This window comes from Coptis chinensis, chromosome 5, assembly GCF_015680905.1.
Source record: "Coptis chinensis isolate HL-2020 chromosome 5, ASM1568090v1, whole genome shotgun sequence".
Lineage (NCBI taxonomy): Eukaryota > Viridiplantae > Streptophyta > Magnoliopsida > Ranunculales > Ranunculaceae > Coptis > Coptis chinensis.
In genome coordinates, this window is record NC_141460.1 from 68795901 (window position 1) to 68867989 (window position 72089).

General features: G+C 37.3%; 2 protein-coding genes across 13 annotated transcripts; one reads left to right on the forward strand and one right to left on the reverse strand.

Annotated features, from left to right (window-relative positions):
- The first annotated feature begins 248 nt into the window (after window positions 1–248).
- Window positions 249–30576, forward strand: EMB2458 (FtsH extracellular protease family). 12 transcript variants are annotated; one of them, XM_086560519.1, is made up of 22 exons: window positions 271–1291; window positions 1903–2377; window positions 3369–3569; window positions 3654–3947; window positions 4027–4296; window positions 6527–6616; window positions 6732–6863; window positions 7595–7768; window positions 7999–8120; window positions 11512–11713; window positions 13858–13986; window positions 14920–15102; window positions 16127–16246; window positions 20594–20779; window positions 22833–22907; window positions 24277–24336; window positions 24494–24601; window positions 25943–26023; window positions 26309–26459; window positions 26557–26705; window positions 27054–27194; window positions 27299–27744. In XM_086560519.1, the coding sequence occupies exons 1-19, from the start codon at window positions 423–425 to the stop codon at window positions 26381–26383; spliced, it is 3846 nt and encodes a 1281-aa protein (XP_086416645.1). In that variant the 5' UTR covers window positions 271–422; the 3' UTR covers window positions 26384–26459; window positions 26557–26705; window positions 27054–27194; window positions 27299–27744. The 12 variants fall into 12 exon arrangements, with proteins under 12 accessions (XP_086416653.1, XP_086416645.1, XP_086416643.1 ...); XM_086560517.1 differs by having other exon boundaries at window positions 26560–26705; XM_086560518.1 differs by having other exon boundaries at window positions 26560–26705; window positions 27058–27194.
- On the reverse strand, window positions 29662–33091 carry LOC147498567 (phospholipase A1 PLIP2, chloroplastic-like). The gene is made up of 5 exons (XM_086560528.1): window positions 32193–33091; window positions 31327–31830; window positions 31070–31129; window positions 30541–30957; window positions 29662–30413 (listed from the first exon to the last, which is right to left on the reverse strand). The coding sequence occupies exons 1-5, from the start codon at window positions 32775–32777 to the stop codon at window positions 29835–29837; spliced, it is 2145 nt and encodes a 714-aa protein (XP_086416654.1). The 5' UTR covers window positions 32778–33091; the 3' UTR covers window positions 29662–29834.
- Between the last annotated feature and the right edge of the window lie 38998 nt (window positions 33092–72089).

Genomic DNA, 72089 nt, shown 5'->3' on the forward strand with positions numbered 1-72089 from the left:
TCAAATAAAATTAGTATACTGCGTGGCAGTGGGGAGAGAGAGAGAGTTGGGTGATGCAGGGGAGAGAGAGAGATGGGTGAAGGAGAAAGAGAAAAAATGAGAGAGAAGTGAGGACAGACATACAGAAACCAACTTTATGCCAAAATCGTTGGCTCCGCTCACTCGATGAAATTGACTGTGACTATGTGAGACAGTAAATTTGAGATGAAAACCGTTACTACTTAAAGTCACTGTCCTGCCGTTCAAATGACGAAAATACCCTTTGAGCTAAAGCTGTGTTAACTGATAAACCTCTCCTCTTTCCCTTTCTTTCTTCCATTGAAAATAACAAGACCATCCTCAAAACCCCTTCAAAAACCATGTCTCAAAAACAATCCAATCCTCATTTCTCACTTCCACAACTCCAATAATTAAAAATAAAAATGGACTCACTCTTCTTCCCACCTTCCCCACTATTCACTCCCTCAAAACCCCCTTCTTTTCAAACAAAACGATCCACTACTCATAAATTCACCATAAAATGCTGCACCCAACCTCAAAATATCATCCATTCCACTAAAATCGATATATTCCAACGAAATAATAGCAACAATCACCACAATTTACATGCATGTATTAAAAATTCCATTTCTTTAACATTGTTTTGTTGTGTTTTAGGATTTTTACCGTTTCGAGGATTTCATAAACCTGCATTTGCCTTTTCTGTTACTAGTTTGTTTACTAGAAATGAGAGGGAGATTAAAAAACAAGTGGTGTATAAGGAACATGAGTTTACGGGGTACACGAAAAGGTTATTGGAAATGGTTTCGGTACTTTTGAAGTGTGTTGAGGATGTTAGGAATGGGAAGGGGGATGTGGAAGTAGTTAAGAAAGTGTTGAGGGATGTGAAAGTGAGGAAAAAGGAGTTGCAGAATGAGATTAGGACTGTGTTGTATAAGGAGTTGGGTGAAATGAAGGAAGAGAAAGAGGGGCTGGTTAGGAAGATGGAGGGGATTGTTGGGGATGTGTCGGAGGGGAAGAAGGTGGTGAAGGAGTTGGTGAAGAAGATTGAGAATGAGGAGGAAGGGAAGGGTGTGAAGGAGGAGATTGCGAGGTTGGAAGAGGTGATGAGTTTTGCGGAGAAGGAGTATGATGGGATTGTAGACAGGGTGGGTGAGATTGAAGATATGATGTTGAAGAGGGAGATGTTGAGTTTTAGTATTGGGATTAGAGAGTTGTCGTTTATCGAGCGGGAATGTGAGCTTTTGGTTGAGAGGTTTGAGTATGAAACGAGGCACAAGAACATTCCGAGGTATCTTATAGGATTTACTTTTAAGGCTTACTTTCATCTACTTTGTTGTTTATCTTTTTACAGTTAGCGAGTAGAGTTTTGCAAATTTTATTTTTAGGCCACTGAGAATGAGTATATATTAAATTTAGCAATGAGTACAACATCCTAAGAAACTCAGCTTAAGATATTGAGAAATAAGTCTGACACAATGTCACAATGTGCTGTAGTGTCCTTTTACCTCTTAATTATATCATCTACCTTTGAAAACGAATTCTTCGAGTTGTAGTGCAAAATGTACCTTCACACTCAATAGTATTTTACCAATTAGTATGCCATCTTTTATATTCTTCCATAAGATCATGAATTGTCAACAACATAACCATCTACTTTCTGCTGATAGCAATCCTTCTAACGAATAACTTGAGAGGTAATCCTGCATACCCTTTTCAAGTAAGGTTTAAAGATTATTAAGAAACTTCTATCTTATTTTTCAAGTGCACTCTCTTCATACGGTACATTATCTAATTTGTTTATTGGTTTTTATTCTTATTTTTACGCGATGAGATACTCTATTTCTGGACTAGTTTAGCACAAATATTTTATCTTATGCTAGCCTTCCTCATGTATTGTAGCAGCGTGACTACAAGTTCTAGCACTATGCAATCCAAATCTGATATTCAGAGAGAACTAGAAGTTGCACAAAGGGATTATTGGGAGCAAATGTTGTTGCCACGTGCCCTCGAAGTTGAAGATGCTGGACTCCCCTTGGACCAGAATACTAAAGATTTTGTGCTAAATATAAAGCAAGGTTTTAAAGAGTCAAGGGAGCTACAGAGGAAAATGGAAGCTCGCATAAGAAGGAAGATGAAGATATTTGGGGATGAAAAGCGTTTTCTTGTAAAAACTCCAGCAGATGAAGTTGTGAAAGGCTATCCAGAAGTTGAACTTAAATGGCTATTTGGAAATAAAGAGGTTGTTGTTCCGGAAGCTATCCGACTCCATTTGTTCCATGGTTGGAAGAAGTGGCGTGAAGAAGCTAAGGCAGACCTGAAAAGGAATTTGTTAGAAAATGTTGACCAGGGAAAACGATATGTGTCTCAAAGACAGGTAGGTTTCTCCGTAACAGTACCTATTTTTAGATTGTGGTGAAGTATGGCTTTTCGCATAATTTTCTTTTTTGCTGTAATTTCACCATTGTCTCATTCTCATCTTTTTATGTAAGTGACATTGACACGGGTAAGTGATCTGTATCTGACACGGCAAAATACCAAAAATTGAGGTACCTAGCCTTTAATATACCCGTGTGTCATATTCGACACAGAACGAAGGTGAGTAACTGACATGGGTTTTTCTTTAAAAAATGAAGTTGTGATGTTACAGAGCTGTTTATTATTTATGTGAACATAAATAATAGATTTTCAGTTTGTAGCATTTCACAAAAGCTAGGGGAGCGAATGGAATTGGTTGTCCTAGTCCAGTGCTATTAGAGATGGGGGCGAATAAAGCAACTTAAATAGATGGATAGGACAGGAAGGAAGAACCACTGATAGCGTTTGCAGCTACCTCTTTCCAATCGAAAGGGGTTGGACGGCACGGTTCTTCTTTCTGCTTTTACAGCTGTGGCAAGAGAGGTTGATTATCCACTAGCATCTGGTATTGGGGTTGGGGACCAACTCCGCAATTATAAATCCAAGTGGATGGGGATGAAACCAGAGACCAATGAAGAGTGGGTAGTAAGCTTTGTATTAATCTCATTGTTTTGACAGATCAAGCTATTATTGTTTGCCTATAAAAAAAAAGCTATTATTGTTTGATCAAGGTTAGGATTTTTTATTATTGATGTTACCAAATATTTGATATGCCGGTGTCCACAATGTTTTTCTTTTGATGTAGAGAAAGCAATTGGAAATTTATTCTTCTAAATAAATTATGACATATTTCATTTGTGGTCTAATTAGATAAAGTGTATAGATGACTGTTATTTGGCATTGTAGATGGGTTATCATTGTAAAAGGTGTAGAATAATTAGCCCTTCCTCACTGTTTATTTCCTACTTTTCCTGATAACTCACAACAAAAGTAAAATGGTTCATTTTCAGGAGCGCATCCTTGTGGACCGAGATAGGGTGGTGGCCAAAACTTGGTTTAATGAAGAAAGAAATAGGTGGGAAATGGATCCATTGGCTGTTCCTTATGCTGTTACCAAGAAGCTTGTCGAGAATGTCCGCATCAGACATGATTGGGCAGCTATGTATGTTGCCCTCAAGGGTGATGACAAGGAATATTATGTTGATGCCCAGGTCATACACATGTATTCATAATATTCCGTGTTATTTTTTTTTCATGTATGAACATTTGTTATACTTCAGTTTTTCTTGTTACAGGAATTGGATATTCTCTTTGAGGACTTCGGAGGATTTGATGGGCTTTATCTTAATATGCTAGCTTCTGGCATCCCAACTGCAGTGCAATTGATGTGGATCCCATTCTCAGAATTGGATATTCGCCAACAGTTTCTCTTGGCAATGAGGTTGTCTTTTCAGTACTTAGATGGATTATGGAATTCTGCAATTGTGTCATATGTGAGAAAATGGATTTATGAGAAAATAAAAGATATCAATGAGGACATAATGATGATGATCGTTTTTCCTACCGTCGACTCTGTTATTCCTTACTCGGTGAGAGATTTACGCTCAAACGAATTGACTTTGTTAATGTAGTTTAGCTTATCTTCTCTGTTTCTGGTTTCCATTTCAGGTAAGAATGAGACTGGGAATGGCTTGGCCAGAGTGGGCAGATCAAGCTGTTGGCTCCACATGGTACTTGAAATGGCAATCTGAGACAGAAATGAGTTTCAAATCCAGGAAGCAAGATGGCATCCGGTGGTTTCTTTGGTTTTTAATCAGAGGCTACATATATGGATATGTGTTGTTTAATGTTCTACGATATATGAAGAAAAAGATTCCAAGATTTCTTGGATATGGACCTTTACGTAGAGATCCGAACTTGCGTAAATTACAGAGAGTGGTATCTTCTTGTCTCTATGAATTCAATACCTATAAGCTTTTGTAGATTAAACTGCTTCATGTTTTTTTAGATAAGAAAGCTGTTACTTTATGTTTTCATACCTCTTTTCTTTTCTGTGTTACATCATTGTCAATAGTATTTTCTTGACAAAGACCCTGTTATGCTTCAGCATTAAATGTTTTCCACTCCATTTGACAAAAGTTTTGTTTGCTGTAGTTTAAGGACATGAACCTCCTGTATATGTTCTGAGTGTACGTTCATAAATAATACGGATAGATAGATATAGCAGAGGGGAATCAATGCTCTGTGAAACAAAAACGACAATGAACTATGGTTAGATGAAGTTATACAGGGGAAATTATAGTTGCAGTAGCATTGGTGCATCACGTAGTTATAGTGAAAGACTAAATGCAATACAGCATTGATGTCTTCCTTGCAACATCTTAATTGTGATGGTAAATACAGGAGGCATTTTTGCAAAGTTGAGCCAATTAGGTCTTTCAACAAATGTGCATAGGTTAATTCTTTCATCATGTTTATCATTGTCACATGTACAACACTGTCATAGAAGACACAATTTAGGGAACCAAGTTATATGTGCAATACAATGTTCTGTACGCTAGAGATGGATACATAGTTTGTCCTTATTGCCTTGTAGAACCAGATCTTCTAGAAACCATCATCCATAGAAAGACCATTTCTAAGGTACTGCTGCAAAGTTAAACAACAAGAGAAAGAAAAAGAAGAAGACAAATAGCAATTCAGTGAGAATTGTCATATTATCATTGAAGAATACTCTAAAGCTACAACTCCTTTCTTAATTTGTTTTTGTAAGGGCATCTCCAAAGGGGAGGTCAAATTTACATCTCTACATAGGCTGCACGTAGGTGCCATTAGGATTTTACACTTCCACATAGGACCCTTTACATCTCTATTGTATTATGCGTTGGTTTACAACCCCACGCCTCTTCCAATGCAAGTGTCTATTCGGATTGTTTCCAAGTGAGTGTGTAAATCTAGACGAAATTTTCCTCCAGGTTTACAAGCCAATGACTATCATATACGACATACATCCCTCATTGGGTGAGTCTTTTTGTCGAGGGGTGTAAACTTTGCAAATTATACTGTATACTGTTTAGAGCATCTTTAGGTGAGATACTATCCTAGCATCAAACACCAAATTTCCAATAATTTGGTGTTTTTTCATCTTCAGGAGAGACACATGTTGATGAAAACGCTAAATCGGCCAAAATTTGGTTCCAGCTTTGGTGTTGTATCAAATCTCTCTTGTGGTTTTTTTAACACTGCATGGGCTTGGACTAGAGTGTGGGTTTCAATCACGCGGTGTTGCGAAAACCACTCGAGAGATTTGGAAAGAGAAAAAAGAAGAAAGTTGATGTGCGACACATTGCGCGGTTTTTGGAAAATCGCGTGGGCTTGGGCTTTTAAGATGGGCTTCAGTGGCGCGGTTTTGAGAAAGCCGCATGGGCTATATGGCGCGGTTTATCCAAAATGCGTCATTTGATGTCGGATATTTGATGTTTCTCCTGAAGTTGGTTGGTGTTTGGTTTGGTTAAAAAATTTGGTGTTTTCTTGGTTTCTCTCCTAAAGATGCTCTTAGAACCCCAATTGGAGATGCTCTAAAAGCTTTATTATTGGATGCACATGAAGTGACGTTGATCTTCACCACTTTGAATTACCCTTTAGACAGTTTTGGAAATTGCAACCTTCTTTATGAATCCCTATCGCGCAAATGCTTTACTGCAATCTCCTATTTAAGACCTGTTTAAATGAAAACACAACACTTCGATCTTAAACTTACTATGTAGCTTACTTGTTCTATGCATGTGTTTATATTCAGACTTCCTGTGATTGTTTACTCACTATTCAGTATTATGAAATAATGTTTTTCTGAGAATGCATGAAGAAGCAATAAGTATTTTTAAAGATTTTCATGATTCGTACTACTCTTGCGCATGTGCGGTACTTAGGCTTTATGAAGTTGCATGATTAGTTGAGTCCTTGACATGTAATTTGGCCTCAAATTATTCATGCCTTTTCTTATAACAGAATGTGAAAGAACTAACAGACACTAGAGGGACCGCAGTAGCCTTTATATTTAAATATATATTTTATTACTTAATGGTGCCACCTGGCATCTTTTGTTGTTCAACTTGAAAGCATAACTGACTGACTTAATGCTTCCATCAATCTTATTTGTCTCTCGCAGAAAGCTTATTTTAACTTTAGGTTGCGAAAGACGATACGCAGAAAAAGGGAGGGCGTTGATCCAATAGCATCTGCTTTTGATCAAATGAAGGTTTGTATTACTATTTTGCACTAATGTTTATATAATAATATGTATCTGTAGATGGTGGAATCTACAATTAGAAGATTTAGAACAGTGCATAATCTTATGGTTGCTTAATATGCAGAGGATCAAAAGCCCACCAATTCGGTTGAAGGACTTTGCTAGTGTTGACTCTATGAGAGAGGAGATTAATGAGGTTGTGGCATTTCTTCAAAATCCGAGTGCTTTCCAGGAAATGGGTGCTCGCGCACCTCGGGTATGACAATGTCGGATTAAATTCTTCGAAAGGAATTCCCATTCATTAACACAAGTCTATTATTCTTGCATAGAAAAAGTATTTAATGATGATTTAGTCATTCTTCTGTGGGAAGGAGGTTTCGACCTTCTCAAATTAGTCATTTGTGTGGCATCCAATAAGGGATAGGAGTAAGTTCTCATGGGAGAACTTCTCCAAGAGAGGGAGCTGACTGGGAAATGCCAAAAAACATTTTCCTTTGTCAGTCATGGAGGGAAAGTGGTAGAGGGTAGTATTAGGAGGGGGATGAATATATTTGTACTTCATTTATTGTTCATAAGGAAATATTATCCTTTCTATAGCAATATAATCTAAACAACATTGTCGATATCTGTAGTTTGTAAGCTTGGTTGTTACATTGGTGTGACTCCACAACCTACGTTAATTTTAGAACTGTGTCCCTTCTGTATCATTCATCCTAATTCATTAACCCACAATACTTTTGATTTTTTATTTCCAATTATTGTTTGAACTTTCAAGTAATGTTTTACATTTGTGGAACATTTATCCAACTTGCTTGAAAAATAGTAGAGTTCCTTAGCTTTTCTAGTTGATCTTGGAACAACTGAGATTTTTGGGTCAAAGCACATTCCTCTTCTGGCTTAGCATTTCTTTGTTGAAGTTTAGAGAGGATATCATTTGCTCTTGTGGTCCAGTTTCTCTTACTTTGTACTTTACACTTTAAACTGCAGGGAGTCCTAATTGTGGGTGAGAGAGGAACTGGGAAGACATCCTTAGCACTTGCCATAGCTTCAGAAGCTAAGGTGCCTCTTGTGGAAGTTAAAGCTCAACAGTTGGAAGCTGGACTGTGGGTTGGCCAAAGTGCATCAAACGTTAGGGAATTGTTTCAAACCGCGAGGGATTTGGTTGGCCTCTGTTCCTTGGGTGTTGTTTTTTATTGTCTTCTTCAGTAACTTAAATTTTCTCTGCTTGCAACTCCCCATCTCCCCTATCCTAAACTTTTTAGGGTGTCACTATGATTTATCCGAACCTTGTGTTGTTTACTTATGTGACGTCATTTATAGATTTGTTTTTCCTTGTAGAGCAACATATCCGTTCTCTTTCTTAATCTCTGTTTATTATGTTCATTTTATAGGCACCTGTTATAATCTTTGTTGAGGATTTTGACCTCTTCGCCGGAGTTCGTGGCAAATATATCCACACTAAAAAGCAAGATCATGAAGCTTTTATTAATCAACTTCTTGTGGAACTTGACGGGTACCGTTGAAAATTATTTCCTCTTCGTATTTCTTTGAACTGTTAATTTCTTACTGATGCTTGATAACATTTCTTGAAGTAAATCTCATTTTCAACGGCACTGATTTATACTTTTAATATCTCCATGTTTAATAGATCCATCATGGATGCCATTTCCTGTAGTGTATATTGTTTACTTTGTCGGATCTAGATAACAAGACTTCACTAAAAGGGATTGTGAGTTGTAGGTGATTTTGGACATGTGCCAGTCTTGTATACTTGTAAGGGCAATAGGATGAGGTGGAATTCAATGTCTTGTAGGGAAGTTCCTTTAGTGAGTATGGAATCCCGAAGACCAGAATGCGCTTCTCCAATAGAAAATAATGCTTTTATGAAAGTTGTATGCATATTTATTTGTTAAGGCGACAAAATAGAAAAATCCTAAAATTTAAGTACATTAAAGTTTCCATATAATATCAGATAATACCTTTATAATACGCTGTAGTGTTGCCTTTTTTTTGGTTCTCGTAGGAGAAACATTTTCATTGTAAGTATCTGTAGAAGTTTTTGGAATGCTCCAAATTCCACTTGAGCATCCAAATCTGGGTCAATACCAGCAAAAACATCTCTGAACAAGGTTCTAGTGCCATGCCAAATGTGTCCGAAAAAGAAGTGCAAAACAAACGAAGCATGTCCAAAAGTGAACCAACCCCTTGGACTGCTCCAAAACACCATCGGACTTCACAATGGCTTGATCTGATTCAATAATTTCATCCAATTGAGCACGGCTACCGTATATTTTTCCACAGTAGTGTGTGGACCCTCTTTTATAGGTGCCACGTGGTAGCTTTTGGACGCAAGTGCATCATCCCAATGCACCGCTCAACATCTAAATTGTGCCTAGTACCTTATTAACATCTGATCAAGAACCTGGCTATGTTCATTAAACATGTGCTTAAGGAAACTAAAGAGATCGAGATGGAAGCATAAATCAAGGTATTTATGGCCAATAAGGGGACCGATTCCTTCTTGTGATAGAGAGAGAAAGACCCCCATTTTTAAGGGAGATCTCAACTGTTGTAATTGGAAGTCAAACACCATTAACCTAGGTTATATGGACACGCCATATTTTGAAAAAAATCTGTGTCGGATACGTATTCACGTGTCCGTGTCGGACACATTGTATTTAATTTACCTCGAATTTCTGATTTACCATCTAATTTAATAAATTTATAATTATTAAAAAATTAATTAATTATTCCTATCCGTGTCCTCGTGTCGATCTTCAACTGCTCGCCGTATCCGACACCCCGTATCCGTGTCGGACACCGACATGCGTGCCCGTGTCAATGTAACCTAGCCATTAACAAAGATCAGTGGATGTAGGCACTTTTTTTGCCGAACCACGATACAATTCGTGTTTTGTTCTCTTTATTTTTCGTGCTATATTACTTATTATTGGTGTTCTGTTTGATTAATGGGGTCGTGAATCGTGATCATTAGCACATTGTTTGTCGGGGTTGATTAATTTTGTTCTTGACAAGTAGCAGGATCAGTATAACTGACTCCATCGAGTTCGCCACTATACAATTCAACACTTATTCCTTCTTGTTTGACACTATACTTTGATTCCGTCCTTTTAAAATCTAGGTTACATTGACACGGGCACGCGTGTCGGTGTCCGACACGGATACGGGGTGTCGGATACGGCAAGCAGTTAAAGATCGACACGGGGACACGGATAGGAATAATTAATGAATTTTTTAATAATTATAAATTTATTAAATTAGATGGTAAATCAGAAATTCGAGGTAAATTAAATACAATATGTGTCCGACACGGACACGAACATGAACACGTGGATACGTATCCGACACAAATTTTTTTCAAAATATGGCATGCCCATGTAACCTAGTTTAAAAGGAACACCGGTTCTTACAATTCCATTTCCGTCTACCAAAACTACTGGAAATATTTCAAAAAAAGCCAGCATACAACGTACAAAAAGCTCATGCTCTTATTTCTATCTAAAGACGGGATGTCCTAACCATCCAGTAGCTATTCTATCCCCGTGGTGGTATCTCCAATTATAGTCCTCTGGGATGTAATATATATCTCTTCTTGCCATCCCCATAGTATATGAGACAATGTAAAATATATCTCTTCTCACCATCCCCATAGTGTATGAGACAAAAGGTCTTCCGATTTGATTTTACCTATGCGGTGGGTTCATTTCAGCGTTATTTTTATTTTATTTTATTTTTTATTTATTTGTCACATTAAAATGATGAAAAAAAAGAGAAATTTTTACTTATTTGATTGGATCAAAAAGAAATTATGGGATTGCCAAATCACATCACGTACTGGATAAATTCCAAATTTAAAAAGCAATAGAAAAGGAAAGGGGTACGAGAACCGAACAAGGAAAGATCCTAAGGCCTAAGGATTTATCGAAGGAGAGTTAAGAAGATGGAGGGATATAATAGGTTGAAAAAAATAATCTGTGGTGGGAGAAGCTAGTACTAATAGGAAAGGAGAGAAGCATGAGCATGACAAAGGAAGTCGGGAGGTAAGCAAGTTGCAAAGAGATTGAAAATGGATGAAGATGTAATGGTGGAGGGAGGCAAGGGACTAAGGAATAAGGCAGCCAACAATGAAAAAAAGGGGGAGGAAATCTGTGGAACATGGGAGTATAATAGAGAAAGAAGATGGCAACTGAATACGAATTCTCATGCTTTCGTGAGTGATTGGGAGCTAATACAACTAAGAACAAGGAGAAAATCAGGAGGAGGGCTAGAAGGGATCAAAAGGAGTAAGTTGGAGGAGGATGCAGGTGGGACTAAGGACGACAGAGATTCATAAGACTATGACAACGATGAGAATGAAGACGATCATCTTATTTTCCTCTTTTCCGAGGAAGGTGTCAGTGAAATTATATTATTGCAAATGAAGAAGAAAGTTTAGAGAGAAAGGAGAGAGAAAAGAGAGCATGGCTTAATTGGTTTCGGCCTTCTCTCACACGTTTTATATAGGAAATAGTATGTTTACAATATGGAAAACCTCAAATGACTCACAAAGAGCTCTAACAGTGTCTATGAATATGAAGGGGGGAGGAGAAGTAGTCTGTTGTTGATTGAGGATGGTGGGCGTCCTATCGAGCAACATGAGTACATAGTGCTGTTTGATTTCTTTGTTGTTTGTAGTCTTTTGCTTTTGGGGGTTTTCTTTCTCGTTTTAATGTAACAGTTGCACTTTTCTTTTTTTATTTCAATTTTTCCTTTTCCCCCTTATTGGTGTAATGGTTGGGGAAACGAGTTGGAATGTTTTGTTTTAAGTCTTAGTTATGTGTAGATATTTAACCCTTCTTCATCTGTTGGTTCTTTCCCTCAAGTGCAATGTTATTTTTGTACAGGTTTGAAAAGCAAGATGGAGTTGTTTTGATGGCTACAACCAGAAATCTGAAGCAAATAGATCAGGCCCTACAAAGGCCTGGTCGGATGGATAGAGTATTTCATCTTCAACGGCCAACTCAAAGAGAAAGAGAGAAAATCTTGCAAATTTCTGCTAAAGAGACTATGGACGAAGAACTAATTGATTTTGTAGACTGGGGAAAGGTAATTATTTGCATATTACTGTTAAATAATTCAGAAAATGCTTTTATATGTCAACTCCTAATTTTTTTCCTTTTTTTTTGTCAAATCATATGCATTTTGTACTGTAAAATTCTATTTTATTTTTCATCCTTTTCAGATAAGAAGCTATTATAACAACTAGCAGATTATTAGCTAGTATTAATATACTTTTTTGAAAATATGTTTCATACGCTATTTGGCCTGTATACTCTATTTGGAAGAGTTTTAACCTGATTCTGCCATCCTTATGCAGTGTTCTATGCTTCCTTCATGGATGAAATTTACTCACCGAAAAATGTGAAGAAAGTATAATACAAATAAAAGTTTAAGTGGTCAGGCAGGGGCCTGGTTAATAAAATTCCAAGCACATTTGTTTTCCCCAAACCAAACGCCTAATATGCCAAACTTCATTACCTTTTGCAGAGTGAATCACACAACTTTAATTTAAATACGTAGAGTCTTCATCGTATTGAACTTGGTTATGGTCATCTCTTATCTGATGTATCAACTTAGGGAACGGTTTTGCACATGGCATTTTATCAAGCTTCCAGTTTTGAATAAGGAGTTTAGAACTCATGTCCTGTGCTGGTTGTGGGACTTCTTGTAACAAAAATAGACATCGCTATGGTAGATTTAATTTATCAAATGCTTTGCAATTATCATGCCTTTGCCATAAGTCCATAACGCCTTGGTGAGCTATTAATTGATCTCAGAATATAGAATTAATCTTTTGTCTCTCTGTAAATTATATATAAAAAAAATCGGGCTGTAGACACTTCCGTAGGTGCAATTTTTGTATAACTATCTATTCAGGGAGTGTGAGGCACATGTTTCCTCTGGTATCACATTTTCATTTTCTTTCTTTTCCCTCATTTCTGTACTAAGCTCTTTAGTTTGAGGGTATACATTGACTAAACTAGGGGAAGAGGGCTGGAGGACCCTGTTCCTGTTTAATTTGGGATTTAGGATAGGGGTAAAATAAATTATGCCCCCAGGGACAATGACCATTTACCAAAATTTCCGTTGTCAGGTAGGGCTCAACTCCGCTTATGAACTCCTCAGACACCGGTTTCTCTTGTTTTTAGGTCGTGTTAATGTTAAAGCTATGCAACTTTAAGTCTGGTGCTGCCACATGGCAGCGTCCTTAACTCAGAACGACCACTAGAATAAAGACTGCTTTACAAACTTACACAACAAAGTAGGCTGTGCAGTCAACTTCCAATATAAAGTAGATTGTGCAGTCAGGCGTTTTAGTCATTTTACAACATATAATAAATTTGCAGTGATGCCACATGGAAACATCATCTACTCCATGCAAAGTAGATAGTGCATTTAAACAAATTCAATGCAAAGTAAACTGTGGAGTCAGTATTATTTTTTATTTTTTTTAATCATTTTTACATCAAAGTCTGATACTTTAAGTCTGTCGATTCCATGTGGAAACGTTGCTAACATATAGTTCCACCTCCAAGTGGATTATGCAGTACAACTTTACTGGAAGTTCCACTGCAAAGTAGACTGTGCATTGATTTTTCCGAGTGCAAAATAGACTGTGCATTCAATTTGTAGAGTCACCGTGAAACTGACGTGGCCGCATGGTAACACCTGTTTTAGAGTTGCATAATACCAAGCAAAATATCCAAAATATCTCCATGCCAATAAAATGGTGTGGCCATGTGTCAGCACCTGCTTAGTGCTTACAGTTGCCTAACTTCATGTAAAACTCCAAAATAACAACCTGACCCTGGGAAGCTGATAGCTATTCAGTATTTTACACACACACACACACCCCGCCGCCGCCCCCCCCCCCCCCCCAAAAAAAAAATCCTTTTTTCCTTCATGGAGAACTTGTTTCTTGGCTCATATATCCAGTATTAATAAGATGGAATTATGTTGTTCTTCTTTGTTTTATGGATGTTGTGTTAAAGGAAAGGAACTACAAAATTTTGGAAGTGGATTTTCTTTTGGTCGCACATGTTTTTCAATTTATTCCCTGGTTAGGTTGAAGGCTTGTTTGTTTGACATCGTTAATTACTCGATATAGTGACAAAGCTCATCTTTTTTGGTATTGTATGTTCCAGTCGTTTTTGAATTCTTTCATGAAATGCCAACATACTTGTCTTCAGGTTGCTGAGAAGACGACATTGCTTCGACCTATAGAACTAAAACTTGTTCCATTGGCCTTGGAAGGTAGTGCCTTTAGAAGCAAATTTCTTGATACTGATGAACTTATGAGCTACTCTGGCTGGTTTGCGGTAAGAGATGATTGCTAGTCTTATCAGTCTTACTGAAATGTTTGAGCATCAGTTATGCCATAGGAATAGTATCACCAATGTTGTGACACATTATACCTTTTGTTTGCCCCCCACCCCACACACAGACACGCGTGTATATTCATTTTAGGAATTTGCTATGCCACTCAAAGATAAATTGTTTATTAACATGCTACATTCACCAGCATGAGCAAATTTAACGATGATTAATTACAAGTTCCTAAGTGATACTGTTAGAATTTCTTTTTATCAAGTTCAACTGGGTCTTCAATCCCTAAAGAAACGAAATTAGGAAGGTGGGGTGAGTGACTACTGAAGCTGCAGAGAAGGATCATAATCCCAGATGACCACTCTGATTCTAAATCCCCAGATGACCACTATGATTCTGTACGGCTGTTAGAAATAAAATTATCAGACATAGTGGTGAACTGAGATGGAGTCAGTTATTATCATCCATATATCTCCTATAGCCAATACGCTATGATGAAATTCTCTATATCCCAAGTGACTGATTGACTGGTTGCTCTTTTTCTGACAGATAGAACAAAAGTTGGGCACCGCATGAATGATTTGTTTGTGGGGTGACCGTCTTGTAAGATGCAGTAGTACTGAGAGTAATTATAATGATGTCATTATTCCGTACTCACTCAATTTGCCTGGAATCTATAAAGCATGTCTATGTCCATTTTCTAAATATTTGGAATCTTTAACCCAATCACTTTTGGAATATATTTGTTTTTTGTTGTTCGTATGTTTTACAAGAGCACAATGCTTTAAACTGAGCTTAATTTTAACATTTTAAACTCAAGTTACCAACTGTCTCGCAATATTTACTCTGGATTAAGTTAGTAGTTTTACTTACCTCTGTCTTACTTCTCTTAAGTATGATAGTAATTAAGTGTTGCTTACTTGAAGACTTTCAGCAACACTGTTCCAAGATGGTTGAGGAAAACCAAAGTTGTGAAAGGGATCAGCAAATGGATGGTAAATCATCTTGGTCTTACATTGACAGTAGAAGATCTGCAGAGTGTGGTTGATTTGATGGAACCATATGGTCAGATAAGCAATGGAATTGAGCTTCTGAATCCTCCACTTGATGTAAGAAAGCCCATAAATAAATTTACTTTTGAAACACCATGTCTTCTTGTGTTATATTATTGTTATTGACCAGTTAATCTTATTCAGAAATGTGGCTTTGCAGTGTATGTCGTATTTGTCACATATATCAGTCATAGTAGTTAATCTGCAGGAAGGCTTGTCTATCAGGTTGATCCAATAGATGACTGATTACAGGCTTGCATCTTGTTTCTTGTTCGAATTTGTCTCTGAATCTATTTGCTTAAAGAGTATAGGTGTCCAATTGTTTTACCAAGCCCATCTGTTCTTTTGAATCTGGGAAGAATAAATACAAGACTAAATCATGATCATGGATTAGAAAAATAAAAATAAACACCAGGTTTTTTAGTATGTATGTCGTAAAATCCCTCTTAAATATAACCGTGATGTTCATAGCTGGTAATTTTGGTGTAAAGTTGCAGGCAGAAGAAAAACAACAACGATTCACCAGATAAAGTCATAAAACTATAATCATTAGCTAAGCGTGTGTGTATTACACTGCGTCTTTGTGTCGAACTTCTGTTTTTCAACTGTCCTTCTAGTTAGTTTTTATAGAATGTAACGTTTTGAGCCTGCCATATGCTTACTTGTAAAAGATACTTCTGTTTTGGTTTCTCAACATGGTATTTCATTGAACAAAATTCTTTTCACAGGAAGGAATAACTAAATGAGAAGCGAATTGTCCATTCATAGTATCGTTCTTGATTGTTTACTCCACCAGTACACTCAATATATTTAGCAACTTCAAGTTTTAATTTTTGGAACCTGGGAAAAGTTGTCCGTTGTTTTTTGGGATATTTTTGGTGATACTGGTTTATTTGTTATGTTCATTTAGTGTTTCCACTTTCCTTTGCAATAACTTGTTATCTATTTTTGTTGCCATCAGTTAGTGTTTATTCCCATGGACTTGGTTGATCACAGTTTTACTTCAATCATGGATAGCATTGTTGTATTTAACTGTTTTATCTTAGGAGTTGGAAGTAATGGAAATATGTTGTTTTGCAAGTGGTCAAGGGAGTCAAAGTATCCACATGCTGTCTGGGCTGCTGGTCGTGCTCTCATTGCTCTCCTTATTCCAAACTTTGATCTTGTTGATAATGTATGGCTTGAGCCATTTTCTTGGGAGGTTAGTCAATTGTTCTGATGTTATCATAGGCTCCTGTTGTTTATTCTGTGCTATTAACCTCTGAAAAATTCTGTAAATTGGGAAGTGGGGGCGGTGGTGCCAATGATCTGTGCTCCTAATAGTAATTTCATCGGCACTCTGCTTCACTTTCTCTATGAAACCATTTTCTGCAGGCTATATATTTCCAGAGATTTGGCCACGCATGGTTCAGGCGGTGGCTCCTAGTACAACCTCGGATCACCACTCTATTAGCTTAGTGAAAGAGACGGGCAAAGGCAGACCTACTTCTTTTCGATTTGAGCCTATGTGGTCTTCGAATCTGAATTTTATGTACAGGTTCAGAGAATGGTGGGCTGTTGATCAGGATGGTGACCGACCAAGCATCAGGTTTGCTAAAAAGCTGAAGTTTGTGAAGGGTAAGATCAAGGAATGGAATACGGCAGTGTTCGAAAGGGTGGACAGGAAGAAAGAGCAAGTCTTGAGAGACATAAGGATTTTGAATTTTGAGGAGGAGAATCCTCTCACTAGGGGAGAGTGGAACCACCGCATTGACTTAAAAGTTGAGTTCAAAAAAATGGCTAGTTTTGAAGAGTCTTCTTGGAGGAGTAAATCAGGTGAGCGGTGGCTCTAGGAGGGGGAGTCTAATATTAAATTTTTTCACCAATGTGCAAAAGCTAGGAACTGGGAGAATTATCTTGACAGATTAATGATAGAGGATGAGGAGGTGAAGGGAGAGGATAATCTTAGAGATAAGAGCATTTGCAAAGCAGGTGAATATAATCCCCCCCTTATCACCGCCATCTCAGCACTTATTCACCCCATTTTCACCAAAACGGTGAAAACCAAGGTGAAGCTGTGCAATGCAAAGGTAAATAAAATATCTCGGACGGGATGTTAGATTCCGTCTGGAGTTGATTGAGACGGAATGTAACATCCCATCGGGTATTTTATCCAAGCAAGACATAAAGCTTGATCTTCGGACATGCTAAAGTGAGTTTTTGCTTTTGCTTGAGTGCTACCACTTGCTTGAGATGCTTGAGTTGATGCCATTTGATATTTTGTTTTTTTGAAGAACTGATTTTAAAGAAGAAGAAATGTGATATATGATTGTTGGAAGTGTGAGTTGAAATGAAACAAATGTTGTATATATACCAAAGTTTTTTATTTTGACCGTTTTTGACCGTTTGACTTTCTGACCGTTGGTGAACTAGCCGTTAGGACTCCGGACGGGATGTTTGATTCCGTCTGGAAAAAAAGAAATATAGCGAGACGGGATGTTGCATTCTGTCTGGTGAATTTTGTAATCCAGACGGAATCCAACATCCCGTCCGAAGTTAACAAGTCAGCCACTATCTCGGTGATGAGTTTCACCTTGAAATCAACTTGGCAAAATATTCACCAAATAATCACCTCTGCATTGCAGAGCAGTTTTTCCCCAAAACTGGTGACTATAGTCACAAACCCCTTGAAATCCCCTGCATTGCAAATGCTCTAAGGTAGTTCGCTACTACTCAGAGTTGTATATAGAACCGAATCACATTCGTCCTCGGATCGATAATCTTGTCATTGATAGCAATCATAGCATTTCGGAAGGGGAAAGAGATGAGCTTGAAAAGGATATGGAGGAAGTGTGGGGAGCTATGAAGGGTATGAAGAATGATAGATCTCCTAGATCAGACGGCCTTCCTATTGAGTTTTTTAGGATTGTTTGGGAGGTGATTAGAGGTGACTTTCTGGATATGGTACGAGATTTTCATGATTCGAGTTTCTTAGCCCATAGTCTTAATAATACGTTCATCAAGTTGATTCCTAAAAAGCAAGGTGTGGAGGATATATCTGACTTGTGCCTCATTAGTCTTATTAACAGCGCATAGAAAATCATCTCAAAGGTCATGTCTATCGGGTTAAAAAAGGCGTTATCGAGAGTGATTGCTCAAGAACAAGGGGCTTTCGTTTTTGGACTTCAGATTTTGGATGGGGTTTTGATAGCCAATGAGCTGTGTTGCATGGGTACGGGACAAGTGTCTGGTTTGGACACGAGTACGACGATTTGGACACGACGAGATTTGAGAATTAGGGTACTGTTTTGCTTGTGTCCGGGTGTCCGTGTCCGTATCTGTGTCCTCACGACATGGGTACGCGATACAGAGGAAATTAGGGTGTACCCATGCAACAGAGCCAATGAGGCTATAAATGATAGAATGAGGGGTGGTAATCCTGGTATGGTGAGTGAAATGGGATTTCTTGGATTATATTATGATGATGATGGGTTTTGGTATTAAGTGGAGGGGTTGGATCAGGAGATGTATTTCGTCAGCTTCATTTTCCATTCTTATTAATGGCTCACCGGCGGGGATTTTTAAGAGTTCTAGAGGTATTAGACAGGGGGATCCGTTATCCCCTCTTCTTTTCCTCATGGTTGTTGAGGTGTTCGGTAAGATGGTTGATAGAGTGAATTGGTTAGGGGCTTTAGAAGGTTTCAGAGTGGGTCGGAATCAGGTTTGATATCACACCTTTAGTTTGTTGATGATACGATTGTTTTTGTGGAACATAATATAGAGCAGTTAAGGTATCTTAGAGGCATCTTATGTTGTTTCAAGGCAGTCTCGGGTCTCAGTGAATATGGCTAAGAGCACCATCTTCGGGGCGAGTGTTGAGGAGAATCTTGACTTTATGGCTTCCTCTGTTGGTTGTCCAACTAGCAATTTTCCGTCTAAATACCTCGGTCTACCCTTGGGAGCGTCTTATAGATCGATATCCATTTGGGTTACTGTTATCGAGCGGTTTAGTCGTAGATTGGAAGGGTGGAAGGGTCGTTTTTTGTCCACGGGGGATCAAGTTATCCTTATCAAAAACATTTTTTCTAGCCTCCCTGTCTACTACATGTCCCTCTTCTACATGTCCACTAGTGTTGTCAACAGATTGAAATCTATTATTAAGGATTTCCTTTGGGACGATAACGAAGAAAGACATAGATTCCACCTTATTCGTTGGGAGAGAGTGTAAGTCGAGGCAGGAAAGCGGGTTGGGTATTAGGAGCTTGCATGAGTTTAATATTGCATTGCTCGGTAAATGACTTTGGAGGTTTGGGGAGGAAAAATAGTCTTTGGAGGAAAGTTAAAATGTCTAGGTTTGATGAGCGGAGTTTAGGTTGGGAGAGTGGCCCTGCTACCATACCCTATGGGTGTGGCCTGTGGAAAAATATTCATAAAGTAGGGGAGGCTTTTCACAAGTATATTAGATATGTATTGGGCAGTGGAGAAGTATTCGTTTTTGGGAGAATGTTTGGTTGGAGGAGAGACCCTTGCTGCGGGTGTTTCCTCGATTGTATACCTTATCTGACTTTAAAATAAGCCGGTTTGCTGGTTCATAAGGGTAGATAATGGTTCCGTTGTTTTGAATCTTGGGATTTATGATGCTCTCTCCGATAGGGATGTAGTGTGGCTGCACTCACAATGAAGTTAGACTTTATTCTTTTTGTGACCGGAAAAAGATAAATGACTTTGGCATATTGACAGGAAAGGGGTATTTGTTTGTAGATCCTTTTACTTTAAACTTCATTTCCTTGTTCATCATTAGGGTCTGAAAGTCCTTTATAATTTTCCGAGTCAAATTATTTGGGGTTCTAAAGTTCCTTTGAAAGTTGTTTTTTTTGTTTGGTGTGCGTCATTAGGTAAGATCTTGACTATAGACAACCTCAGAAAAAGACGCATCAAAGAGGCGATTGTTAATTTTTGTCCTTTGTGTTTGAGAGATGGGGAGTCTGAGAATCATATTCTCTTGTTGTGTCCTTTCTCTTGGAGAATTTGGTGTTTCTTTTTGTTCGAGTCCGGTGTATCTTGGGTGTGTCTTGGTTCGGTGAAGAAGGTCTTAGCCTCATGGAATTTGAGGGTCCATTCTCGGAAGGGTAGCCGTCTTTGAAGTATGCTTCCTTTGGCAATCCTACGGGGTATATGGTTGGAGAGGAATAATAGACATTTTGAAGCTTCTACGATGTATATGGGGAAAGTGGTTTTGGCCATCAAAACCTGTTTGTTTTTCTGGTTGATAGTGCACGACGAGTTTCGAGACATCCCTTTCGACGCTTTCGAGCTGTTGATAGGATTTTCTATGTTTTTTTTTTTTTTTTTTTTTTGTATTTTGTAGCTTGTACTATAGGATATCTCATTCTTTTTCTTTTCGATATGTATATAAACTACACTTTACCGATAAAAAAAAAATAAAAATCCAGAGATTGTATACCCCAGATATCCTTTTGGTGACATAACTGATATGACCACTTGATTACAATGAAACTTATTTTTGTTTGAAGTAATACTAATGAAATGCTTTCGATACTTTTTGTAGGGAATTGGATGCACAAAAATTACAAAAGCTAAGAACGAAGGTTCCATGAATGGAAATGTTGAGACACGATCATACCTCGAGAAGAAACTTGTATTTTGCTTTGGCTCGTATATTGCTTCTCAAATGCTTCTTCCTTTTGGGGAAGAAAATTTTCTTTCAACATCTGAAATCAAGCAAGCACAGGAGGTACACATTATCCCACTCTTCTTTTCTAGGGCACTTCACAAATCTAGTATTTTCATTTTCCAGTTCATTCCATAAAGTATTACTAGACAACTGTCTGTATATTTTACTTTCTTTCCCTGATTAAGCATTTGAACTATCTTTCAATTTAACTCTCAACAGAAGATCCAACAAACTAAGTATCTCTAAATATTCAATTGCTTAAACATGCAAAGAGCTACCTTCTTAATTAAATTTAGAAACCTACATTAAGAATTATTTCTAACTTTAGTAAAGCATTAAACAAAGCTAAAAATTAGAAGTAGATCTAATGCAAAAGTCATCTAGTCCATGTAGTAATTGAAGGGCCATGTTTCCAGAGGAAGGTCGGTCACTCAATTTCACCCAAAAACGATTACAGGAAGGTTGAGTTGTGGAAATAGAAGAAGCATGAAAATGCCCTCTATCTGATTAGTGGTGGAGGTTGAAACTCGGGGTAGTTTTTTTTTTTTTTTTTTTTTTTTTTACCTCATAATCGCAATACACTATTGTGGTTCAAGAGCTTAGAATCAATAGAGGAGAATAAGAAGAGCAGAGACTTAGGGTTACACTAACAATGGCTGGTCGAGCCTACGACTCTACGTATAGTCATAGTTCAGTGGTAGAGCTGTGGTCTCCTTACATAGGCAGTGATCTTCCTTTGTGGATTACTATGAATATAGAAGTTGCCTCCAGAGAGATGGCAAGAACCGGCCTAACTGTCTTCTTGAGCCTGTAGACTTCTATTCATTATAGAAGTCTGCTAAGGAAGGGATTTGTCGGTGGATCTTCCTTTTAGACAGCTTCTGGAGCCAGAGACTGCTGCCAAGTCAGTGGTGCCTTCCGGCTAGGTTAGGAATCCTTTGCAACCAAAGGGTAGAGCGTGAGTGAAAATGAAAGCGGAAGCGCGAGAGCGTGTATGTCTAAAATTCTCAATATTTGAAGCATCCTAAAAGCGCCTATACGGCTATAAGTAGTGATTACTATATTAATTCTATAATATATTTATTTTATAATTATCGAAAGAACAAACATCATTTGTTCACGATATTGTTTTTTTAAAAATGAAATTTCATAAAGAGATGCTTATTCAGAAAATAGAAAAAGCAATTATTGACTTGAAATAGTGTTAGTACTAAAACCGTGGGGCACAAGTGACGCATGCACCAGAAACTTTGTTGACCTTACTAACTTTTCCTTATCATTATTTTATTCTTTCCTAGTATTTAATCTTAGCTAAAAGAGCCAACATGTGTTCCACAATAGTAGCAGCTCTTTCTTAGGTAAAGGACGCAGCTCCTTATAGTAACTTATTTCCAGATTTTCGTGCCAACACACTTTCCGAAAGAGTAAAACATGCTTCCCTTTACATAAGGTCACGGGTTTAGCACGCTTTCCCTCAAATTGTGTCAGTACACGGTTTTAGTGTGGGAACGTCATAGTAGTGTCACGCTTTGGGTTAGGATAGTTGATTATCTTTCCTAGCGGCTAGAGCATGTGCAAGGCACATCAACCCACTTAAGCAGTCTTACAGTGTTCCATTGCCTACCATGAGGCACATCTCTAGTGTATTCTGCCACGTGTCCTAATGGGTAATGACAGAATTGTGCTCTTACAGGAACTGTCAGAGAGTCGGAAGGCAAAGGAATAGGAGGAACACTCACCATTCACCAACAAAATCAGTGATATTTGACACCCTTTTTTTTTTTTTTTTTTAGGACATATTACATAGTAACTAAGGATAGCAATTACCACTCCAAAATTATGAAAAGGAAAATGCACATTATACAAGTATCCCAATTACACACAAAATTGTGGGACTTCAAGCTTCTAAGTTACCATGTTGTGAGGCACCGGTTGACCAAGCTTACAAAGTTTCCTTGACTTTGACCAATAACGTTTGTGTGTATGTGTGGGACAACGTACACTAAAATGTGTTTTTGGTGCGACTAATCCTATTTGATTCATTGTATCTAGAAAGTTTATTTAGTTTTTAAGTACGCAAGCCAACATAAAGAGGAATTGTTATTTGTGACAGATAGCAACACGGATGGTAATCCAATATGGATGGGGGCCTGATGATAGTCCTGCGATCTACTTTTCAAGCAACGCAGTACGTGATTTTCCTTAAAGCCCAATGTGATGTTAAATGCATTCAGAAGTCTGTTTTTTCCTATATTTATGTTTGCATATTCTGCTTGTAATGATATTATCATGGTATTGTCATTGTCAATATCTCTCAGGATACGAACTAAAAATGAAAAAAAAAAAGAAAAGAAAGAAGAAAAACATCATTATATCCAGTTGTGAATTCTATGACTTGGTTAAATTTGTTTTGTTCAAGATCTCGAATGGTGCAAGTATTTTAGCCTGATTTGACGTTGTATGCTTTCTTCTATCATCTTTCCTTCCCTATACTTTTCTGTTTAGTTGGGGAGTACATCTATTTTCAGGAGTTCCTACGTAATGAATGTAAAATTTGGCTTTGACATAAATGAAGTTGTAATATCAGAGGCCTTCAACCTAGACAGTCTTCTGAAAATTACCCATTGTTTAGGGAATAGACTGGGCTGACTAGGCATGCAACTATGCCAAATAGGACAATTTATTCCGACTAGAAGGGCTGGGTGCACGACTAGCCAAGGATACGGTTTTGTCTATCTCAAATTCAATGTCAACTATGCTAACATTCAACAACTGGTATTTTTAAAGCAGCAGAGGTAAATATTTGGAGTTCACAATCCTATTGTAGTTCTGAATTCCCACTTCTAACAATGAATCCCCACTAACAAGGCACTAAAAGAAGCATAAGGACCTAAATCACTCTTTGCAAAATTATAGACTCCCACATCAAGATAGACACACATACCCATAGATTAGAAAAAACCTAGGTTACATTGACATGGGCACGCGTGTCAGTGTCCGACACGGATACGGGGTGTCGGATATGGGGAGCAGTTGAAGATCGACACGGGGACACGGATAGGAATAATTAATTAATTTTTTAATAATTATAAATTTATTAAATTAGATGGTAAATCAGAAATTCGAGGTAAATTAAATACAATATGTGTCCGTGTGTGTCCGACACGGATACGGATACGGATACGGACACGGACACGTGGATATGTATCTGACACAGATTCTTTTCAAAATATGGCGTGTCCATGTAACCTAGGAAAAAACGTGCTCCTTAATGTTGATTGTAAGGTGCTATAGACTATTTTCATTTGAGCTGAAAATGGGCAATGCATGACTGTCCAATCTGCGGCGCATGAAAATAGACACACATAACCCATATAGTATGAATATCCAATCTGCAGCGGAGGCAATTAATGTTTGTTAATTAAGCTAATATGTTGCATGTGGTTTCTTTTTAAGATCATGTTTTTTTTTAGCTTTTCAAAGATGACCTCTATGTAGACTTTGTTGTTATATTTCAAGTTTGCATTATCATTCATTAAATCATTTCCTTGGCGTAGGTAACTGCATTGAGTATGGGGAACAACCATGAGTATGAAATGGCAACAAAAGTTGAAAGGGTATGAGCTTTTTGCTTGATAGACTTGGTGCTCTTGTATGCAAGGTTTATTATTAAATTATCGCCCAAGATGGCTCTTTTGTTAGAAACTTTAGTATTGTATAGTTGATATCATGATAAAAGCTTTGTGTTTGATACTTTGATATACCTTCTTGCAGTTGTATGATTTAGCCTATGACAAAGCAAAGGAGATGCTTCAGAAAAACAGTAAAGTGCTCGAGAGAATTGTTGAAGAGTTGCTTGAGTTTGAAATGTTGACAGGAAAGGTGAGTGCATTTCCAAGAGGCATGCCAGTGATATATTTCTCCAGATGAATACCCTCGTACCCCCTTCCCTTGTCAGATGCTTCTCGTTTTGTTATAAAGTATTATTTCTTGTTCTGGAAGAATAATAACTAATATTACTGATTTACATTTAATTATTTAAAGGTTGCTTAGATTTGGAACAACAAATGTTTTTCCATCCAATTTTGTCCTTATATTATAAAAAGTTAAAAACGATGTTTTGTAGCCATCATTAAAAAAAAAAAGTTCATTTTCTTATCTCTCTTATTTGTTTATTTATTAAGTGGGCTACATTTTGCTTATGATTCTTAATTTCTTAGTTATGTTGTTAACGGGAGTATTTTCTTAATGGTGCAACAAGTCAAGAGAAGGAGAAATATATCCATTGAAACTTATGTTACTCTCCGGCAAATCAGTCTCTATTGTCTTAATCATAGTGAATTTTCAGTTCAGTGTGGTAGTGTTTCATTCACTCATCTGGGGTACTCTTTGCTAAGACATGTTCTTTTCAAGGTTCCGTCTCCTCAAAGTCATTTTAGACTTCATCACAAATAAGACGTAGCTTTGCTTATCACTACATTCAGAGTTTCAAATCAAGTATGTGCCTAGAAAGGCTGTCAAAGGACAGGCGTTGGCCAACATCTAGTATTATTCCATTCACTTTCATGTGAAGAATTTAGCTGGAGAGGAATTAGTGAAATTAGGGATAGAAGCTTAACATGACTGAGGAACAAGTAATCTTATACAGAAACATTCCTTTTCTCTAAGCTGTTGAGAGATTTGGTGGGGGCCATTCCTTCAGAGGCCTATGCTTTTGGGTCAGATGCAATTTTACTGCCTGTACTCTTTAGGCAGTACTTCATCTTTAATTTTCTTTTGTTGCTATTATTATAATGCATTTGCGAGAGTTGTCCTCAACTTATTCTTGACTCTCCTTTTTGTGGTAAAATCTTATGCTAGTTAATTGGTGGATGAAATCAGCTTACCCATGGTTTTTGTGTATGTGGTTGTACCGGCCACCGGGGAACACATATAATAAACTACATGCTGTGGTGAAGATGATCTCCTCTTCATGTTGATAATCCTCAGATTAAGTCAACTCTTTCTTACTTCGCTCAAGGAGGGTTACATATTTTTAATCTGTGGACCTTTTGATATCACTTCTGAACACTGTCGCCTAGAATGAAAGACTACTGAATGTTATTTTTTCTTCTGAAATGGTCCTGTAGTTTTTGGTACTTAAACCCCATCAAATGTTTTGAGGTATTTGTGGTGGCACTTAGTGTTCTATCTAATGTTTAAGTTTTTTTTTTTTTTTTGCAGGATTTACAAAAAATTCTTGAAGAAAACGACGGATTTCTTGAGAGAGAACCATTTTCCCTTTCAAATTATTATCATAAAGAGGTGTTCTTTCCGGCCCCTTTGGAATATCCCTGTTACTTGATTGTTTCATCTTACAGTATGCTCTAGACAAATACTCTCTTAAAGTCTATTTGTGGGGAATGCTGCATTGTACTTCACTGCTAACTTGTTGGAAACATTATACTCATTGTGATCTGCTGTATATAACCTTCCTGTATATATCCAAAAGCTGTAGATACATGAGTTTGATCTTTCAAACCCAAGGCTTAAGTGATCCTTGTAATTTCTATGTTCTAACTACATCGTTTTTTCACTTGTTGACTTCAGCTCCCTTCTAGCAGTTCCACTGATGGTGACAGTGCATCAGGACTTGCTCTTCTAAGTGCACCAATAAAATCATGACGAGAAAGATGGTCAAGAAGGAACTGTTGCCCAGAAGTTGCACAACAAATTTCCCATGTTTATAAAAAAAAAAGCTGTAAATACATCGAGTTTGATCTTTGAAATCTTTTGTTTGTGTCCTTGTATTCTTCTAACTACATTTTTTTTGGTTGTCTATTGCACCCCCCTTTCAGCAGTTCCCCTTGTGGTGAAAATGCATCCAGATTTGCTATTCTAAGTGTGCCGTCAAAGTCATTATGAAAAGAGTGTCGAGAAGTAGCTGCTGCATCTTTCCAGAGATTGAGAAACATAATTACTCCAAAAGAAAGTTGCATCGTTCAGAGTGAGTTATGTCCATTTTTTTCATTTTTCTTTGTTTGGCATGTCGCCCCCTTACCCCACACAGGCAAAAAGTCTTCTTACGCACCTCATTCTTGAGAAGACAGATGTCTAAACGAGTTGTGGGAGATAAGAATTTTGAAACAAGTGGTAGATGAGGTTAGCTTATGGTGTTAAGAAGAGGGTTCCCACCCCCACCCCCACCCCCAGCCCCAGCCCCAGCCATAAATTGTGAATAGAATTGTTTGTTTCTGTATAAACGTCTTTTTTGAGCCCCATTACTTCATCTTTATTTACTTTTTTTTTTTTTTTTTTTGATCGGTAAAGTATAACTTTATTAATATGATTAAAGATAGGTACATAAGGATGAGATATCCTCCATTACATGCATATAGAAAAAGAAAAGAAAAGAAAAGAAAAACCATAAAGTGACAAGTCTCTTAGCCCGATCATCTCATTATGGACTCCCATCGAAACACAAATGCCTCAAAAGGTATGTCTCGTGTCTCAATATGCACTTTTGACCAGAAACACAAAATGCACATTTTTATTTACTCTGGTAGTACTTAAGAAATTATATTTGGATCTTGACTGCAGTTCCTCTGCTTCTACATCATATGATCATAATGTCCACGATTACAAGCTTGGCTAGATTAAAATTCAAGCTTCTAATATAGAAGGAATGTGCTGGTTTTTACTAAAAGACATATAAGAAATGGAGGGAGACAGAGTGCAGATGGGAGGGCGTTCTCCCTCTATACATGCATTGCCATCTACCAGACTACCACTAGATTCGGGTTAAGATTCAACGCTTTGTATAGTTTTGAATGCGCCACTCTATGTAATACGAGAGAAACTTTGAATGGGACGAGTTGTTTTTATATTGCAGTCTGGTATTACATGTCTACGAGATGGGGGTGAAGGCCAATCAAATGTGGGAGCAATAAGCAAGTATTGAAAGCGTTGTTTCCCTGTTAGCTAGACCCGACAACTTGAACATGATCTGGACTACCAAATTAATCATAAAAGTTTTTGTTCAGATAGTTTGACGCCTATAACTGACCCATTGACTTAACCAGCTACGTAGTACTCTAACCTGATGTCTTTTTACATACCAAGCTACATGCAGCACCAACCGTATACGAAGGCATTTCCAACTGGAAGGGTTCCTGGGACATAAATCTGTTTGAAAGTCGGGATTAATTTATACTTGAACAATTTGGTAGTTTATTTTATTTGGTTATTTATATATATATTTTTTGTAGATATGATCTTCTCTCACTATATTAATTAATCGCCTCTACGAAAATTGGATTATTCAAAAATGGGTGAACTAGTGTTACTCCCTACTAGATGAGCCAATTAGGATTTCTCCCAACTAGATGGAAATTAGGGTATTCTTCCCAATATACAAAAAAAATTGGTCAACTCAATTTGACATTTTTTTGTGTGTATTTAGAGGAGGAGACTCTAATTTCCTATCTAATGGGGAAAATCTTAATTGGCTCATCTAGTTTGGGTAATATTGGTTAACCCTTCAAAAATTTCTAGCCATGTGCAAATACTGCTGCAACCGTGAAATGAACCGTCCATATCTCCTCGATTTGTTGACAAACTTCGGATTTTAATGTTTTGTGGAAATCTTTTATGTAGTTATGAGGTCTCGTTTACAGAAGATTACTTAATCTAAACCTTAGAAGTGCACTAATGATCGTAATTTTGTATGTCTAATCTAAAATATATTTTGGTATCCACACTCTTCCCATACTATTGCTTGGTGCGTATCCAAGTCACTTTCCTCGAACGCGATGATCATTTGTGATTTAGAAGAAAATGACACGAATGTGACTGGAGTAGTCTTAATTGAACTATATATGAAGCAGGACCAAGTCTGAAAAAGGGAGAACTTAGATATTCAAGCCTGCCCCGCAACCTAGTTGGATAGTTCATAGTAGATAGACACAAACGAGCTTAGCCATGCTGGAAGTGGAACCTTATTTTGTCCACAATTGCAGACAATGAGGCCTGGTCCATGGATGATGTTCGAGGACTTCTTTGTACTTGACATGTGATATCGAAGTATGGAACGTGCTTTACTAGTTTGCTAGCTAAGGATTGGATTGGGGTTGCAAATTGCGCACACGCAATAACAGTTCTTTCTTCAACTTTTGTCAGACACGTAAGGACTAGTGGACATGATGATATATCTGTTGGTGGGCTAATCAGATGGCATGTACTTCCAATGGTTTGGACGAGAAGTTAAAAGGGATAACTAGAAACCAACAACAGAAAAAGCTTAGGAATTATTCGAAATGAATGAGGAATACTAGATGTAACTAGGAGGTGATACCTCAGATGAATACCAGTGATATAGAATGTTATTGCCAATCCAAACTTTGGTTTGCAACAGCTAGAAGCAAACAATTTGCCCTGCGAAAGAATTTTGAGGACTTTGGCTGTCTTCGTAGGTGGGCGCATTTTGAAAATCTGAACTAATCATCGTTGTGAGTCCTCTGGCTACATATACAATCCAAACTTCTTTTGCATTCGAGGTCAATGAATACATTTCGATTTGGCATTCCATATGAACTTAGAGGGATACACGACTCTGACCCCTCTGCCAATTCCTTATCAAAATGAGGGTCGTTAAATCTACCAACACAGTACCTTAAAATTTAAAAACACTTGTAATTGGCGCGTGACTGCACTACCGCAAAATTGAAGGCTTCGTTCGTTTTAAACTTGCCTATCACTCGCCAAAAGAAGAAACATTTTTGAACTTGAAGTTCTGTGCCTAAAAGTACATATACTACTTGCTCTAACGAAAAGTTACAAGGGTCTGCTATTAAACGATGACTTCGATCTACTAGTTCAAGCAAAACAATATGACCCTAAGAACTGTATGCGACCTTTTCCCTAGACCCTGACGACATTGGATCCTACCTCAGTCAGCTGCCAGATTGTAATATAAAGAAAACCTTTGATTTCAATTCTCTGTCTAATTTGAAGTGTTCTTTCTATAACTCAATTGCACATTTTAGTATCTCAGCTAGAAAATCATAATGTATAACGAATTATCCACGGATCTTGGTGTCTTCACCTGTACAGCTACATGGAAAAGCTTTGAGTCATGTTAACGGAATTGGATTATGGCAAATGTACCGAACACTAGCAGCCGTGCAGGAACCCAGAGCACAACTAGCAAATGCATGTGCTGCGATGCAACAAACCTACTGAACCGCTTCAGTGAGTCCCTCCCATTATGAAAAATACCGAAGAAGCTTGGCTGGGAATGAGTAACGTTGTGTGAGGATACCCGCTGAGCCATAACAACTTCAGAATGGACACGTTGTGGAGCAATGAGTGGCCGCCATACTTGGCGGCGGTGTTCTCTCTTGGATTTCCTGATCTGGTTGAGCTCTAGACGGATGACATCAAGCACACACTTCAAGTAGGAGTGCACGTCATGATCCCTGTAAATGGCACCATCAGAACCATATGCAGACCGATCACTTAAGATCTCAAGTGGGTGGGGTGAATTGAAGAAGACAGATATTGCTGCTTGGAGATGCTTCTCCGGATGTGCAGAATCTGGCAGAGGACATGTAAGAAGGTACAGGCCACTACCAGATGGAAGCAGGTGGTGCTGCGGAGAGAAATTCTCTTCAGGTTGCAGAATCAATATATCCCCCATCGGAGCATAAAGTATTTTCTGTTGAAAATACCCAGAATTATGAGTTGTATGATCTATTCCAAATTGATTTCCTTCTTCGGTATTTTGGTTTAGTAACTAATACCTAGGATACTGAAAATTAATGAGCACTCGAACCAGATTTTACCTGGTTCTGGAGACAAGGATGATTTCTGAAGTTCCCATTCACAGCTTTGAGAATCTCAGCAACATGATCAGGGTAATTACAAGAGAAAGCTCTTGGTACGATATCACGGTGCATAGTAATGGCTTGGACATGACTATGAGGCAGTCCCAATCTGCGAAGAAGCTGGTCTCCTCCACACATAACGTAAGGAGCACCAAACATTATAACAGGAAGCAAGGACGACCCTGGCACTTCACCCCGTATAAGCAACATGAGATTTATAAGCAATGACAGGCTTCCACCAAGAGAATGTCCAGTGAAACGAAAGGTTGCAAAGTCACCATGAGATTTTATGTGGGCACGAACCTCTGGCAACATTTGCTCATAAATCCCTTTCGCAGCTTCATAAATACCTCTGTGCACGGGCACATCCAATCCCTAGATGACATAGAAGGGTTGCTCCAATGTTAGATCTCTAAAAGAAGATCGTATGAAAACTACTTGAACTACTTGAACAAAAGTAAGTTTGATAGCTGCTTCAACAACATACCTCAAACTGAATGGGCTCAAAGAGTAGATTAGCTTGCCAAGAAGCCAAGGATTCAGAACCCTGCACGTTAAGACATTCAAAACCATACTCAGGGACGACAGAGTCGAAACCAAATAACTTACAGAAACTTTTGAAGATTGAATAAGACCAATAGCAGCCGCATTTTTTGTAATGCGTTCAAATGATAAACCCGCCACTAAAATTATTCTCAACCTAATTAATTGGACTACTTGATAACGTGGAAATCTCCTGTTTACCTGAATAACAAAAAACCGTGTCTTGCTTTCATCATCATCACATATAAACCACTCACAGGGTGATGGACAAGCCAAGTTCAAGTCTTTCGCAACAGCTTGCTTCATCTCCTCCTCCGCGGCAACAACTGCTGTCACTGAGTCTGTAGTAGCTATAAAAGAGGCTTCCTCAGAGCTTGTTGCTTCTACATTGTCAAAAACCTCACTGCTTCCCTCGAGTGAGTCATTCTCTGTCCCAATTTTTGGTGAGTTGAAGGGCAGAATACTCATCGTTTGAGATTGTAGATAGGAAGCAGCAGAGGCAGCAATATGATACGCAGCAGATGCACTAATACGGTATCTACTGATCTTCTTGTCCTCAACTTCCTGCATTGTCTCCTCAACCTCTTTTTCTGTTTCTTGAAATTGGGTTGAGTTCTGATCATTCTCGGCACTAGCAGAAAGTCCTTTTTTCTCCAATGATGAAGTTACAAAACTCAATCGGTGATGTTTCAATAGATTTTCTGACTGAAATAGTCCCAAACAAGAAAAAATGAGACACTGTAATTCATTTACAAGAGTCAGTTAATTAATCAACACAGTACCAATCCCACAGATGCAAAAGCCTTCCAGAAAACAAATTGATTAGTACTTGCATATATATATATGTGTGTGTGTGTGTGTGAGCATTGTTCAATTCATTGATTATTTTTTTTAATAGCCCAAGGATCTCATTTCACCTATAACTTCAAACTCATCACATCAACACCAAAAGACCTCCAAAACTTGACCATGTTCCAAATAATTCACAGAAAGAAAAAAAAAAACAATACTTTCAAAATGGATCACAATCAAACATTCAAACAAGAACAAATAAACAAAAGTGGTACCTTGATTCTGGGTATAGTATAAGCCAAATTTCCTAAATATGACAATCTGGCATACAACTTAGCTTCTGTCAAAGACACCCTTCTAAGCAACTTTGAAAACGAATCTCTATCAAATTCAACCGAACAACCTTCATCATCATTACAACAAGAGCATTCTCCATTTCCATCACTCCCTGCCGCCTCAGCGACATTCTCATCTTCATATCTCTCCTCTTCCTCGTCCAACACATCAACATCATTCTTCCTTTCCTCCTTCCATAATGATCTAACATGCAATATCTTCAATACCCAACTCTCATTCTCTCTGTTCTCTTCCGCTCCTTGGTTTTCGAGGACATCTAAATCGTTTCCCTTCGTCCATAATGATCTTAATGGATGATAGTTAAACGAAAACCGTGACGTTAACGTCTTTAGATTCTGTGTAGCAGAATTTGAGGTGGTGGCTGTGTTAGAACTGTCCAAAGAAACCACCCCACCACCATTGTTAACTGCAGAACAACGACCTGCTTGTGGCACGTGTGTTCTGCATTCAACACCACCACCACCAACGAAGGAAATACCAGCTTTGAAGCAAAGACTATCCATCCTTTTTTTTCCCTTCTTCTCTGTTTTTATTTCTGTGTTGTGTTTTTTCGTCTATGTATATATATATATAAAGGCAGCTGAGAAAGGCTAAAATGCACTACCGGTGTGTATGGCAATTAACGTGCACCACAATCTTTAAAACAAAGAGAGAATAGAGGGAAAGAAAAGCAACAAGGTTCTCTAAACATATACTATTATAATATTGTTATTTATTAGTGATTAATGAGAATAATAATATTGAATCAAAGGAAGTGTGTGTGTTTTTCCTAAAAATAGAAGAAAGTGTTGTGGCATAAACTGCTTACCAAATAAACAAACTCACCTTCTCATTTCAAATTCACACACTTTTCTCTTCTCTCAACAAAATTGTACCAATATTCTTTATTACGAAAATTGATAAATGCAAAGTCAACATTATTTTTTCGGTTTAGTCAAATCCGTAGACAAATTTCAATTTTTGCACATTTCATTGTAATGGTATAGTAATTCCTGGAGAAGTGAAAATGCAACAATGTTGTCATATCAATCCTTTATATTTTGGCATAGATTGTGGAAGTTTTTGACATTTTACAGAATATATATTTCGATTTTGTCAAAAGCTGAAATATTTGATGAAAATCCAAGATTCCGTTCGAAATTACGACTTTAAGTTTTGTTTTTTGACAGCCCAATAAGTTTTAGGTGGAGCTGCTGTACTTGTTTTTTTTTAGTACCGTGTGTCAGACAAAAAAATAGAGCTTTTTGCGTGTTCAAAAGAGAGATATTGAGGTGTAGTGGTGTACAATCTAAGCAGCGTTTATTTCTGTGCAGATCCTAAAAGGTCGACACGTGGAGTTTCAGACAGCTGACAGATTAGATATACACGTGTTAGATATCAGTTAGAAAGGTCGGCTAGTATAGACTATATAGACACGTGCAACTAATAAGGCTGGCCTAGTAGAAATCCATGATGACGTGGGAGTGCGATCGCATTTATGTAGGTGTGGGGCATACAAACAAAACTCTTACTTAACGTGTTGAGAGTGGGATTTTTGCAGTGGACTAGTATCTGTGCTTCTTCTTCCACATTTGTCCCGTGAGAAGCATTCTAAACATTGCTAAAATAGCTACCACATTTAAACAGTTGCAGTCCATGACTCCATTGCCACATGGCACCTAATTTTGTGAACAAACCAACCATGTGACACCGAATGAATAATCATTTCATACCAGTAGTTTCAGACGTACGAGGATTATGTGGTTACTGGTTAAGATCGAACTTACAACTAATTCGTTGAATTTTGGGTGTTCTAGACGACTAGACTCATATCCCTCAAGTAGTTTGGCAGCAGACAGTAAGGTAGTAAGGTTGTGCTTGTCTCCATGGACAAATTTCCAAATAAACTTGAGCTAGAAAATAAAATTTTAAACTAATAAATTATTGATATCCTTATAAAGACTTGTAACAATGAGTATGTTATAACCACAAGTAAGAACTAACAGCTAAGGTTGCAAATTTGGTGAAATTTTGCTTCCATTTGTATCAGGATCGAGCTAGATTGCATCCGGCCAATATTATGGTAATTACTTCAGCGACAGTAGTTGTGTGAGATCTTGTTCAGGGTCGGCCCTGAGATTGCGGGGCTAGCCGTGCGTCTAAATGAAGCCTTATTGAAAAAGAAAATAACTACAAAATCTCTTGTGGATGTACTTTTTTCATTAAACTACATTTAAAATGTTGTGTAGATCCTTTTCTACCATACAAACCATGTGTTTGATGGATGTAACCTTAATGACACAAATAGGACTGGCAATGGTCGGGTAGGAACCAATATCCAGGGCTGGCCCTGCGTTTGAATGGGCCCAATACAAGGTACGTAAAATAAAGCCTTTATTTAATTTTCTTTTTAAGAGAATGGGTTTTTTGTGGGTTTTTAATACTATAGTGGGTTTTTTCAAGTTTAACGGGGCCTTTTGTCTTGGTTTATATTGGGAACCCTATGTAAAGCATTAGACAACATTGGCCCAGGGCTGGTCCTGCCGATATTCAATCCAGTCCAAACTAATAAAAGTGGGCCTGTGATAGGTATGTAGTTAGCATTTTGGACCGGTTCTGGGTCTTGAAAATCAGAACCAGACTTTTATTGGATTATATTGGTTATGGATTAAGTATGTATATATCGAACCATCCAATCCAGTTGAAATTTAAACTTTATTCTTCCAAAATCCTAATTTTCCTCAATATAAACATTCATCAAGTGATAAGGGTGTATGCATTTCCCAGTGACATTTTTTTTTATGGTAGAAAAGAATCGAAACAACTTTTTAAATGTATATATATATATGTTCTCAAGAGATTTGTAGTTATTTTCTTTTTCAATAAGGCCTCATTTAGAGGCACAACTAGGGCCCCACAATCTCAAGGCCAACCCTGAACAAGATCCCACACAACTACAACGCTAAAGTAATTACCATAATATAGATGCAATCTCCTGATACAAATGGCAACAAAATTTTAACAAATTTGCAACTTTAGTTGTTAGTTCTTACTAGTTTTTGAGCCCGTTTAACGAACGGGGATCGTTTTTATATAATATAATTTTTTTTTTATTATGTATCGAAAATTTTACTTCCAAACTATATTGAAACTCAAAAAGTAAATTAATTGATCAAAGTTCCCAGCGCCAATAATTTGTTAGACTAAAAGGTTTTTTTTTGTATCAATGGGCCTTATAGTGTATTAAGATATCCAAATTTTGGGTTGTATTTTAATTTTCATTTTTTTAATGGGTTTTATGATAAATGTTGGCTTAATTCTTAGCCCATTAGTATCCTTAACACGTGGTCTCACTTTCATCACTTGTATCTCTAATTTCTACACGTGTATTCTCACTCTCATTTTTATTAGAAAGCAAATGGGTTAGCCTATCTCTCGAGTATCTATCTTCAGTTGACTTTAGCGAAGAAGTAAATTCAGTCGCTCTTAAAGATACTTTTATTTTTTTTCCAATATCCCTTGAACTCGCTCTCGTTTTTTATAGTTTCATAATTTTCTATCGTTAGTTTGTTGCCAAGTTCATAATAAGCTTACTGATGCACATGTAATGTGTAAAGTAAGGTTTTTCATCTGTCATAGAAAATAAATCCAATGTTGAAATTTATAGGTTGTTGGTGAATAAATTTATAGGTTTTTCATCTCTTGATTGATTTCTAAAGCATTTGCGTTGGGAATGGCTACACGATGAGTTAAATTTGTCAAAGTATTGACGTATTTTGAGGGGTTTACAGCTGGTTTATCTGTTGGTGTCCTTGAGTGGTTGTTTATTTTTCTACTATTCATTAATGTTGTGTTCTCATACTTGGACGGGTGCCGTTAAATGAATAATTTTTTTTGTTAAAAGACTTGCAACTATTTATAGTTAAATGAATAACGTAACATTAGTTCATAGATGTCTGAAAATTGTTGTGTCAATTCTTTATGCGTGTTCCAAGTGATGTGTTACTGTGTCAAATTGTAGCAACTCTAAGAACGATATTTTTTCTTCTATTTATGGCATGCATAGCTCTCTAAGAGTTTGAATCTATATTCATTGCTAAGACAAATCTTCACCCCTTCTAGATTCCAAGTATTTCTACCGTATCCCTAAGTAGTACAACAACTGATACAACAGAAGATGTTTTTTTGTCATGATGTTATTAAGGAAATGAACATTCCCAGTGAACGAAACCAAGATGTCCCTACTAAACAATGTACACACTTGTCGCATGCTATTAAATCTATTTAAAGAAAGTGCATAACTATTATAAAATCGATTCATCAAAGTTAATTGAAGGCATGTTAATTTGATTTGTGATATTTAATTTGGGTCATTTTAATTTTGAGTCTAGGAAAATAATAAATAAAAACTTCTTTGAAATAAGCAATATATGAGAAAGCTGAGATCCTATCCTTGACTACAGATATAGGGCATGCTACTTTGACCATAATTAAAATATACATAATGGGAATACTAATCGTTCATGTTTTGCTAATGCTCACAATTTTATAGTATTGTTATTGTATTACAATGAATGTTTTATTTCCCCCGCCTTCTAGAGATGCATGTTGAAATGGCATCATGTGAGGTACATCCTTGAATGTGCAAACCTTGTCAAGCTTATAAAACAACTGAGTAACTTTAAATGCTGGTATGAAACCCAAATCAGGAACATCAGTGGGCGCACAAACTCAATGATCCCCTCTGTCGATCTGTATCGTCACTGCAGAGTAGGATAATAAGTTCAAGTTCATTGGTGCTATTCTACTTTCTAACAACATTATTTTGTTAGTTTAGGATAAATATTAGGATAGTTTGCACATAATTTGAATATATCAGAAGGAAACATTAATTTACCTATAGATCCATATGTGAAAGACCACCATCACCGAGCTTTTTAATAATAGGAATTGAAGCACTGAGTCGGCTGAGTCATTCCATGCATACAGAATATCAAAGCTACAGTATATGTTGAAGATGAAAATATGAAATTCGTGAAAAGCAACCCCAAGTTCCCAACATTTGAATTTAAAAAAGAAAGTAAATATTCTTTTTATTACTTGCAAAGAGCCCATGGTATATAAATATTTGTAATATTTGCATGCAAAGCTTCTTGAACATCTGGACGGTTGAAGTACGTTGTTGAGTAATTCATTAGCCATAGATCATAACCTGATGGTATTTTCCGCAGCTCCCTACGAAATAGCATAGAAACAAAAAAAACAATGAAAGCTATTTTCATTTTATATTCAAAGTTTCAGACAATGAGAACATGTGTCCTTTCTTTTTTTCAATTTTTTTTTCAGGTAAATAATTGAAGAGTGAAGTACTTACCAGTCCAGAGGATTTTGGGGTTGCAGTACTCTAAGAAACCATTAAAGATGTGTTGAGTGGGCTCCCTCTAGACACATAGGAGTATACAAACTATACATGTCCCCATAATAATTGTGCAAGGCATTCTCACATTCTTCTGTTTGACCCAACTTAGCAAAATTGCAAATTTTCACAATTGCTTCATGTACTCCATCAGGTATTAAAGCATGCCCCCAAGCATAGTCCATCATTCCTTGATTTGTCTGATAATCCATCAATGCATTTCCAATCTGTGAAAAAACATTTGACAGTTGATTTAACAGAGCGTTATCCAATAGGCTAGGCCTATATATTTAAAAAAAAATGAGGTTGTGTTTGTAGGCTTAGAGCATCTCTAGGTGGTGGTAGTATTTTCTTCAAATTTGAAGATGAAGTTTGGATAAACTAGACGCAAATTTTGACCAACTCTAAGCGGTCACAAATATCAACCGCAAATGTGATTGTAGACCCTACCACGCGTGCCATTGGTAATATCGCGCGCCAATACTATTGTCGCATGCTATGCTTGTTTAAATGTCGTGCGACAGTCCGACTTTTGTTATTTCACTTATTTGTTTTCAACATAGTTTCTCTAGTTCTAACAAACAAATGGATTTCGACGACGAATACGTCATAATAACCAAACAAGATGGAGTGGTGATGGTGAGGAAGATCAAAACAGTGGTAATAGTGCACTGGTTTGGAGCAATCCCATGGGTGATCTAGATGATAAACCAAGCACATATGGAGCTGGAAATCAAGGAGCTGAGTCGGACGATCCATTACTGCTTCAGTATCAGCAAGTCAATTTTGAATTTCCTGTTGAGGTTATGGATTTAAGCTATCTTAGACCGGTGTCTAGGATGTTTCATGATAAACATGTCTCAAGAGTTGTTCTTGAACAACATGTATTTTAATTTCATATATTAGCAGTAGTAGTAGTTAAATATGTACATTTTTATTTTTATTTTTTAATTTTAGTTTCATTTTGCGTACATCAGAGATGTGTTATGTATCAGGTTCGGTGCACTCCACGTGTGCTTAAGATGTGGTGGGATGATATTAAAAAAGTCGGTGCACTTGACCATGTTAGAGATGCAATTCTAGCGACTCTCTTCGGTCATCTAGTTGACATACCTTACAATAAGACTAACATTCAGGGAGTTATCAATGGTTTAGGTCAGAGATGGTGGGATAGTACACATACTTTTCACTTCCATCAGGAAGAGTTGGGCTTCACTTCACTAGATTTTTGTATAATATCTGGTTTGAGTATATGATTAGGTCAGCCATTGAGATGTAGCATTGAATTCCAGAGTTGTGCCCAAATGATGACTTTCTTCCCTTGTCTGACCAAGGAGTCATATAACAGTGCTGGTGTTAGGATTTCTAGTATCATGGCTGCATACATTACACTGTTGACGAATGATGATGGGTTGCAATTTTTAATAAATTATTTGTCACTTGATTCTGATGATGGTCAAGCACATGTTGATGAGTATGTAAGAGCTTTCTGTATGTATTTGATGGGCGTCTTGTTTCTTTCTTTTAGCCATTCCACGATTAACTTGGGGTATCTAGCCAACTTTGAGCACTTGCATGAGTTGGGCGGTATTGATTTTGGTAGAGCCATATACTGTAATTTATTGCGTTGTTTAGATAGGGCTTCTCAACAGACTAGTGTTGTCAGTAGTCCCTAGATGGGAGGGTTTGTCATTCTTTTAGAGGTATGGTTTTATGAGTATTTTTGTGCTGCAAATCCTATCCTCACAGAGTACACCAATGAGAGGCCTATGCTCAGGGCTTGGCACGGACTTCGTCGAGCTCGTCTGACCAGTGAGATAAGTTATAACATAACTTCTGACCAGTGAGATCAAGGTTTAAGGTATCTATTAGTCATTTGCTCCCAGCTATGGATCATATAGGCAATATTCATACGGTTAACAGAATGGGTGTCAGACGTGAATATCAGATTGGCCAGCCGTCACAGTCAACGTTTTAGCATGGACCTGTACACACATTTGTTCCAGCGCCATATCCCCCTAAGTCAGAGTGGCCCTGGGTTTTTAGTTTGAGTGATACGAGTGGCCAGATGATTTACCATCCCATTTCTTCTATTGATGATACTTGCGTCATACATTTAGAGTCTGACCTTGGACATCTACCTATGGTAATTATTTTTATTGGTTTTGGTTTATTATTTTTGTTTATTATGAAAATGTCATAAATTATTAATGAATAATTATTTCAGGATGAGCTACACATGAGATATGAGACAAGCATTCTTGTAAATGATGGCATGCGCTCCTCGGTATTCGCCTATAGTGTTGAGAGAGAGAGACTTTTTTCCCAGGCTCATATGGATTATGACGATTTGCAACGCCAGGTTGATGAGTTACAGGCTTAGATTGATTTCATAAGGGTGAGTTCATCACATAGACAGATGGAGAGTTCAACACAAGGACAGTCGATGAGGAGTTCACGGCAGAAGAGGCGTATGTAGGGAGTAAGGATTTGATGATTTTATAATATTAAGTTTGTTGTATGACGATTATTATTATGTTGTGTGATTTAGAATTGTTCATTTGATCATTTTGATAAGTTCTAATTTACTTCCTTTGATCAATTTGATTTAGCAAATGAATTGCAAATTTTATTAATAGAATGACAACTAATACATGATTGCAAAAACATAAAATAAAAATAAATAAATAAAAGACAACTATTACATATCACCCTTATTACATACTACTAGAGTTACTCTAGTTATCATTTTCTTCATCATTGGCTCCTTCGTCTGCGGAAGCTTCATTTGTACTGCTTGATCCAACCCTTTTTCATATTTAGCTACAATTGCTTCTTGTTTTAGCTCTAAAACCCTTCGCAAACGAGGATTGACTTTGTTGAGTGACATGACCAACAACCTAGTCTCATTTTCCTCTTCTCTAACACGAAGTTTTTCTTGCTTCAAAAATAATTTTTTTTGTGTCTTCTCTTGCTTCAATTTCACCATAGTTTGAAATTGCCCATCTAGAATCTCTTCTCTATGTCTTCGGCTTTCTTTAAAAGCCTTAAGAAATTCATCCATATTTTTAGCATTTGATGCAACATTACCCTCGACAGTAGAAGTAATTTTCTTGTTCTTCTCAATTTCTTTGCTCTGCTTCCTACCAATCGACCTCTCTAAAAAATCTTCGGTACTGCTAGGATCGTATTCCAAGTACAGTGAAGGTGAAGGGTTAGAGTGAGGCGTTGAAGGGGTTGAGGGTGAAGAATCGAAGCCTTCAAGATCTCCGGATCTTGCTTTCTTCTTTGGTCTTGGAGCAAGCGTTTCATTGCATAACTGAGTTCTTTGCCATTTTGGCACATGTTTGACTAGATTATAACAATCTTATCATATCCATGGTTTCCCAGTAGTAACCGCATAAGTTGTTGACGCGTCTGTAAGCTACGTTTATTAAAAAAAAACAAAAACAAGATCAATATCAAGTAGTATATAAACGAATCTTACAATGTCTTCACGTCCCCACCCACTTGGAGGTTATTCTTCAAGCTTTCTTAGTATAACATGATATTTGTTGAAGAACGGTAAAAGAATCGCCCAACGTTGTGAGACTCCCTTCCACTTACGGTTGTGGTTAAAATCTTGAATTTCACTCATCCTAGCCATAATCCGTTTCCAATAAACTTGTTTCGATTGATCATTCCCTACTATAAGATATTCTCCAATCTCAATCCACGCTCTAGTAAAAGCAATTAGGAATATACAACTTAATTGTACTTACTCTTTACCAATTACCAAACTATACAAACCTTTTGTCTTGTAAGTGTCTTGTACTTCTTAATTAAATCCGAGCCTAGTGTAGATACACTATATCCTTAAGATAGATTTTCCCCCTCACGGTGCTTGAAGGTTGATGGGAAACTGTCTCCCAAGATAGAATGGATTTCCTTTTATAGAAAGCTAGCACTTCAATTCTATAGAATCAGCGAACACAACATAGTATTTGACTAAGAACAGGGGGAGAAGAGAAAGATCAGAACTCTGTGTGATCTGGTGTCCCTTTCTCTCCAAATTCATCCACTATTTATAGGTGAGTGGTGCCTCTTCGAAACAACACAGTGACTCTTGGGAAAAAGTAAGCAACTCTTTGAAAAGTCACATATTTTGAAAAGACACACCATTTCGGTATAAAGCAATGTTTCAAACCAGTGCTTATTTCGAAAGGTCACACCTTTTCGACATGATGCACTGTTTTGAACCAGTGCACATTTCAAAAGGTTGCACCTTTTTGGCATAATACACTGTTTCGAACCAGTGCACCCTTTCGAACCAGTACACTCTTTCGAAAAGGTTTTTTTTCACTTTACGTACTGTTTCTTTTCAGAAACCCATTTCATATCAATATGAGATAACTTAGGAGACAAATTACTCATTCATATCTCAAATGGATTTGAGCAAATCATTTTTCTAACAATATTTTCTTCATTTGTCCAACTTGGACCCTTGCCTTGTTTTGGTTGTGACATTGAGAGTGTTGTGTGTGAAATGGTTGAGTTGTTTGATAAGAATGTTTAAGTTGAGTGTACGTAAAATGAAGAAGGAGATTAGTGTAGATATATGGATGTAGAATTCCGGCCGTTTTTTGTCTGTTTTTTTTTTGTTGGAGCACGCGACATTGGCAATAGCGTGAGACATTAGGAGTGGCACATGACAGTACCACTAGCGCGGTGTGCTGGTCAAAGTCAAAAAAAAATTTGGGGCGACATTTGCAATGGCGCACGACATTACCACTGTCGCTCTGCATCAGCATATGAAATCCCAAATTTGTGAACAAGAATGCGGCTGGATAGGTGATGTGACCGAATTTGCTTCCACCTAGAGTTGGATTTCCGTGAAATTCCGAGTTTTGGAAGCAAATTTGAAGAATTTGGGAGGTGATACTACCACCTAGAGATGCTCTTACTGACCATGAAATCTTTGAGATTTATGTAATTCTATTTTGAGGCTTCCACTACTGTCCTTGTAGAGAGGCTCTTGTCAACATGCTTTCCTTTGATGAAGTTTTAAGTAGCATAAATGCCTAAGAACTTCATGCAATTCATTAAAGTACTTACAATCTTTGTTTGCAATCCCTGTATATTATAGGTATAAGCAATGCATCACAATTGTGTATCAAATAATAAGCTATATTTACTTAAAATTAAATATGTTCATTTGACCACAATTAAACCTGGATAAACTTTCTTTATAGTCCATACCATACTCAGACACCTTACACATGTGCCACCACATACAAAAACACACAAAATATGTCAAAGGAGGATCATATCATAGAGACTTTCAAAGGGAACAATGGAGATTTTTACGTACAACTTCACTTTGAATGTCCACGAAAAAATGGGAATGACTCGTATCTATCTTCATAGCATATATGCATATTGATCTAGGCATACAAATGCATACTGACCAAGGAATACTAACATTAAAACTAATCACAAAAAGAAGACGCATGAAAATAAAGAGAAAAAAATGGAATTCAGTAAATCAATATATAATAATACAAATTCAGAAACTAACAAAATTATGAAACCGTAACTTCAATACCAAATTTTAGTATCACTATATCACCAATTATTCACACATGAGACACGCTACAGCAACTTCAAATAAATCTAAATAACTTGAAGAAAAAGAAAAGGAGATTTAGTTATTGAACGTTATGTTGTCGATCATTTTTAACACATTCGTATATTGAATTATTAGTCCAAGTAATAATGCAACTAAGGATGCCCTTGTTCCCACATAGTTGCCCCGACGAGGGAAGTGCATAATGCATGTCTAAACAGGGGGAAAAAAAAACCATATTTAAAAAAGAGAATATATGATGAAAAAGTGAGCACTGACCACTATAACAAAATAAAAGTGTACTATGTAATTCCCGATTCATAAAAAAGAAGTAAAAATCACTTTAAAAATTTAAGCTAAAATTAGATGAGCCGCATAGAAGTACAATAGCGTTATTCGACTTGGAAAGGTTAAAGCTAAAATAGCATCCATGTCTTTGTCTCTACAAAGAAAGGACAATTACAAATTTTCTATCGGGTAAAAAATTCTACATGCACTATGTTTTAGGCATATAGTGGTTGTTGCTAAAATAGATTTAACAAATCAAATCGAATGTAATAGAGGTGTAGAAAGTTTACTCACAAATTTTGGTGTAACACGTTTACAAACAATTTTGTTCTTTGAAGTTCAGTTAGGTACAATCACAATGTAATATGGATAATGAGTCATGAAATATTAAATTTGGATAGCTTGTTTCAGATGATTAATTAGTTAATACATGCTTACGTTGTAAAGAAAGGATACACATAGGTTACTTGAGTAGCTGTACATTTGCATACAACCAAAAAAATCTAGCACGTCTCTCTCGAAACTACCATGCATCACCTCTGCTTGCAGATACTGACCTGATTAGTTATATCTATCATCATAAACAACCAAATAAACCAAGCAAGAACTAAAATCAATTAAGTCACATATGGATACTATCATCATTAACTCGGGTGTCTCTTAAATCATCAAAATTAGAAGTTTGTATCCTAAAATTTCTATAAATCAATCAAAGATTCGAGATGTCCATAAAAGCAAACAAAACAAACAAATGGGTATTCTAAAAAACAATCATAAATCCAAAATTCCAATAAGAAATCACTTGAGCAAATGCACCAATATTACCAAAGGGGTATTATCATTATGTGAAGCTTTAGATAATGGTGATAACTTCAAAAGAGTTTGTTTTAGAAGTGAGGTTCATCCTAAATTGTTTAGAGTTTGAGTCTGGGAGTTGTGAAGAAGAAAGATAGACTAATGTATGGATTAGATTGGTTTTAAGCTAATGAAAACATTGAAAGCTTTAGTTGTTGGTATTGAAATGACTTAAAAATATGGAAAGAAAGATTGATTAAAACTTGAAATAAGAACAACAAGTAAAATAAGATTGAAGATTGAAATAACAAGAAGTAAATAACAAGTTTTGATTGAAAGGAAATAAAACAATAATAGAGTAAGAACTTGAAATGAAAAACTAGACAAGAAATTAAACAAACCAAAGGGTTTGGATCATAAGACAACGGATGGTTTCTCTCTCCCTTACTTTTGGGTTATATACACTTACTTTTGCCTTTTACATATTTGCTCTTCTCCATTACAAATTAGACACCTCATACTCCACTTTTGCTTTTGCTTTTTGGTTTCTTCTTGACCAAGGTAGGTTTTAGGAGAATGTCATATTTGAGATAAGGGCCTCCATCTCTGGTCTTCTGAATTGAGGGCTTTGACTTTTAACTTTGACTATTGACTTTGACCGTTGACTTTAACTTTTTTAGCACTTTTCTATAGCAGCTTCTGGTTTTCATAATAAGCGTGATTAAGGCTCCTTTTGGTGCTAAAATGCAGCTTTTATGATAAGTGGTCTGAAATACTCCTTAACCTAAAAAAGACAATAAAAACTATGAGTTGTCTTTTCGTTAAGCGTAAGAAAGGTTGTAATGCAGCAATAAACGGGTAATCAAATGCACATTTTGGAGCTGATCACCACCACCAAATAGCATCTTGCTTGTCCTCAAGCAAGGATGAGAGAAAAAACTAAGATTACAAATGAGTGATTTATTATAAGTTATACTAATCTCGTTTCGCAAAGTGCGATTGCATTGACCATATGCAACAAGGCCATAAACCACTAGAAATTCCCTAGTAGACGAGCTTTAAGCCTCATGAGAGTTTTCTAGTGAAGGTACTCACAAACTTCTTCTATTTAGTACAAAGGGTCTTGTTTCCTTATTTATTCTCAGAAGTTTATACATCTTATTAGCGGTGAATAAGGACAAGCTCCTTTGAACTTAAAATAACATATATACAGTAATTTAATCATCTAAAAATAAATGTGCAAAACATGAGCAATGAAATGCAAAAGCAGAGTCGTTTCCGAGGCTTTTAGAGAGCTTCCTTAAGTTGAGTTCTCACAAGGGTGTGTTGTAATTACAACTCTCTGATAGATTCACTGAAGGTTCATTCTCTCAAGTGCAGCATACACTTATATTCCTTGCATACTCAAATGACGTCCAAAGAAACCATGGTCGATTGATCACGCTTGCCACTTACTGTCACACCATCCTATTCCTAATCGAGCTAGAGGTATTTTATTAGGAGTTATGGGGCTAGGGTGATGGTTTAGAAAGAAAAAGGAAGGAAAAAACAAAATCTGATAAGTCGAGAAACTGGGTCTTCAAGATACTTGTAACCGTAGAAGAACCTCATTTTGTTCTTTAGCTTTCGAATTGTGATACATTCTTTTAGCGCTTTAGTTTTGCGACTCCATTTGATTTTGAATTTTGGGAGTTCTAACCTTGTTTTTGTTTCTTTTCGTTTCTAATATTGTCTCATTTTGATTTTGAACTTTTGGGAGATTCAATATTTTTGACTCCTTCGATTTTTTTTGGAGTTTTGGTTTTTTGATTAGTTTTTTTTTTTTTTTTTTTTTTTTTTTTTTTTTTTTTAATTTTTTTTTTTTCCTTCTATTTGAAGCAAATAATTGTTCTGTTTTTGTACAAGGTCCTCTCTTCTCTTTTTCTGGACATCCATCCAATTATCAAATTGTTAGCTGGGTAAGCTTTTTATTGTGTGTTGTGATGGGTTAGAAATTTTTTGGTGAAGAATAAAAAGGATTTTAGAAAGGGTGAAGGCTCAAGAGGGGTAACTAGAGAAAACTATCTTTTTGGTTTTTTAATATTTATTTGGCTATATCGATCCAAAAAGGGCCTAAATTCTCTCTTAGGATATGGCGTGGTGATCAAGCAAGTGGACGTGTGGTCTTTCTATCCGGACATCCTTTGTGTCATCACTTAATAATCATTTAGATGAGGCTTTTGGCTAGATTCTAACAGGATATACAAACAAATGCTATATACAAACAAATGCTGATGCATGCCATTCATGAAAAGATGCATAAACTGTTGTACGTATATTAGTCTAAGTACGAAGAACAAGTCCTTACTCTATTGCTATAATGAGACTTTTAAACTTTTTATTCATCATAGAAAAAAAGAAACAAGACTTTTTAATACTAAACGGAAAAATATTTTTGGACTTTTTCATTTTTTTAGAAAGGAAGAAACATACTATTATATCTACTATATAGAAAATGCATAGGTTTTTCAAAATGTTACTATACCACCCCCAAATAGAACTATGTTTTATCCTTAAAGTATGAAGAGATAAGGAAAGAGATTACTATAGAAATATGAGCAAAAACGGCAATACACCTGTATTCATGATGAAAATATGCCACCCCCAAATAAGTTTGGGGCGTGGATTGTTTGATATAGAACGAGAACTACATGGTTTATCATACTAAGGATATTTATTCTACTATAAAATCTTTTTGGCTTTTTATATTTTTTTTGAAAACATATATGAAATGCAAGAAAGAAAACTGGAAAATTTTGGCATGATGTATTTGTTTTACCTTTTACTCATATACCAAATTCCACAAGAAAAGAAACAAAATAAAACAAGCAAATAATATTAAGTATATAATTAAACTTATACTATGCCATACACGTAAGAAAGAAACAGAAAAATAAATAAATCCAACTATACGGACACTAGGGAGAATCCTAGTCAGAATCCGTGCGTGACTCGTCTCGACGTCTAGAAGATCCTTCTCCCTACTGACGTCGGGACCTAGCATGTCTATCATTACGCGAGAGCACGACTCTGATGCTCTGCAGTGTTCTAGTGACACTGTGCTGAAAACGTTGCTGCTCCTGCTGGAAGGACCGCTGCTCCTCTCTGATGGTCTGCTGTTCCGCTATAATGTTCCCTTGAGTTTCCCTAAGCTGGTGGAGGTACGAATGCAGAATCCTCTGGCCTCCATGGAGGAAGTGAATTCCATCCATGGGCTAAGTGAATTGTCGAGTGGCATCTTCAGCGAAGTAATCCACCTTCTCAGTCGGGCGTGCTTGCTCAGCGGCTCTGGCGGCAAGTGGAATCCATAACTTCTGGTCGCAGTAAGCATAGATAGGACATGCGGTAGCGTCCTTGACCTCCACTAGGGCGTCTGTGGCCTCAAACCCATAGTGTTACATGATCTTGGTGACCAGCATTGGTAGAGGGGCTGTTGACTTCTTCGGTTTGCAAAGTTGCTCAAAGATAAAAGAGACAATACAGAAGCTGTTCTTCTGCTCTTGAAGAATCCATAAAAGATGAAACATCTCCTTACCAATATCCGAAGGCTTGGTTGAGCCTAGCAGGTTGTAAGCTGTCCACTGAGATACTGCCAGCTGGTTCTTTCGTAGCAAACTCTGACACGCACAGTAGAAGTGTCTTTACCATCATCACGTCGATGGTCTTTCCGTCTGGGGATTGTTCTGTTTGAACATAAGCCTTTAGAGGAATCGCCAGAACTCCACTCACCACCTCTTTGGTGAGCTCCAGCGAGCGACTATCCTTAACAACCGTGATACGATCATCCTCCCCTCTAAGCATGTAGTTATAAAACGAAAGAGTAAGAGAGGGATAATAAGTCGCACCTTCCAACAAAACCAAAGGTTCCCATCCTTTTCTTCTAATCTCATCCCTGAAGTGCACTTCAAACATATCGGAATAGAAGAGGTCTTGAAAATTTTGCTCCAGTATGATTTTAAGAACTCGAGCAATTTGGAGTAGGAATTGATAAAATTGGGGTTTTGAGTTGGAATGGGGGTTGAAAATAGAGCAGGCTGTAAAAAAATTGGAGTGGTGGTGTGAATAGGTGTAGGGGCGGTTGCGAGTTAGAAGGGGGCGGGCGCGAGTTAAATTGGGTGGCTAGGGTTGGGGATTTTCGTGAGGAAGAAGAAGGAATGTGGGCGGTCACGTGGGCTAAATAGTTTGATGGCACATGCCTTACACGTGTCTCTTTAATGAAATTGAAATTTTGGCCCAAGCCCAAATAAAATCAGGAAATTCCGATCTTGTTCTCAGTGCCTTGCCAACTTCAAGGGTTGATCCGCGCTTTGTTACTCGTCCGATATTGATCCGTGAGGTACCAAAACGATCAGCATAAAAAATGCAACATAACAGTATAGGGTACACTCACATCTAATGGTGGATGAAAAATAGATAATGGAAAGAACTGTTCAGGAACTGTAGGGAAATATGTATAGATAATAGAAGGAAAATTTTAATTAATTTTTTTGGGTTTTGAATAAGTTTGACTGAAATTTTAAAAATGTGGGTCATTTTAAGTCAGATTTCCAATACTTGGAAGTTTTTGAAAACTCGAGTCAATCCTAACCAGATGGCTGGATTACTCTCCTCAGCTGTGCTTGATGAGCAAATGGATGGCACATAAAAATCGTAAAAACTGAATTATTATGAGGTTGAAGACTGGGGCAAGTTGATGTTTGACAATTCAAGCACCAGCCTTCTCTCATAGTTCGTCTCTTACGTGCGTATGAACTCTTACTTAAACCAGGAATGATTTTTGGTATATGTGTCCATATCTTAAGCTGCAGTTCTCTAGGAAGTGCTTGCCCATGATCATTGAAACTGATCCATCTAGTGTTACTAAGTGGAGGATTTTTCTTTGCTACAGAAGACATTTTTGAATTTTTTTCCAGAAACGAGAGAAATTTAAAAGGGTTTGTAAGAAAGGAAAATTTTGAAATTTTGAGTCTTTTAATGTCAGATTCTCGAGACAAAATAGAGAGGTGGAGGCAAAATATAGAATTAAACAGAGAATAGTATCACTTTGGGTTACTCTATTTGTTTAATTCTCGTTTGGAGATGCCTCATTTTTTTTTAGTTGGTTTTCTAATTCAAAATATATCTCTATCCATATAGAGGTTTTGCCAAGAAGATTATACGTTAATCTGGTATCATTTTGGTTACTCTATGAGTATAACTTTCATTTTTATATCCTATGGTTTTGAAAACTATGGAGAGATGTTTTAAGAAACTCGTACTCAAAAGCTATGATTCTAGATGTTACTACTTGAAAACAAATCATAACAGATAATCTTAGGCAACTTTCATGTCGGCTTTGTGGTGAACCCAATCTAGACAGACAGAGCTTCAGCTACGCGAGTTGGGGGATTTACTAGGCAAGACATGGAATGTCCTGATCTGGGCGAATAGCTTGGTGATATAGGTGACTCTTAGTAAGCAAGTCTGATCTCAAACCGCCCCTAGATTGCGTTGTTCTAGGGGTTGGTCTGTGTAAAATCTATTATCCATTTTGAAAAATTACTTAACTATTGATGTATCGAGAATCTATCATTAACAACACAAAGAAAACAAACATTTTTGAAAAAGAAGTGTAAAATAAAGAAAAGAAAAATTGTATACTTGCTTCACAGGTTCACACTTACTCCAACGACGAGTAAAAAATGTTTTACAAAGAATATGTGAGATATGCTGTGGACTAAGGCTCCGGTACTTACAACCACACCCTCCAAGTGGAGAGATCTGGTTACCTTATTGATGTATTCCCTTTAAAGAAAAAGATGGAATGGAATGGGAAAGGAATACATCGAAAAAGAAGAGTCAATCCTTGTAGATGGGATATTTAAGAAAGATTTCTTCGACATTCGTATACCGTAACTCATGAAAATGATTGAGGCGCTGACCATTGAATTTAAGGGTACTGTTGTCCTTATGGTTCTTTAAAATAATAGTCTCATAAGGGGTGAATTCAGTTATATTAAAAGGACCAGTCCATCGAGTATTCAGTTTTTCTAGAAAAAGATGCAATCTCGAGTTATAAAGCAAAACTTTTTGACCAACTTCGAATTGTTTTCGTAAAATATGTTTGTCATGAATCCTTTTCATGTTGGTTTTTTAATATTTTGAAAGGTCATAAGCATCATTTCTAATCTCTTTGAGCTCATTTATTTGTAGTTTATGCTTTTCACCTGCCGCATCAACATTATAATTAAGAGTTTTTATTGCCTACAGGGCATGATGCTCTAGTTCAACTGGTAGATGATAAAGTTTTCCAAAGACAAGCCTATAGGGGGACATCCCTATAGGTGTTTTAAAAGCGGTTTTGTATGCCCATAGTGCATCGTTCAGATGGAGAGACCAGTCTTTCCTATTTGGATTAACTGTTTTCTCCAAGATACGTTTAATCTCTTGATTAGAGACTTCTACTTGACCACTTGTTTGAGGATGGTATGGAGTTGCAATCTTGTGGGTTACTCCATATTCTTTCATAATATGTTCAAAAAATCGATTGCAAAAATGTGATCCACCATCACTGATGATAGCTTTTCAAACACCGAATCTTGAAAAAATGTTTTCTTTTATAAACCCGATGACTATTTTGTTATCATTGTTACGACATGGTATGTCTTCAATCCATTTAGATACATAGTCTACAGCTACTAGGATGTAGATGAACCTATTAGAAGTTGGGAAAGTTCCCATGAAATCGATTCCCCAGACGTCGAAAATCTCCACTATGAGAATGGGATTTAAAGGTATCATGTTATGTGCAGAAATACGATTGAGATGTTGGCAATGAGCACATGCCTTGCAATGAAGAAATGCATCGCAAAAGAGTGTTGACCAGTAGAATCTACATTATAAGACCTTAAATTAGCAGTGATTTTATTTGCACTAAAATGCCTTTCACAAGCCTGCTCGTGGCAAAAGGAATGGACAGCAGATTGTTCCCATTCTGGAATGCAACGTCGGATGATCTGATCTGGGCAATATTTGAAAAGATATGGGTCATCCCAATGATAGTACTTTACTTGAGCCAGGAAATTCTTCCTCTAATTTCTATTCCACAATGGCAGAGTCTTTTCAATCACCAGATAATTCACAATATCAGCATACAAGGGTGCAGAGAGAATCGCGTAAAGGTGCTCATCAGGAAAAAAAAATCTAAAGTGGGCTCGGAATCATTGTCACTATCATCAGTTAACCTAGACAGGTGGTCAGCTACTACATTTTCAACTCCTTTTTTATCTTTTATCTCCAAGGTGAATTCTTGCAGGAGAAGAATCCTTCGGATCAACCTCTGCTTAGTATCCTTCTTCGCGAGAAGGTACCTAAGTGCTGCATGATTAGTTTAGATTAAGGTTTTTGAACCTATTAAATAGGGATGAAATTTGTCTAAAGCATAGACAATGGCTAAGAATTCCTTTTCAGTCGTCGTATACTTCCGTTGAGTCTTATTTAGTGTCTGACTTGCATAGTATACAACTGTAGGTCTCTTATCATGTTTTTAACCTAGATCAGCGCCAACAACATAGTCGCTGGCATCACACATGAGCTCAAAAAGTTTTGACTAGTTAGGAGGTTGAATTATATGTGTAGTTATTAAGACGGCTTTCAACTTTTCAAAAGCCTGCATGCATTCTGAGTTAAACTCAAAGGGTGCATCTTTATAAGAAGATTAGTTAAAGGTTTAGCAATTTTTGAGAAATCTCGGATGAATCTTCGATAAAATCCAGCATGGCCTAGGAAGGCTCGTATGTCACGGATGTTCTGTGGAATAGGTAGAGTAGAAATTTTGTCTATTTTACCTTTATCTACTTCTATACCATTTTTAGACACAATGTGATCTGACACTATTTCCTTTTTTACCATGAAGTGACAATTTTCCCAATTAAGGACCATATTCTTTTCCTGACAACACGCCAATACTTTGGATAAGTTGGATAAGCAATCGTCGAAAGAATCTCCATAGAGGGAAAAATCATCCATAAACACTTCAATGAATTTCTCCACCATATCACTGAAAATGTGTAGCATGCATCGTTGAAATGTGGTAGGTGTATTGTAGAGACCGAAGGGCATACGTGCATAAGCAGCATATATTCCAAAAGGGCAGGTGAAGGTAGTCTTTTCTTGATCTGCTTCATCAATTAAAATCTGAAAGTACCCTGAATACCCATCCAAGAAATAGTAATAAGTATGTCCTGCTAAACGTTCAAGCATCTGATCTATAAATGGAAGGGGAAAGTGATCTTTCCTTGTGATGGCATTCAGCTTCCGATAATCAATACAAATCCTTCACATGATGGGAACACGTGCTGGTATCAACTCTCCTTCCTTATTAAGGACCATTCTAATCCTAGATTTCTTTGGTACCACATGAATAGGGCTGACCCATATATGGGGTAAATGATTCCAGCATCCAGTAATCTCAGGATCTTTTTTTTTTTTTTTTTTTTTTTTTTTTTTGAAACGTTTATGAGGGGTTTGGCAGACCCCAACCTGTATTAATCAAACTCTCTGGTACAACTTACCAATAACATCTTCCTCTACTATAACATTAAGCTCATACGTAAGAGGAGGAATGCTTACAAAAGTAACTCCAGGATTTATAATTCTATCCCGAGTAGTACTAGTCTTAGCCATCGTCCGCCGCTTCTATTCTTTTCCCCTATACACATGGGACACACTAACCGACCCACATTGGTTCATTAGCCTCCAGATGCCTTCCACTGTATCGAGACAGTACCAAGGGCTTAGCTCCTGTCTGTTAATTACTTGGAATGCTCTTAGAGAATCAGATTCAACCAGAATCATATTACAGTTAACACTGAGAGCTGCCAGAAGACCAGCCTCAATTCCTTTTAACTCTTGGATAATCACCGATCGTAAGTTCACATTTCTCATGTATAAGAGTATAGGAGATCCCTCATGGTTCCTCAGTATACCGCCATATCAAGCTCTATCTTCAGTCACCGACCCATCCGAATTGATCTTGACGAAACCAACAGGTGGTTTGGTCCATTTAACTAGCTCTGCCGCTCGCTGCCTTATTGTGATCTCAATACCCAGTCTCGCAATCAAATACCTAGTCGCTGAAGAAGAGTCCTCAGTGGACTTGATAACTCGCTACAAGTATGTTTTCATCTTCTCCATGATGTAGCTGCTAATCGACTCTGCAGAATGAGCTATGTTCCTGAACCTCCTGCTATTCCTCTCGCTCCAAATCCCATACACAACTTGCACAAATCATCACCCTTTGTTATCTCACTTGAGATCGTGGTTCGATCTTGTCTTTATGCGCATGAAACTTCCACTCTGCGGTGGATTCGCGAACTACTCCCAACCCCAGATTATCTTTAATCACAGCCCAAATCTTGTTTGTGAACGCAATTGATTGAAGTAGAGGTGCTTCGAAGTTTTCTCGGGAGTTTGTCGTTACACAAACAACACTCTGAGTGAGAGAGAATCTTCCTGTGAATCAGTCGATCTTGTGTTGCCAAACATCCCGCAAACAATTTCCAGGTGATGAAAGAATGTTTCGGAACATTATATTTGCCCCACACCAATTTGTACCAACCAACCTTTTCTCTCATCTTCTTGATGGACATGTAAGCTGACTTTGTGGAGAATCTACCTGAACTTGTGGCAGTCCACACTACCAAATCTTGAACCATGTTGACATTGATGGGAGTCTGTAAGATTATTGATTTCAACTCCCCGTCTGGCAAGTTGAGGACCTTGTCGTTCTAGGTACCATTCGTAATTAGCTCGCTTACTTTAGCATCATCTGGTTCATGGATGAAATTTCTAGCTTGTGCATTGTGGATTAGCAACGTAGAGGCTATCCAAGGATCGTGCCATAAACTTGTTCCTTCTCCATTAGCAATCAAGCATCTAATATATTTCCGAGCAATCTTTCTGTGTTTCAGTATACTCCTCCACACCCACGAGCAATCCGAAGGAATCTTCATAGTCCAGAAGTGTTTCTGTCGAATGTGGTACTCCCAAGTCCACTTTGTCCGCAGAGTTTCTTCCTTAGTAGCAACCTTAAATACCAACCCACAGTATGCTGCTTTGTTCCATACCTTAGGATCAATAATGCTCAGTCCTCCTTCCTCCTTATGCAACCTCAAAGTTGCATGACTTGCTTTATGCATCTTCACTTGCACCAAATCTCCAGACCATAGAAATCTGTTACAGAGTTTTGCGACCTTGTCCAAAACACCAACTGGAATGATAAAAATCTTCGCCCAATATATATGAAACGAGGACAGGATAGACTGTATAAGCTGTAATCTGCCCGCATAAGATAAAGACCTGTTCTTCCAGTTGGACATTCTCATGGTGATTTTTTCAATCAGTGGCAAGCAATCCTTGGAGCTGATTCTATCAGAAGTGAGCGGCAGCCCCAGATCTTTTATGGGAGGGGTGACCAGTTGAACCCCCAACAACCCAGCAAGAGCTAGCCCATCATCATTTGTCATACTACTAGTGAGTATAGACGTCTTCAGAGTATTTATCTTCAGCCCTATGAGAGAAGAGAAATAATTGATTGCCGATTTAACAGCCAATATAGAGCCAGCTTCCCCTTTACAAAACAGTAGAACATCATCAGCAAAACTCAGATGAGTTATTGCAAGTCTTTTACACCTAGAATGAGGCTTGATGCCTTTCAACAGGAGCCCTTGCTTCAGCAGACCACCTAACAGTTCCATTACTAGTACGAATAAATACGGAGACAAAGGATCACCTTGCCTTAACCCTCGTTTCCCTTCAAAGAATCCATATGGACTACCATTGACAAGGACTGAATACCAAGGAGATGAGAAGCACATAACTAGCCAGCCAATAAACTTGTCGGGGAATCTGAATCTCTTGAGCACCAGCAGTAGGGATTCCTAGCTAACAGTGTCATAAGCTTTTTGGATATCTACTTTGATAGTACATCTTTGCGGCCCATGCTTTCTGTTGTATCCTCTGAGCAACTCGTGAGCCAGTAGAAGATTATCCTGTATACATCCTCCAGGAACGAATGCTGACTGATTAAGAGCGATCAACTGTTCCATGTAAGGCTTCATCCTATTATTGAGTATCTTAGCAATACATTTATAAGTAATATTGCAAAGATGCAATCGGATCGAAATTCATCAACCTCGTGAAACAACAGGGCTTTTTAGGAACCGGACATAGAAATGTTGCATTAGTTCCTTTATGAATTTTGTTATGACCGAACACTTCCTTGACAGCTCTTAGGAAGTCTTCACCGACTATGTCCCATGAATCTTTGAAGAAGAATGTTTGATAGCCATCGTGCCCCGGGATTTAAAGTCCTCCATATCAAATAAAGCTCGTTATAATTTCCCCATTTGTAACCTCTTTCCTCGACAATTTTGTTTGTACCGTGATCCACCAAACCACTAACCGGTATGTCCTCCAACAAGAACCCAAGACTTTGCCGTCGAGCCTCAACTCCCGGAAGGTCCCGAAGAAATTGATGAAAGTGTTGGACACTTGTGCTACTCCTTCATGTTTTACCCCTCCATATCCTGAAACGGACCACACAAAAATTACGGTTCCTTCTTTCTTTTATTGCTTGATGGAAGAATGCATTTCCTTTATCGCCGTAATCTAGCCAATCATTTTCGGCTTTGGCCTTAAGATCCATATACTCCATCTCAATCAATTTACATAGGAGAGTTCTAGCTTTTCTTTCTTTTTCACATAACTGGAGATCTGTAGGGGAACTTTGTAGCTCATTCTGTAATCTGTGAAGATCCTCCCTTGTTGCCTCAGTTTTTATATGAATATCGGACATATGCACCCTAGCCCATCCTCGCAGTTTAGACTTCAGAATCTTCAATTTTTGGACCAAGATATATAGACAAACCGCCCATCACCTCTCAGATCCCACACTTGCTTAACCAACTCTTTGAAACTGTCATGAAGGGCCCAAGAATTACAAAACCTCGAAAGGAACTCTCCCTTTTTCAGCATCAACCAAGCGGACTATCATGGGAGAATGGTCCAAATTCCTTTGCGGCAGAAATTCAGCCGGGCATGCACAAACAAAGACGCGACCGTGAGGATGTTGATAAGCACCCCTGCCTATCTTTGACCATTTCCTATTTGCTCCTACTCCATAATTAGTCCACGTAAAATAACACCCCTGTTGCTTTTAAATCAAACAACCCTCAGATCGACTAGACAAATTCCCTAAAAGGAACTTTTTCTCGAGGATGGACCAGCTCCCCTATCCTCTCATGAGAATAGAGCACATTATTAAAATCTCCCTGTACATACCAAGGTCCTGTAAAACTATTGTGAAGCTGCCGTAGATCCTGCCACAGCCCTAATCTCTCCTGGCTATTATTACTCGCATAGATAAGCGTTGATAGGAAGCTAGCTGAGTTAGGACGAATAGTCACCCTGTAGTGTACAAACCGAAATGCTCTCTTGAATCTTACTCACGTCCACAAAATTTGGGTTCCAAAGAATCCATATTCTACCCCCAGGATTACTACTATAATTACTCTCAAAATGCCAATTCGGAGCACATATATCACTAATATTTTTCCTCTTCTCCTCCTTTACTTTCGTTTCCAGAAGCCCCAACAAGCAAAGATTATTCTTCAGAATGAATTTATTCACTTCCTTTGCTTTTTTTATTTCGTTTAGTCCCCTGATATTCCATGTTCCAATCTTGATCATTTTGCTTAATGTTTATTACTACCGGACCCACCCCTTTGGTCTCCCTTTCTTCTTCCTCTCAGATACCTGAGCATGCTTTCCCTGAGCTGTACTTCCATCCTCATTGTTTATCTCGCTGAGTTCTGCTCTTTTCTGTCCCCTGGTTTTAGCTTTCACCACCTTTTCCTTAACCGGCTCATGATCTGTGAAGAATTCTACAGGATTTCCTTCAGAAATATCGTCCTCAATCTCATCATCACTGGCTGCCAACACCTGAAACACATTTTGTTCCTTCAGAAACTGTTCCTTTTGGCTAATATCCAGGTTTCTCTGGTGAAGCTGGTCAGAACCAGCTGTGATGGATCACTAGTTCTAATCCCCTCTGGGCTGAAGCCATGCTATCCTTTCGAGGAATGTCGGACATTACTAATTGCTGGGCCACTAGCATAGGACAGCCTGTTCCTTCCTCTGAATCTGGGACATAGTTTACCATACTCAATCCATTTCCTTGCTGTTCTCCTGCCCCTTCATCCTCACATTCTGCATAGTTAGAGCCCCCATCTGTAGTATCCTCTTGCTCTTGAACTTGCACTTCCTCATGTGTGTTCCCTGTACAGTTTACAGGCTTAACACGCCAAACTTGTTTTGGTCGAGAGGGACAGCTTGAAAGCTTGTGACCAAACCTATTACACCTAGAGCATGACAGAGGTACCCAGGGGTATTCAAGATTAATAACTATTTTTTCATCCCCCATTTTCACTTGAATCGAACTCTTATATTCATAGTCTATATGAACAACTACACAGATCTTAGCATACATCAATCTAGTTCTTTCAATGGTGGCCTCATCAGTTCGCAAGGGTTCCCCAATCAAGCTAGCTATATATCCCAACCCTTCGTCTGTCCACAATTCCTTTGGCAAATCCATAAGTTTTACCCAAATTGGGATACTTGTTATCTTAGTCTTTTGAGCTTCAACTTCTCGAGACCATTGACGAATCACAAATAGCTTACCTGCTATAAATATCGGGTCTGCTTCCAATACCTGTTTTCTGTCTTCATCCTGGTTAAACTTAAAGTAGAAAGCTCACGATAAGTTGATATTGAGTAACTGCCTTTAACCTTCCACTGCCGAGCCAGAGCAGCTTTAACCATTGGGAAAGGTAGCCGTTTTTCTACAAAAAACCCCACCACATATTCACTCCACATAGAGACTCCTTTCTCAACAATATTAACTGGAATTTCCGCTATCCCATCCACCTGATGAGTCTCAAATCTTCTCAGAGAAGTATTTCTTGAGCTTGTTCCAGCTGAAAACAAAGCTCTCCAGGAGCCCTGTCCTCCCATAACCGAGGGACCGTCAACAGCAGGACCAAGACCAGCCATAACGAACTCCCAGAAAAGCCGAGTCACAAGCACAAAGGCCAAGAAGAAGCTTCCTATCCTATACGAACTAACACTGTACTCAGTGCAGGATTTTACCGAAATAGGAAAGAAGAGAGGAAGAGAAGGATAAACCTATCGTTACCTACTATTTTTTTCTAAAAGAGGAACTAACAAGGACCACTGGATCATGAAGCAAACTATGTTAAGTCTCTACTGGTCGCCCACAACAAGGTCCCCATTAAGTTTACTACCTCTTTCATAGTTGGATTTAACTAGCACTGTGGATTTCTAGAGGTCTTGGCATTCTCTTCTAGGTGAATCCGATGGGTGTAAATCTTTGGATTAATTTCTTTTATATCATCAAGAGACCAACCAATGGCAGAACGGTGTTCTTGAATTACTCTAATTAAGCGCTCTTCTTCCTCTTTTGATAACTGGGATGAAATGATGATAGGATGTGTACCATCGGTATCAAGATAGATATATTTTAGGTCAGGAGGGAGAGGCTTAAGAGCAGGAGTAGGTGTTGTGGGTAACAATGTCTCTATAAGATTCTGTTCTTCCATTGAAAACACCTGGGCTAGTGATGTCTCTTTATGTTCAAGTACCTCATCATCTGAAGTGCATAAGGGAACCGATTCCAAAGTTACCAAGGTCTCTTCTTTATATTGATCCATATCAAACTTTGAATCTCTGAAGGATAAGAACCGATGTACCTTATTTTATGGGAAAGTCCAGTCACAGTACTCTTGCACTACACTAACTTCGTCATCCAACTCTTCTTCCATCTGCTGTTGCATCATCTTGAAAACATTGACTTCTACTGAGAGGTTCTCGAAAGACATGGTCATAGATCTATTACGACAATTTATGAGGGCGTTGGCAATTTCCAAGAATGGGCACCCTAGAATGATGGGTATGGTATCATGAGCTATTTCTGTGTCAAGGATGACAAAATCAACAGGATAGTAAAAATCCTTAACCTTGACAAGCACATTTTCGACCACTCTTTTTAGGTATTTGATGGATCGGTCGGCTAATTGCAATGTCATGGCGGTAGGTGAAGCTTGTGGAAACCAAGTTGTTTAAATAAGTAGTTAGGAAGGAGGTTAAACACTTGCTCCAAAATTGAGCAAGGCAGTTGCAGTGTACTTGTCTCCTATAGTGCAAGGGATGGTAGGACGACTAGGATCTTTATATTTGACGATTCCGTTGGTCTCTGTGAGGGATGTAAATTGTTCTGTAAGTGATAAGTGCTCAAAAGTAATGATTTATAACCCCAATAATGTGTATGTTAGTCTCAATTTTATATTTAAATATTCTAATATGATGCAATTTGAGTTTTTTGTAGGTCAAAGAACCTAAATATGAAATATGGAGGGAAAAAAAGTCAAACAAGTCAAAAAGGAGTCACTGGGAATTACAGCTAAAGGCCTAGGGCAAAAATATTATATTTGTCTCCATAAGTGCCAAGCCTAATAGGACTCTAAAAGAGGATAATAATTGAGTTAGAAGAGTCTTCAATATGATCTCAAAGCCTTAATTTCGACTTCATAGGAAGATGAGATCAACATGGAAAAGAAGTCAGAGTTTCACAAGAATTAGGAAACTGAAAGTCATCGTCAAGTCGCAAATTGGGAAATAGCCTGCAGGGCAAAGTGGGCCACGTCCAACTTTGGTCCAACCGAATTTAACTTTTCCAGGATTGCTTCTAGAAAGATTACAGAGAGTTTGACACCAAATAAACATAAGATTCGGATCTCTATCCAGACGAGCATGTAAGCCAATATATAAGGCACAAAAATCTCAGTTTACATCATCTAGGAAATTTAGTGTTTGCATTTTAGATCTAGAATTAAGAGAGAAGAAAGTTCAGACCTTTTCACCATTAATAGCTATAAAGATTATTCCTTTTCATATTGTGTTCATAGCATAGTATGAGGGGCTAATCTCCCTTCTCTTGGGAGGGAGATGAAGCCTTTTCGTGATGTTTTAGTTTAGTTCTTCTTCTATCATGTTTTAGTTTAAATCCCTCATTAAGTTTTTTTCTTATTCGTCCATTGATCTAACGCCCCCTGGAGGAGGTTAGGAGGTCTTAGGGTAATTCAAGATTGTGTAGAGCCAAATACCACAAACCCTAGATTCTTTTCTTCTAGTTTTTAGTGTTCTAGTGTGATGATTGGATTCTTTATGGAACCTTAATTAGTTGTATGGTTAATGCCACATGTGGATTTTCCATGGCACCTAGAGTTGTATATTGAATGCCACTTAAAGCACAATTTGGTTAGATAGAAGATATCATTGGAGATTGAAGAAGTATTTAATGGAAAGATAGAAAGCACGTTGAAAGCCACATATTATCATCATGGTTATGAGCATAAGGTTTGTAGGTATGGTGAGTTTCTATTGGTGATTTATATTAAGCATGATAGGTAGATCTATTAGACTAATTCTATGATTTTGGTGGATTCATCTCTCCCAAGATATTCTCTCTCTTGATTCATATTCATATATTTAATTTAGTTTATTTTATGCATAGTTTACATCTCAAATCAAATCAATTATATATTCATCATTACTTAGCCACATCTTTTACTTGCATCCATTAGAGTAATTTAGATTAGAAATTTCTATTATCATCACTTAGTTATTTAGAGTAGGATTGATACCTTGCTAGCCACTATACTAATCAATATTTAATAGGCTAAGTAAGATTTGCAAAAAAGATAATGAACACAAACAACGACATACAAATAATTACGGTTTATGCTTTTTCAATGCAAACCGTCTGCCGCTAAATTGATTAGGTGATAGACTACTTAATTTAGGAATTCATATAGTATAAATTGCATATTTAGCATAATTAGATTAATTTAGCATAATTCAATTAGATTTGCATAGTAAAAAGTATTTCCATAAAGTTTAGTGTTTGTTTAACAGAAAAGAACAGTACAGAAAATGTATTTATAAATTTCAAAAAATTCTAAAATTTTACAGAGTTGATCTATACAGTATCAGTAATTTATTGAATTTTATTTGAATTTTTAGTACTTGTCTTACCTGGATAACTAACATCGTCTTTGCAGTACCCCATTTTCAGTTTTCAGGACGCAAGCATCTGTAAAAACAGTCAAGCAGAGCTAATTGCACATTATCAAAAATTCTAAATTTTTTACAAGAGGTACCTCGATTTGTCAGGAGCTTTCAGTAAAAAATTGAGTATTTTTTGACCTGTTTTGACCACTTAACTAGTTGCTTGTTTTCAGTGTGTTTCTGCAGCTTTTCAGGACCAAGGTCTCTGGAAGAACAGTCGAGAAGAAGGATCTATAAAATTCCAAATAATCCAAACATTTTACAGGATCATCCCTGACACGTCAGGAGACTCCAGTAAAACTTTCGTGATTTTTAGTGCTCTTTTACATATTTATTTAATCGATTGTTTACAGTGTGTGCAGAAAACTTCTTCACTGGACTCTGCAGGATTTAACAGTATAGAAGAGGAACTTAGCAAGCTCTGATTGCTCTGAAATTTTACAGGCTACTTCCTGGACGTATCAGGTAGCTGCTATAAAAATTTCAAAATTTTTGGACTTGTTTTGCTTGCTGTAACAGTAAGTGCTTCTCTTCTACCGTGAATCCCCTGTTAGCGGTTTCATAATTAGCATTAATAGTTAGCATCATATAGTTTGATAATATAATTTAGTTAATTAAGTGCATATTAGATTATTTTATATAGCTTTATTATCTAGTGCATGAAAACTTGGTTTCGTGATTCACCTCGTAAACGTTTAATCAGAAGAGCTAATTCTTGTAACAATCTTCCAATTCTGGTTTTGGAGGAGACCACACCATCAAACTCAGGATCTGATTCTGATTCTGAAACACACACACCACTAGTAGACTTAGAAGATACACCAGAGAGAGTACCATTAGACACCATGGCTGATCAAAGAACTCTTAGCACATTGTTTTAACCTATCGCGGTTCAACCACCGAACTGCATAGTGATGCCCGACAATAACAATAACTATGAGATTAAGCCCACTATTCTTAATATGTTGCCAAGATATTATGGCAAAACAAATGAAGAACCATATAATCATCTGAGTAAATTCTTGAGCATATTAAGTACTTTTAAAGCACCTCATCTTTCCCTGAAGAGACTAGATTAAAGTTGTTCCCATTGACTTTTGAGGATGCCGCACTACGTTGGTATAGATCCCTACCCTCTAATTCTATAACTACTTGGGAGCAACTATCACAAAAGTTTATGAAACAATATTACCCTTTTTACGTAAAACCGGAAGCCATGCAATTGGCTATTTCAACCTTCAAAGGAAAACCTAATGAAGAGTTTCATACAACATGGGATAGATTTAATGATTTACTTGTCCGTTGTCCACATCATGGTTTTGACATACTTAATATCGTACATTACTTTATAAAAGGTCTTTCACCTATGAACCGTCAGTTAATTGAATCAATGAATGGAGGAAGATTTACTAGTCTTACTCCTGATGAAGCCTACACTTTTTTGCAAAACTTTTCTGAGAGTTTTAAGGATTGGGCCAATAGTAGTGACCATGAGGACATGGCACGGGTAGATGGGGGGATGAGTTTTAGTAAACCAGGTATGTATGAGGTTAAAAATGAACTTAATGAGAAACTTGAAGGTGCCATTGCTAGTTTAACTACAGGAATCGAAAACTTAAACAAGAAATTTGATTCATTCACTTTAAACCCTTCAAAGAATAATCAACCTCAACAAGCAATGAGTGTCAATCAATTTTGTGAAAATTGTCTTACTATAGATCACGACACCTCAGTTTGCTCTATGTTTGTTGCTCAAGGTACTGATGATGTTTGTGCTTTTAATACATTCAAAAGACCGGGTTATCAAAATAATTTTAACAATAACAACAACTATAACCCAGATCTTAGGAATAACTCAAACAATTCATGGAGACAGAATATGCCTCCACAACAAAACCAATATGGTTTTCAAGGTAATCAAGGGAACAATAGGCAACAATACATAAATAATAGAGGCGCAGTAGTACCTTCTCCACAGTATTACCTACAACAACAACAACAACAACAAACAAACATGAATAGAGAATTAGCCATAGATCCTATGGCTAATTACCAAACCGAACCCAATACCATAGATGAAACCATGAAAGCTTTAGCTACCAAGAGCGAGAATGAATTCAAAAGGATTGACCAAAAATTTGATGTTATGACTCAATAGATGAGCCAACAATTCAATCAGATACTAGCTAGTCTAGCAGACAGACCCAAAGGAACCTTACCAAGCCAACCTGAACAAAATCCAAAAGGTAGAAATGTTTATCAAGTTAAAACCACCCCTTCATCCTCATCCACAGAGGGAGTTAACTCAATATCTACCCTTAGGTCCGGAAAGGAAGTGGATAACAAAGTTGACATACCTGATTATGAGGGGCTAATCTCCCTTCTCTTGGGAGGGGAGATGAAGCCTTTTTCGTATGTTTTAGTTTAGTTCTTCTTTTATCATGTTTTAGTTTAAATCCCTCATTAAGTTTTTTCTTATTCGTCCATTGATCTAACGCTCCTGTGGAGGTTAGGAGGTCTTAGGGTAATTCAAGATTGTGTAGAGCCAAATACCACAAACCCTAGATTCTTTTCTTCTAGTTTTTAGTGTTCTAGTGTGATGATTGGATTCTTTATGGCACCTCAATTAGTTGTATGGTTAATGCCACATGTGGATTTTTCATAGCACCTAGAGTTGTATATTGAATGCCACTTAAAGCACAATTTGGTTAGATAGAAGATATCATTGGAGATTGAAGAAGTATTTAATGGAAAGATAGAAAGCACGTTGAAAGCCACATATTATCATCATGGTTATGAGCATAAGGTTTGTAGGTATGGTGAGTTTCTATTGGTGATTTATATTAAGCATGATAGGTAGATCTATTAGACTAATTTTATGATTTTGGTGGATTCATCTCTCCCAAGATATTCTCTCTCTTGATTCATATTCATATATTTAATTTAGTTTATTTTATGCATAGTTTACATCTCAAATCAAATCAATTATATATTCATAATTACTTAGCCACATCTTTTACTTGCATCCATTAGAGTAATTTAGATTAGGAATTTCTATTATCATCACTTAGTTATTTAGAGTAGGATTGATACCTTGCTATCCACTATACTAATCAATATTTAATAGGCTAAGTAAGATTTGCAAAAGATACGTAACACAAACAACGACATACAAATAATTACGTGTTGCGTGCTTTTTCAGTAAGGAAGACATCTTTTGGAATGTTAGTTATCCTTTTGTTGGTGCACATATCTTTATGAAACTTAGCATGCTTGGCTAAATGTTTGATGGCATTGAGAAATGGCATGTTTATGGTTAGACTTTTGAATGTTTCTCTAATTTCATCAAAATTTTCATCCTCCTTGGGTGTCATTAGGCGAGCTGGAAAAGGTGCCTTTGGTTTGTATTGTCTAACTAGGTTAGGTAGAGGAATTGATGGTTTAGGGATTGGAACATTGCTAGGGATATGTGGAGGTATTTGGTTTTCAATTTCTGATTTTGGTACTGGAATGGTTATCTCTACAGGTGTAGGGTCGTCTGGTAAGACTACTTTGTTGTCAACAGTTTTGCCAGATCGTAAGGTTGTGACTGCCTTAATCTCTTGGGTTTTAAGGTTTTAAACTTTTTGGCTTGGTGTTTCGACCCCCACCTACGTGGCAAACATCCATTGGTAGGAGTCTCCACTTTATTTGTTTAATCAACAGGGCTAAAACCCAATTTGCAATATCATAGATCAATGTACAGACCCATTAACTCATGTGTCTAGGGCTGAACCCTGGCCACATGGCTTGCCACTTACATACATTAATTTATGTCTAGATTCGTTTCATATCAAAGAGATAATCATCAATTAAAAGTCAGGTTCAATTCACTTAGCATCTCGATGTTGCATTTGCCGAAACCAAGAGGAAACTCTGGATCATGTTCTATTCCATTGCCCTTTTGCTAAGAAGGTTTGGAATTTTGCTCAGGAAATATTTCACATAAAGTGAGAGCTGGAGTCCTTTACTGACGTGCGACAGCAGAGCAAACACTACAGTTCATTCATCCTGGACATGTGGAAAGCTTGCTCACTGACGGTCATGGTAAGTCTATGGAAAAACGGAAACAAAGCTCTGTATGACAACAAAGCTCCCAGCTATCCACAAGTTTGTTTCTGGTCAGGGGAGCGATTATAAGAGCTCACCATAAGTCCTCAGGTCATATGGAGAATTCGGTGCATGATCTCAAGGTACTTAAACACTTCAATCTTTAACACAAACTTTGAAGATCCCCAAAAATCTTTGAATGCTTTTGGCTCTTACCTCCTCCTGGTATTCTCAAGTTAAACACTGACGGATGCTCGAGGGGAAATCTAGGACGGTCAAGATGGGGTTTCATGTTCTGAAACTACAAAGGAGAATTTCTGGGAGCAGCAGCTGGCGGAATGGGCACCTCTACAAATTACATGGCAGAAACAATGGCAATTGTGTAGGCCATTAAACAAGTGCTCGAACTGGGATGGCTCTATATTTGGGTGGAATGCGACTCCTCATCGGTTGTTCAAGCTTTCCAGAATAACACAACGCATTGGAGAGTTAAGGCAATATGGCAATCTCTGAAGGAAAAAGCAGTATGGATTAATGTCACTCCAATCTGGAGAGAGACTAATTTAGGAGCAAACAACTGTGCCAAACATGGGGCTGCTCTAACTCAGGGACAGTATATGGTCGAACTCTCGACCCCCTTTCATGAAAAGTTTGGAGAACCACTATACTACTTATCTTTGATTTGTTAACTAGATAACCATATTCTAGTGCAGGCCCTGTATTTCTTGTTCCATTTTGTTCTTTTTTGTTCCATGTAACTCTTATTCTTTTATAATTAATTAATTACCTTTAGCAAAAAAAAAGGTTCAATTACAATTACTTGAGCTACAAAAAATCTCTACTCTACAGATATAAATACCAAACTATTTTTCATACAGAACTACTTTCTTGAGACTTGATTGCATCGATAATTTGGATATGTAGGCAACCGAAAAGTACATTCTCATCATTCTCCCGATCACCATCACTTTTCTACGTTCTTCATCTCTTTCTTCACCACTTAGTGTTTTGATCATATTTGGTCGAAACATAATTGACATCGTCTGTGAGGAACTAGTGAAAAAGTCATTGTGAATGAAAAAGCTAATTTCAAGTTCATCAATAAGTTATCCGTAGCAATCCGCCAAGACAACTTTTCACTCAATCAGGTTGCACGCGACTCTACTACCGTTCCACCAATGCGCCAAATTATTCAGTGCGAGGTTATTGCCTTTGACGATTCTCCATCCTCTGATGCGGATAATATAAGTCAAGTGCCTCGAAAAGCATTTCTTCGAAAGTTTAAGCGTGTACGGATCGGAAATAGAACAGTTACTACAAGCGTCATCTGAAATGAACTCTCAAAGATGATGTGACATCTATCACACCACAACATAACACACGCCAACGACATTGTAGCGTGTGAGATCGTTTACGTGGTGAGGATGAGATTCCCGTTGTTCCCAACGTTCGGTAATCCATGAGTTCTCAAAAATGGTGTTGTATCTGTAACACCTCAACGTAACACACGCCAATAATATAGTTGCATGTGGGATCATTTACGTGGTGATGATTAGATTCTCGTTGTTCGCAATGGTTATCCACGAGTTCAAGACGATAAATACGAACTTCGCACTACTTACTTTTCACGAATCTCAGCAAAACATTTCCAATTCATATTTGTTCATTGTCGTTTGATAGTGCCAATAGTCGTCTTATATTCTTTGTTAGTAAGACTCTTATATCAGCTGAATCGAGGCATCCTTGCTTTGAGAAAATTGCATTGGCCTTGTTTCTTGCTGCCAGACATCTTAAACTTATTTCTAGAAAGGAATCATCAAATTTATACTGACTATCCATTGCGCAAGTTTTTTCGCAATGTCTACGAATTGAGTCGCAGAATAGAAAAGTTACCTTAGCGCTTACAACATTGTCTCTGACACTCATACAATTAAACAGAGACAAACTTTGGTTTCACTAATGACTGATTTTCTTATTGATGATATTCCTATGTCAAACGCATTACTCGATAAGGAAAACATCGATCCCTAATTGTCATTACCTCCCGGGGGCGATGACTTGAAATATTTATCGGATATATCAGCTGATTGCTAGATTTACACTGATAGTTTGCATAATAAGTCCGCCTCTAGTCTTGGTTTTGTAATCTTGAAGCTGAATGAAGACATAATTGAGAGGTCTCTACGTTTGGGTTTTGACGCTTCAAATAATATGGCTGAATATGAAACTGTCATTTGCGGTATACACACAACTCTTCAGCTAGGGGCGACTAAGTTACGATTAATTATTCTAATTTAGTCGTTAGCCACTTTGAATGATAATATGCGGCTCGTGATAATAGAATGGTCGTTTATCTGGACTCAATTCAACAAATTGTATGAAATTGTACATCTATCAGTATTGTGTAGTATCCACGTTGTGATGTATGACATCCTGATTCTATCGCAACTTATTTATGGAAATCAAGTTGTTGCTGCCAAAACAACACTGGATTAACCACTTATGCTATCAGATGATTCCAACGAGCTTGACACTGATAATGTCTTGGTATTTACCGACGATGATCATGCAGCTGACAATGCTCCGGAATTCCTGATGACCAAAAACTCTATCACAACGGCACAAGTCTCAATCCTCTCCTTCATTGTTTGGGCAGAACGAACGATTTACTAGGCCTTGAAGAAATTCATTCAGGACTACGTGAACACCACTCTCGGGGGCAAAGTCTCGCTCACATAGCAATGACTCAAAGGTATTGGTGGCCATACATGCCAACGGATGTTAAGCATTTGTTCGAGAAGTGTATGCCTTGTCAAAAACATAATATATGATATGGGTCAAACTTCCCACGATGAAGCGTCATCCAATCCATAAACCTTGGTCATTTAAAAAATAGGGCCTTGACATTGATGGTTTATTTTCGATAGCCCCTGGCAGTGTCCGTTTCTTGCTTGTCGTAACAAATTATTTTACTAAGTGAGCGGACAAAATAGACAAGTTGAACGAAAAACCAGATAACAATTTGTTAGTATATTTCCAGTTAAATAGTTTCTTTTCCATTATTATCTTTGTACTTTTCAAGATTTGATGATCAATAAAGTATTTCTTTCAATTCAGTTCTAATGGTATAATTTGGTTTCCATCGCAATATTATTATCGCTACAAAAAAATCTAACGAATTGAAGTTACCATGTTTAGCTTCATCAATCTAAGTTTGAACGCTTTTACACTCACTTAGTTCTTTATTATCACTACGAAAAAATCTGATGAAGTTACCACGTTTAGCTTCGTTAGTCTAAGTTTGAACGCTTTTACACTTGCTTAGTACGTTATTATCGCTATGACAAAATCTGATGAAGTTACCACATTTAGCTTCGTCAGTCTAAGTTTGAACACATTTACGCTCGCTTAGTTTGTTACTATCGCTACGACAAAATCTGACAAAGTTACCGCGTTTAGCTTCGTCAGTCTAAGTTTGAACGTTTTTACACTCGCTTAGTTCGTTACTATCCCTACGATAAAATCTGACGAAGTTACCACGTTTAGCTTCGTCAGTCTAAGTTTGAATGCTTTTACGCTCGCTTAGTTCGTTACTATCGCTACGAAAAAATCTGACGAAGTTACCACGTTTAGCTTCGTCAGTCTAAGTTTGAACGCTTTTACGCTCGCTTAGTTTGTTATTATCGCTACGACAAAATCTGACAAAGTTACCACGTTTAGCGTCGTCAGTCTAAGTTTGAATGCTTTTACGCTTGCTTAGTTCGTTACTATTGCTACGACAAAATCTGATGAAGGCACGTTTAGCTTCGTCAGTCTAAGTTTGAATGCTTTTACATTCGCTTAGTTCGTTACTATCGCTACGAAAAAATCTGACGAAGTTACCACGTTTAGCTTCGTCAGTCTAAGTTTGAACACTTTTACGCTCACTTAATTCGTTACTATTGCTACAAAAAAATTGATGAAGTTACCACGTTTAGCTTCGTCAGTCTAAGTTTGAATGCTTTTATGCTCGCTTAGTACGTTATTATCGCTACGATAAAATCTGACGAAGTTACCACGTTTAGCTTCGTCAGTTTAAATTTGAACGCTTTTACGCTCGCTTAGTACGGTCCTATTGCTACGACAAAATCTGACGAAGTTCCCACGTTTAGTTTCGTCAGTTTAAGTTTGAACGCTTTTACACTCACTTAGTTCGTTCCTATCGCTATGACAAAATCTGACAAAGTTACCATGTTTAGTTTCGTCAGTATAAGTTTGAACGCTTTTACGTTTGCTTAGTTCATTACTATCGCTACGACAAAATCTGACGAAGTTACCACGTTTAGGTTCATCAGTCTAAGTTTGAACGCTTTTACGCTCGCTTAGTTCGTTCCTATCGCTACGACGAAATCTGACAAAGTTACCACGTTTAGCTTCGTCAGTCTAAGTTTGAACGCTTTTACGCTCGCTTAGTTTGTTATTATCTCTACTACAAAATCTGACAAAGTTACCCTGTTTAGCGTCGTCAGTCTAAGTTTGAACGCTTTTACGCTCGCTTAGTTCGTTACTATTGCTAAGACAAAATCTGACGAAGGCACGTTTAGCTTCGTCAGTCTAAGTTTGAACGCTTTTACGTTCACTTAGTTCGTTACTATCGCTACGACAAAATCTGACGAAGTTACCACGTTTAGTTTCGTCAGTCTAAGTTTGAATGCTTTTACGCTCGCTTAATACGTTATTATCGCTACGACAAATTCCGCCCAAGTTACCACGTTTAACTTCGTCAGTCTATGTTTGAACGTTTTTACGCTCGCTTAGTCTAATTTTGCCAAGTTAAGTTAGCATTGGGGGCATTTTTCTCCACATGGGGGCGTCTCGTTCTATTTCATTTCAACTACATAAATCAACAACATTGTCAGTTTTCTGCAGGTATGTTATCTGACACAACAATAATATTCAATAGCGAACCTATATTTTATTTTTATTTTTCATCAAAAGAAATTTTAGCTCCATGGTATTACATTCATACAATCACATAATCATTGGTATGAGAAAATTAAATGGTTCCTTATCAGTTTTCACTTATACAACTCGTACAAATCTTTGTAATTTATCTTTTCACGTTCTATTTCATCTCTCATTTCTGTCAAAGTCTCTGTCAATTGTCAATTTTCTTACGGTCGCTCGATTAAATCTTCATTTTCTTCTTCAAAATCTGCATTCGCTTCGCTTAGTGCTTTCAGTTAAATTTTTTCCGACAGTTTCATTATTTTTTCTACGGCATTGAGCCGATTTTTCTTAGCGAATCTTTCCGAACGAATTGAAACTTTCCTACAACTTCATTATTTTTTTTAAGGCATTGAGCCGATCTTTCTTGACGAAACTTCTGTCAGTTTCTTTAATTTTTCTACGACATTAATTGACACCTTTCTGCACAAAACTTCTCTGTCGACTCTTTGTGAATATATTTTTCTCGTAAAACTGCCGTTTCTCCGTGCGGCGAAAATTCGCATTACGTCAAATTTCTAAGCGGATTGAAAATTATCTTCACCTTCTTTATTTTTCCAAGGCATTGAGATCATGTGGAGCAAACCTTTTCTTCGCGGCCTTTTTGTGAATTTCTTTTGCCCGTAATACCACCGTTTCAACCTACGACAAAAAGATATCTAGTTTTTTGTCAATCTTTCAGATAACCAAACTTTTAAAGATAACTGATAACGTATACTGACATACCTGTTTCATGTTGTCGAATATCATTGACACCGCTTTGTGATAAATGTAAAAACGATAGTTTTACCTACGAATAAGTAATTAAACTAAAATATAAGTAAAACTAAATGAATTGTTTATTCTAATGTATCAAAGTTATATACTCTCGTTATCGTTCAATATAATTGGAGTACAGAATTCGTTCCACTCCTAGCACATTTAGATGTAAATATTTCCTAGTTTATGTATTCTAACAAAATCGTGAGAGTAATGAATTTGAAATTTAACTTTAACTAATCAAGATGTGATAAATGAAATTACGGCAATTCAATACTAAGATGACAATATGAGAAGGAATTAGGGGAATTTGATTCCACCTTGATTCGACTTAATAAACTAGCATAGAATTCGTTGTAATCCAAATCTTTACGTTTTCACATAAATGTTGGGTATTTCTAATCCCTAATTATTCATGATAATCTCTACCAACTAATAACTAGCATGTGAATTCGTTGTAATCCAAATTTTTACGTTTTCACATAAAGGTTGGGTATTTCTAATCCCTAAATATTCATGATAATCTCTACCAACTAATAACTAGCATGTGAAGCAATCAAACTCATTCTCATGGTGAACTAATTACTTTCTAGAGTAAAATAGAACATTACAACTATATTTATGCTAACAAAAATCAAGTTATCATCAAGGCTTCCTCAAACCCCTCTAATG

What these genes read in the sequence shown, in the direction of transcription:
- LOC147498567 (XM_086560528.1), bottom strand. Translation starts at nt 32,777, where the DNA reads ATGGATAGTCTTTGCTTCAAAGCTGGTATTTCCTTCGTTGGTGGTGGT. An exon ending in ATACTATACCCAGAATCAAG is followed by an intron (nt 31,831 to 32,192) that starts GTACCACTTTTG and finishes GGACTATTTCAG; the next exon opens with TCAGAAAATCTATTGAAACA. An exon ending in ATCCTTGTCTCCAGAACCAG is followed by an intron (nt 30,414 to 30,540) that starts GTAAAATCTGGT and finishes TATTTTCAACAG; the next exon opens with AAAATACTTTATGCTCCGAT.
- EMB2458 (XM_086560523.1), top strand. Translation starts at nt 423, where the DNA reads ATGGACTCACTCTTCTTCCCACCTTCCCCACTATTCACTCCCTCAAAA. An exon ending in TGGCAACAAAAGTTGAAAGG is followed by an intron (nt 24,337 to 24,493) that starts GTATGAGCTTTT and finishes ACCTTCTTGCAG; the next exon opens with TTGTATGATTTAGCCTATGA. An exon ending in TTGAAATGTTGACAGGAAAG is followed by an intron (nt 24,602 to 25,942) that starts GTGAGTGCATTT and finishes TTTTTTTTGCAG; the next exon opens with GATTTACAAAAAATTCTTGA.